Source organism: Canis lupus, chromosome 18 (assembly GCF_003254725.2).
Source record: "Canis lupus dingo isolate Sandy chromosome 18, ASM325472v2, whole genome shotgun sequence".
NCBI lineage: Eukaryota > Metazoa > Chordata > Mammalia > Carnivora > Canidae > Canis > Canis lupus.
This window is the reverse complement of record NC_064260.1, coordinates 39,176,541-39,248,629: the sequence shown is the minus strand read 5'-3', so window position 1 is coordinate 39,248,629 and position 72,089 is coordinate 39,176,541. Positions and strand designations below refer to the sequence as shown.

General features: G+C 38.3%; 5 protein-coding genes across 5 annotated transcripts; 1 reads left to right on the top strand and 4 right to left on the bottom strand.

Moving 5' to 3' along the window:
• Positions 1-8,447: 8,447 nt before the first annotated feature.
• LOC112663693 (olfactory receptor 1013-like) lies at positions 8,448-9,397 on the top strand. Its single transcript, XM_025452768.3, has one exon. The coding sequence runs from the start codon at positions 8,462-8,464 to the stop codon at positions 9,395-9,397; it is 936 nt and encodes a 311-aa protein (XP_025308553.3). The 5' UTR covers positions 8,448-8,461.
• Positions 9,398-11,146: 1,749 nt separating this feature from the next.
• LOC112663145 (olfactory receptor 9G4) lies at positions 11,147-12,100 on the bottom strand. Its single transcript, XM_025451724.3, has one exon. The coding sequence runs from the start codon at positions 12,083-12,085 to the stop codon at positions 11,147-11,149; it is 939 nt and encodes a 312-aa protein (XP_025307509.1). The 5' UTR covers positions 12,086-12,100.
• A 13,592-nt stretch (positions 12,101-25,692) lies between these two features.
• LOC112663146 (olfactory receptor 1013-like) lies at positions 25,693-26,628 on the bottom strand. Its single transcript, XM_025451725.3, has one exon. The coding sequence runs from the start codon at positions 26,626-26,628 to the stop codon at positions 25,693-25,695; it is 936 nt and encodes a 311-aa protein (XP_025307510.1).
• Positions 26,629-51,617: 24,989 nt separating this feature from the next.
• Positions 51,618-52,559, bottom strand: LOC112663694 (olfactory receptor 1009-like). Its single transcript, XM_025452769.3, has one exon. The coding sequence runs from the start codon at positions 52,557-52,559 to the stop codon at positions 51,618-51,620; it is 942 nt and encodes a 313-aa protein (XP_025308554.3).
• Positions 52,560-68,870: 16,311 nt separating this feature from the next.
• Positions 68,871-69,815, bottom strand: LOC112663147 (olfactory receptor 1009). Its single transcript, XM_025451726.1, has one exon. It carries the CDS (start codon positions 69,813-69,815, stop codon positions 68,871-68,873), a length of 945 nt encoding a protein of 314 aa, XP_025307511.1.
• Positions 69,816-72,089: the final 2,274 nt, after the last annotated feature.

The window sequence follows — 72,089 nt, the reverse complement described above, 5'->3', positions numbered from 1 at the left end:
TGCCGGCCTTATCTCCTCAGTTCGTAGACATGTACGTTCTTCAAACAGAAGATGGAGCCATATATTGGCTGCCATTTTAGAGCATGCAGCATACTTAGCGGATAACTCAACAACCATGACTGAGAGTTCATATACTTTTCTGCGATTTGTCCAGGCTAATCAGTTCCGAAAGATAAGATATAAAGTAAAACCAATTATTTCTGTGGATTGGGGGGGGGGTTGTTACTATTCTTTTCCATCTAATGTATTTCTCAGTAGAGACAATGTTTGATGGGATACCACGTTCGCAAAAAAAGGCATTATGTAAGTCTACATCTACAGGTGCCAGCAGGAAAACAACTGGTAGGAAAGTGGGTAATGTAACTCAAATAAATCTCCTAAAAATGTGATTACTGTGGAAAGAAAGTCATTAGCTCTGTAATCTTGAATTAGTAAGAAGTTGTGCAATCTAATCACCCTGCTAGCCAACAGGTTCACCAATCCTCCCAGAAAATGATGGTATATCAGTGCACAGTTGTGACCTCTGTTGTTGGCATTTGGGATACCTAACAGTGGAAGAAGAGAAATTAGGCTTGGTGAAGAAAACCATGAGGTTGAGCCCATTCCAGCTGCAATAGCCATTTGTACAAGGGCATGTTGAGCATGAACAGGAGAAAGATGAGAAGGAGGCTGTGTGGAGAAAGAGACCGACTGACATTCACAGAGCATGTCACTTCAACTACCTGATTAGTGACAACCTCCCAGTATATGCATGTGTGGAAAGAATCGGGCACATATGGGTGAACACAAATGATTTAGGATATCTTCTAAACAAAGTATATGACTCTGCACATACAATAAAATATACTCGTCCCTCAGCCTCCTCCACAGTGACCTTAAAATTCATTGTTTATTTCTCAAAAGGTACAACTGCTTCATACCAGTGTATGTCTGCTGAACACTATGGACTTTGAGGATACAATACTGTTTCCAACACAAATTGACCCACTCCATTTATTTCTCAAGATAAAAGTTATTATTCCTGACTCCCTTCTTTAATCTATCTGTAAAATGTGTTCTCTCATGAACTCTACCTTGCAGATTTGAAATTCTTTTGCCTCCAAAGAAAGGAGTTAAAGGTGACGAATTGGGATCCCCACTCGTATCCTCCATGTCTTTGATAGAAACATTAATCTTCGCCCTTCCTCTCAGGTTGAGATTTGTTTGTTAGTTTTTTTACTTTCATTTCAGAGCAATTCAACTTCTACTTGAACCATACATACACCTTGAAACTAATAACCCTCATTCCAAGGGTCAGAAATGGAATTGATATGAGGATCCCATTTCACTCTGTGTATATGCCTACATATCGATAACAATATTATATCTGAGTCTGGGTACATAATGATCGATTATATACCTGGTCCCATTAGACCCATTGAAAGATGCACTCAGGCCATTGTTTCCATTACCCTCACGGGCAAGTATACACCTCTAGTGTTTTCCTTCTCGGTAAATTAGAATCAGGTCAGGACCAATGACTAATAACCCACAGAATATCAGGGCACATTTGCTTTCCTAAGGGATAACCCTCATGAAGGGCAGCCAGCCATCCCCAAGATGGCTTCAAGGAAGATGTACAGTGTATATCTTGGCTAATTTTCAGGATCCCTCTTCAAAGAGATCCTACTTACTTATCATAAGTTAATGTTTCCAATACTGTAAAAAAGCCATTGAAACAGATCAGAGAATTGTATAAGAGGTCGTAATTACCTACTAGAACATCCTGAGCTATTTTTTATTCAAGTAAAAAAAGAAATTCTTTACTTTACAAGAAATTATCACTTTGGTTGGTTTCCCATTGATGTCACTCCTTAAGAAGGACCTAATCCGTGAGACATTACCACAAGTTCCTGAACAAAATATTCGGTTACCACCCACCTGTGACCTACTGGGCAATTCTTTCCATCCTGTCTCTGAGAGTTATTCACTGCCATATGGCTTCCTAGCTGCCTGGTTGTTTAAATCAATAGTCCAGCTTTAAACTGCAGCAGAAGCCAAATCACTAAGTGATATTAATGGCATGCCTCTGTGCCATAGAAAAATAATGCCTTGCTCTCTACCTGTCCTTCATTTCATGAAGCCACTGGTGATCATTTAAGTAAGTTTGATGCTACCGGATGCAATACATGACCACTGTCCGATTTCCCACCATGACGATTTATATGCTTAACCTTCGAATACATGAAGGATCCAATCCCATTTGGATTATCTCCTGGCAATGCTTCTAGGAATGGTATCTGGTAAGGATCAGATAGCCAGTAAACTGATTAATTTGAGGAGGGTTTAAAAAGGATTATTACAAAGAATTGTGTGTGGTATAGAGAACTCCTAAGGAAGAGTGTAGTAACTCTAGAACAAATAACTTCTGAGAGCTCTAACTTTCTCTATTTTTGAAGGTGCATGAAGACATAGAGGTCATGAGATATGGAGGAGAGCTTTGAATGGGTCAAAAGCTGGTAGGAGCTATGACCTAGGTCCAGGGATGAAGCCAGCTGTGGCATCTTTGCAAGAAAGGAAAATGGAGAAAACCACTCAGACCTCCATCTCGGGATCCCTGGGTGGCGCAGCGGTTTGGCGCCTGCCTTTGGCCCAGGGCGTGACCCTGGAGACCCGGGATCGAATCCCACGTCGGGCTCCCGGTGCATGGAGCCTGCTTCTCCCACTGCCTGTGTCTCTGCCTCTTTCTCTCTCTGTGTGTGACTATCATAAATAAATAAAAAATTAAAAAAAAAAAAGACCTCCATCTCTTCCCCACCAATGACAACTACTGGCTAAACTCATTAAGGACAACAGAGACCAATGGAGCCCACTCATGCAGTTAATAGAGCTGAGTATCATGGAGCACAGAGGAGGTTCAAAAGGTGTAAAATAGATTTTGAAGGACAAAGGAAGGTATTCAACATTTACACAAGTATCAGTATTGTTGAACAAACAATACTTTAATAAGAAGATAAAATATGAATACATATTTCTATACGTGATATGTGTGAACATATATGGCTTAGTTTAGCTTCTAACAAGTCAAGAGAAAAGAGAATACAAATTATGAATGACTATATTATCACCAGGGAATCATAGTCTCAAAAAAAGAACTCTCCATTATTAAACAATACATACAATTTTCTTTAATTGTCTGGTTAGGCATTTCCTAAGCTTATGAAACCCCAAGAGGTTGCAGGAATCTACCACTCTGGGGATCCGGAAGCTACTATAAAGATATGTGATGGAAGCAGATTTGAATTCTGTTCAGGTGATGGCATTGCTGAGAACTTTAGGTAAGTTTTCTGATCCAGATGTTAGAGGTAAATGGATATTTTTACTTGTTCCTCACAACTAGGATGAAGGTCATGTACATGCTATGATATCTTAAGTGCTAAACAAAGGACTTCTTTTGAAATATCTTCACCACCCTCCTACTACAATTTCTGAAACTGTCAAGTTCACAAGGAGAAAGAGCACATCTTACTCTTAGATTCCAAAAAAGGCAGTTAATATCACAGAAAAAGACAAGGGAGAAAAAAACAACTAGGTACACAGACAATCAAGCAATACAGGAACCATTTACAACAAAAACAACGTTCTTAAAATCTAGAGAGCATCTGTGCAACAGGATGAAGTAGCCGAGATTACCAGAGATTATGAAAGGCCAAAGACATCCCAAAAAGCTAAAATCCCTTTCAGTTTGATACACTGTAAGAGAGTATCATATCATATTGGTCCCCGGGTAGCAAACAGGGCCAGACTACCCCAGCCAGATTAACAAAACAGAAGTCAATTCTTTAAGCCACTCTCTATCCAAGGAAACATATGCCCTACTTGTTTCTGTGCCTGCATAGCATTCAAAGTAGATCTGTTCATAGCTCATCTCGTTAAAGGTAAAACCTTAGGCAACTCCTCTTTAACTCCTCCAGTCTTTACAACATTGTAATGGCAGGCAGACATCTATGACAAAGAATAAGAATAATATAACTGAGGGGCGCCCTTGTGGCTTAGTCAGTTAAGCACCCAACTGGATCTCCACTCAGGTCTTGATCTCGGGGCTGTGAGTTCAAGCCCCATGTTGGGCTCCACACTTGGTATGGAGTCTACTTTAAAAAAAAAAGAAGATAAATGATACTTCTTTCAGCATTTGTCAGACTTGATCTATGGACAATCTGTATACAAGCCCTTGGGCTGCTTTACTGAAAATAGGTTCCTAGGCCCTATTCACAGCCTGCTAAACTAGAAATTCTGGAGCGTGGTCATATGAATCTTACAATCACAGAATTTAGGAAGCACCTGAGTGTTTACGATGTGACAGGCCACTATGCCCACTCCTTCCTTAAGTTATCTTCTTTACAACAACCTACAGAGATACATTATCCCTGCTTGACACCTGAAGAAATTAAGGCTTTAAACTGTTGACTAGTGATGGCCAACCTGAACCCTTGCTAATCTCCTGAAAGTCAAACGCTTTTTCCATGATACCCTAGGTATCTCTGGTTTAGAGCACTCAGCTCTGATTTTAGAGTCATGCTCCCAATGCATCATGACATAAGAGGATGGAAAATCTGTTGTTTATGTGAAAAAAAGAATCTTCACAGATTTCATTTTGGCTAAGAAATATTGGGTAAGCCTTTTGCATAGGCAGATTCCTTTGTTTCTTCCTATTCCTGTGTGCAAAGTCAAGGCAAGGATTACTAGTGACAGAAAATGCATGTAGGATATCATACAATTGTGCTGTTGGTTTAAGAGTAAAATGACAAAATTAGAAGCCACCCAGAAAATCAATCTCTTGCTTTGTTTCTTTTCCAAATAGGGATGCTCATTGCTTCATTCATATAGTCATTCAATATTTATTATGTGTCTACTATATGCCAGATACTATTTTAAGCACTAAGCATATAATAATGAAAGAGACAAAACTTCCTGCTCTTGTGGAATTTACATCCTAATGGGCTCCTATCTCCCCTTGGCCCCAGTGACCCTGTAGGCCCATGAAAAGTAGAAGTTTCCACTCAAAGATATTCTCCAGGTATTTTTCTATTTCTTCCCATAATTCCCAGAAGAACCTTATCATAAGTTCAAAGTAAAATACAAAGCTGTGGAGTGGAGTTTATTCACAGACTGATAACATCCTTCAAGGAACATTTTTAAATGTGTCCTTGTCTTTTTGCCTGCCACATGGATCAAGGGTCCATTTAGTAAGCAGTATACAAGGATGAAAAGGTTTCACACCTGGGGGCTACTCTCACCCAAAGAAAAAAATATCTCACCCTAAATAGCCAGTTCTTGATGACATTTGTGCATTGAAAAAAATTCTTTGTAATTATGTGAGTTTGAAGTCTACTCTGCTTACAAATAAACACTACATTTTGCAATTTTACTATAAATCAACTCACGTAGGAATTCAAAACGGAAGGAAGAGTTTCATTTATTTTGTTTCGAACTTTATGAAGAATTATTCACCTTGTCGGAAATATCCTATCACCGATGGAAATGCCACTCCTGATATTGGAATCACTAATACATTTGTGATGACTCTACATATATGTATAACCATTTCACCAAATGTTGCAGGATTTACATATGAAAATTCATGTTATTTTAGAATACATCCTGTAATTATTATCATGGAATAGTTACATTATGAGCTACTTTTCTTTTTTATCATCTTTGCAATTAGAATTAGATGTTTTACGTATATATAAATGTTGTGGTAACGACAAAGTGATGGTAGATTGAAATAATCTTTTATTTTTATTTTATATGTTTTTTCACTAGGGCCATATCTCCTCAATCCCCAAAAAAAGAGAAAAAAAAATTTTAAACGAGAGTAAAGTACAAGTTTTTGTACACATAAAGTCATGCTCTATCTCACAAGAGCAGTTTATCACAATTTGTTTCATGAATCAAGGTGTCGATATGATCGCATATGGATAAATCTAAACAACGCTTACCCTAGAAAGAAAAAAATGAAAAAAATGCAACTAAAAAGAAAAAGCAACATCAAAGACTTTTTAGTGATGAGAATCCTCATTTATATTACAAGTTAATGTAGTTTTTTAAATAAAGGGAAAAACTGGGCATAAATTCTTCTTTACTTTGGCTTAGTGAAATCATTTATTCAGTATAAAATCCTGATATGTCCCACATATTAGGGGTAAATGTACATTATATCTTGTTATAAATTAATTAATTTTAAAAATGCATTGTCCTGGATTATCACCTAGGCTGAATATAATGACAAGAGTCCTTAAAAGTGAAAAGAGAGGCAAAAGAGTTGAGAGTCAAAAGAAGATGTGGCCGTAGAGATACAATGGTGCTGACTTTGAAGATGGAGAAGACAGACCATGAATCAAAGAATGTGAGCAACCTGTAGCAGCTGGAAGAGGCATGGAAATGGATCCTCCTTGGAAGCTTCCAGTAAGGAACACAGTCCTGCCAACATCTTGATTTCATCCCAACTGGACCCACTTTGGACTGCTTTTTAATCTACAAAACTGTAAGATAATATATTTCCGTTGTTGAAAGCTATTCCGTGTGAAGTAATTTGTTACCAGGGCAATAGGAAACATATAATGGTGAACTGATTTTGGACAAGGGTGCCAAGACAATCCAGTAGGGAAAAAAATAGTCTTTTCAACAAATGCTGTTGGAATGAGATATCCGATATCAAAAGAAAGACGTTGTACCTCCACTTCACACCATACACAAAAGTTAATTCAAAATGGATCGTTAACATACATGTAAGAACTAAAACTAGAACACTTGGATAAAACAGAGCAAACTGTTGTGAACTTGGGTTAGTCAATGGTCTCTTAAATAAGAAACCAAGAGCAAGCAAGAATAAAAATCTAAGTTGGACTTTATGATATTTAAAAACTATTGTACATCAAAGGAGAACTTCAAGAGTGTAAAAAGAAAACACAGAGAATAGGATAATATATTTGCATGTCTTATATCTGATCATAAAAGACTTATACATCTAGGAAATTTAAGAAGTACTACAATTCAACAATGAAAATATAAAAGAAACTCATAAAAAGATAAGAAGATAAAACTAATAAAAAGATAAGCAAAGAAGATAAATAGCCAATAAACACTTGGAAAGACATTTAACATCATTAGTTATTAAGAAGATGTAAATCAAGGGGTGCCTGGTGGCTTAGTTCAGCATCTGGCTCCTGATTTTGGCTTAGGTCATGACATCAGACTTGTAGAATCAAGCCCATGTCCAGCTCCTCGCTAAGCGGGGAGTCTGGGATTCTCTCTTTCTCTCTGCCCTTCACCCCTCCTTCCTTTCTCTCTCCTTCTCTGTCTCCGTTTCTCTCTCTCTTGTCTCTCTCTCTCTCTCAAATAAATAAATAAATTCTTAAGAAAAGAAACCGTAAATTAAAACCACAATTATATACCACTTCACATCCAAGTATCTAAAAGATAATTACTTGTATCAGGATGAGGAAAATCTGGAACCCACATACTTTGCTGATGTGATTGAAAACTGGCAGGGTTAATTTGGAAGACAGCTTGGTAATTTCTCAGGATGTTAATTACAGGTACATCATGTGAATCAGCAATTCTAGTCCTAGGTATCTTCTCAAGACAAATGAAAACATATGTCCATACAAAGTTTGTACAAGAATGCTCATAGCAGCATTGTTCATAACTGGCAAAAGTAGAAAATATAAAACATGTGTCAGTTGATGAGTAAGTAAACAAAATATGGTGTGTTCATATAAAGGAATATTACTTGGCAATAAAAACAAAGTAATGATACATGCTACAACATCAATGAAAAAGAAAAATACCACAAAATGGTCTATTTGGGGATAGCATATTTTATCACCTTTCAAATGTCACCACCTTCTCAACCACAGGGACTTTCCCATCTCTTGTGGACTTTGAAAATTTTGTGTATTTGTACCTCACAAACAAGAAAGGACTTTTCCCTCTCAGAGTCTAAGTTTAATTTCCCTTTCCCTAGTTCATTTTCACCCAATCATCCAGTTTCATTTTCTTAAAATCTCTAACATTAACTGAAAATATTTCTACATGTATGTGTTTATTTAGTATGTAGTCACTCTTCTAAATAGAGTCTCCATAGAATAAGGGTCAGCCCTGTTTTCCTCACTGCTGTATCCCAATGCCTAGTTGACACCTAGAACTCAAGAAATATTTTCTTAAAAAAATGAATAAGCCCCCAAAAGCACTCAAGCTTTCCTGTTTTAAATGCATTTCATTAAAATGAATATGTTAACACTCAGAAAGCTCTTCTCACCTGCACTAGTCAGGCAAGATTCCTGCTCTGATCTCCCTTGCCCTGACATCCATAGCCTTGACCACATATCACAGGCCTAACACTGAGAATGTTCTGTAGTATTGGCTCAGGCAATTAAACTCTTCACTCTTTCACTTCTAGGTGAGATCTCTTTAAGCCATGGAGAGAGGCAATCATACAGTGACTGAGTTCATCCTGGTGGGCTTCACGACAGACCCAGTGATGCAGCTGGTCCTGTTTATGGTATTCCTTGGCGTGTACTCTCTGACTGTGGTAGCAAACGCCACCCTCATAGTTTTGATCTGTAATGACTCCCGGCTGCACACACCCATGTATTTTTTCATTGGGAATCTATCTTTTCTGGATGTCTGGTATTCCTCTGTCTACACACCAAAGATCCTCATGACCTGCATCTCTGAAGACAAAAGCATCTCCTTTGCTGGCTGTGTATGTCAGTTCTTCTTCTCTGCTGGGTTGGCATATAGTGAGTGTTACCTGTTGGCCGCCTTGGCTTACGACCGCTATGCAGCCATTTCCAACCCCCTGCTGTATGCTCAGACAATGTCAAGTAGACTGTGCATCTGTTTGGTTGTATACTCTTATACTGGTGGTTTTGTCAATGCAATAATACTTACCAGTAACACATTCACATTGGATTTTTGTGGTGACAATGTCATCGACGATTTTTTCTGTGATGTCCCACCACTGGTGAAATTGGCATGTGATGTGAAGGAGAGCTATCAGGCTGTGCTGTACTTCCTTCTGGCCTCCAATGTCATCACTCCCACGGCGCTCATCCTTGCTTCCTATGTGTTCATCATTGCTGCCATCTTGAGGATCCGCTCCACCCAGGGCCGTCGCAAGGCCTTCTCCACATGCTCCTCCCACCTGGTCTCAGTCACTTTGTACTATGGCTCCATTCTCTACATCTACTCTCGCCCAAGTTCCAGCTATTCCCTTGAGAGGGACAAAATGGTATCAACATTTTATACTGTGCTATTCCCCATGTTGAACCCCATGATCTATAGTCTAAGGAATAAGGATGTGAAAGAAGCTCTGAAAAAGCTCATCTGGTTAACACAATCAGATGTCTAAGTTGATACATTTCTCAAATCAGTGCTCAGGAAAAAAGGGCTGCTTCAGGAGAAGTTTAGGGAACTGACTTTTTTAAACAACACCCCTTTTTTCTAGTCAAATCCAGTGACAAAAATTTTGTGTGTATTAATTTGATTTGCTTTAGCAATCAGACTATAATTTATACTACAACATATTGATTCAATTCAATATTAATATAGTTTTTAAAAAGCAATATTAGGGTTTAATGCAAAATAAAACTGTATATGTTGTTTCTACAATTCCAAAAGATTAAATTTACTTTGCTATCTCCCCTAGGATTGGCCTATTTTTTCCCCTACATTCTGAAAATGTGAAGAAATTCTGGAGACTTACGTAATATACCCCAAATCCTTCTCATCCAGTACTTACAGTTATTCTGTGATAGAAGAATTAAAAAAAGTTGGGGCACCTGAGTGGCTCAGTTGATTGAGCATCTGACTCTTGATTCAGGGTTGTGGGATCGAGCCCCACATTAGGCTCTATGCTCAATGGAGAGTCTGCTTGAGATTCTCTCCCTCTCCCTCTAGCTCTCTCTCTCTCTCTCTCAAATAAATTAAATTAATAAATAAATAAAAATCTTTTTTAAAAAGAATAAGAAAATATTAAGAATATTGTGATGAAAACAGAAGGTGTTATTTGATGAATGCAGAGGAAAAGAAACACTGGAAGTGTCAGAAGAAATGCTGAAGTGACTCCATCTAGTTCTAAAATTTTAATTTAAATGTATTTTATAACTGTGTCCATTACAGTAATAGCTATTGTCTTTCAATAATAAAGTACTAACTGGTGAGGCACAAGCTACTCATTTGTTACATGTAACTAATAATCCTTAATATTCACTGTGTTTGTAAGTATTGAAAAAATATCAACTAAATCTGTCATGTACTGGTTATTGAGCTGTAAGTTTCTTCACGTATAAGATGTTCTGGTGGGGGAAAAAAGAAGTATTGAGTCTAGAAGACAGTGGGGTTTTGTTAGTTGGTTTGTTTCAGTTCTTTCCTGATCTTTTTCTCCATGGAGACTATGTGATGGTATGAGGTGAGAGAGTATAAAGTAGAACACTCATTCTGTTCTCCATGGAGAAATCACTGTTTTTAGGTGATATAAAATTTCAGAGATACATATCTCTCCATGGAATTAGAAAGGTACTTTGGCTGTTTGTTTATTTGCTTGTCCTAAAAAACTATTAAACATATTGCCTAACATTAAATTGATGTAGAAGATACAAGATTTACAAAGATATTTTCTATATACTCAATTAGACCTTTATGAAGAAATATGGAGGGAATGCCTTACTAAAAATAAATATTTGTAAAATCTTGAGCAAATTTCCAGAAGTTTAGCCAGTCTAGATATTTTCCCCACACAATAAAATCGGCTTGCCAAGGTTCAAAGACAAACTGGATGCACAAAAACTATCCAGTTACTTTTTTCTTTCCAAGATCCCCCAAAGATAATCAAGAGGATGAGCTTTGTGTAAATGTAGCACTACTAAAAATAAAAGACAATATTATAAAACATCAAACAACCCGACGTTATAGGTTTAAAATAGTTTAATCACAAAATAATAATAAACAATTAAAGGGTGATGTGTCACTCTTTTCCTCAATGTGTCATTCCTTTAAGTATGGGTTATGTTTACTTGAGAATTTCAATGATTAACAACATACATATAAGCCAATAATTTGGAAAATTATGCAATAAGAACATTCCGCATAAAGATAACCTTCATCTCTGCAGCCTTATGGTTTGTGTTGCTTTCCAGAAGGCCTCTTTGACGTCTTTGTTTCTCAGGCTATAGATGAGAGGGTTGAGCAATGGGTTGACCACAGTGTAGAACAGAGCAGCCACTTTGTCTCTCTCCAGGGAGTAGGTGGAACTTGGCCTTGAATACATGAAGAGCAAGGATCCATAGAAGAGCATGACCGAAATGAGGTGTGAAGCACAGGTGGAGAAGGCTTTGCGCCTTCCTGAAGCCGAGCGGATCCTCAGGATAGCCAGAAGGATGTTGCAATAGGAAACCAGGATGGCAAGAATGCTGGAGAGGACTGTGAAGCCCACCACACCCAGGAGGACTTTTTCATAGACATGGGTATCTGTACAAGACATTTTTACCAATGGTGGTGCATCACAGAAGAAGTGGTCAATGATATTTTTACCACAGAAACTCAAGCGGAAAGTGTTAGCAGTATGGGCTATGGCATTCAAAAGTCCTCCTAAGTAGGAGCCAGCAACAAGCCCAGTACAGAGAGAATTGGACATCATACTTGAATAAAGCAATGGGTTACAGATTGCTGCATACCGGTCATATGCCATGGCGGCTAGGAGATAGCATTCTGTGTAGGCTACAACACAGGAAAAGAACAACTGGGCTCCACATCCAGCCAAGGAAATACGTTTATCTTCTGAGACACAATTAGCCAAGATTTTGGGAGTATACACAGAAGTGTACCAAAAATCCAAAAAGGACAAATTGCCAATGAAGAAGTACATAGGGGTGTGCAGGCGGGAATCAATTCGGATTAGGATAACCAGGGTCATGTTCCCTGACAAAGTCATCAAATAGAGCATCAGAAATATTCCAAATAGAATCAGCTGCCACCGTGGGTCTGCTGAGAAGCCCACCAAGATGAATTCAGTCAGAATGGTACGGTTTCCTACTTCCATGTCCACAGAGGAGAAAGCCTGACAAAGGTTTTGAGGGAAAAAAAATCATTTTGTGATTTTTTCTATTGAAATAAACAAAGGTATAAGTTAAATCAGTAATTACTAGAGCATTTATGGACTTTTATCTATGATTAACTAGAATGATAGAACTTCAGTCTGTGACTTGGGAAGACCACAGGAATTGCTATTCAAATTTGATTGTGAAATTAGGGCTTTCACTTATTAATTTTTTAATGCAGGGTAAGTCCCTTAGTCCCACCAAACAGAGAAGAAAAATGAAGCCCTAAACAGTTTGTTTGATTGAGTGAAGAAGACATGCATGAAAATATCTAATCCCATGTCAAGTACATAGTAAGTGCTGAAAAAATTTTAGTATACTTCATGCATTGTTGAGAATTTATGTGTCAGGCTTTATGCTGATAATTATACAGATACCAATATACTATACCACTCCTGTGACTATCAATACAACATTTACATATAATATGATATAATATAATATATATGTTACTCGCTGTACCAGTTAATATCCTAAATCCTAACCCTGAACCACACAATCCTTTCCACAACTTTATAAAGTAGATACTATTATGATTCTCATGGAGTTTAAGAAAAAATTCCACAGTCACAGAATAGATCACCAGCAGAGCTGGTATTTGAACCCAGAATTTTCCTTACCAAGAGTATGTGCTTGGGATGCCTGGGTGGCTCAGTGGTGGAGCATCTACCTTACACTGAGGTCGTGATCCCAGGATCCTGGGATCCAGTTCCGTATCAGGCTCCCCGCAGGAGCCTGCTTCTCCCTCTGCCTGTGTCTCTGCCTCTCTCTGTGTGTCTCATGAATAAATAAATAACATCTTTTAAACAAAAAAGAGTATGTGTTCTCAATTGTTAAGCCATTTATGTTTTTTAGAAGTAAATTTTTTTCTCTTGCTCGGCTGGCTAAGACAATATATAATCCTCTGATAACCTGAATTTCTTTAATTAACAAAAAGATCTTTTAAAAAGCCTTTTTTTAGAGAGGTGGGGCAAGATGGCAGAGGAGTAGGGTCCCCAACTCACCTGGCCCACCAACTTACCTAGGTAACCTTCAAACCATCCTGAACACCTACAAATCTGACTTGAGATTTAAAGAGAGAACATCCTGAATGCTACAGAGAGAAAGGTTCTGGATTCTAACAACGTAGTAAAGTGGGAAAAAATAAAATAAAATAAAAGAGTCCAGCAGGGGAGGGACCCCTTGAAGAGCCGGGCTAAGAGGGCGGCGGGAGCCTAGGGACAGGAAAGCCCCGCCCCAGAGAAGCGGGAACCTTAAAAAATCCACACTGGATTCTTCCCGGAGGGAAAGGCGCTCAGCAGGGAGCTCGGGCAGGATACCAGGAGGGGCATGGAGCCCCCAGATCCCCGGGGTCACTAACAGAGGAGGTGCCCCCCGGGGGAGAGCTGCCGCACACGGTGGGCCGAGCTCCCTAAAGGGCTGGAGGGTGCCCGGGGAGCCTCAGGGAAAGCTCGGGCAGCTCAGCTCTGAGGGGCCTGCCTGCACAGCTCCAGGAGCAATCCTAGCAGTGCAGGTCCCGAATCCCAGGGCATCAGGGGACACAGCCCAGGATCCTGCACTTCCCCCGGGACAGACAGAGGCGGGGAGGGCCCAGGACAGGGAGGACGCTCCTGCTGCAGGGTGCCCTGAGCTGTGCAGGTCAGTGCCCCCTGCCCCTGGAGCATCCAGGACCCTGCAGACGGGGAGCTACAGGAGTTACTGCAGGAGCTGACTCCAGAGCTGGAGAGCTGGCTGCAGCCGGGGTGGCTGTTCCTCCTGGTGTCACCCTGTGCCTGGGACTGAGTGGGGCCACCAGGGAGCAGGGGCCTCACGTGGGAAACAGCTCCCACTGAGCCCGCAACCTGGCGAGGGGCGGGGCATCTCCTCCAGGTGCACACACCTGAGAATCAGCACAGCAGGCCCCTCCCCCAGAAGACCAGCTGGGAGGACCGGGGAAGAGCAAGTTCTTAACCGAGCAGAACTGGAAAGTTCCAGGGGAAGTCGAGAGATTTACAGTATATAGAACTAGAGAGAAACCCCCCTCCTTTTTTCTTTTTTCCTTTTTCTAGTACAACTCGTTTTTATATCAGACTAAAAATTCCCAATATTTTTTCTCTTTTCCCATCTTAACTACAATATTTTACCAATTCTTAATTTTTAACTTTCTTCCATTTTGGCTTTCATATTTCTACAATTACAGGTCTTAGATATATTTTCCACTTCTAGATTCCTTTCAACATACTCAACTTAATTTTGGGAGATATATAAGATAGGTGTTTGTTTGTTTGTTTGTTTGTTTTCCCTGCCTCATATTGTTCTACAAAGGCAGAAGTTAATACCTTCTAAAAGATGATCAGCATGCACCCAGAACCAAGTGGTATACCGAGCTGGTTCATTCTGTGAGATTCCTCATTCCCATTTTGCCCCCCTCTTTTATCTCATTTATGCTTTGGTGGTCAATGTTGGAGCTTCCTACAAATATTTCTGGTTTATATAAATTTGGGACTGAGCATCTTCTAACATACAGAGATTAATATACTCAGAACCAAGAGGATCACACTCTAGGAACCCTCAGATAGACTACATTCTCCCTCTACTACAACTTCGTCACAACCATCTCCCAATCCCCGCCCCTTTTCTCTCTCTTTTTTTTCTTTTTTCTTTTTTTCTTTCCTCTTTAATTTTGCTTTTTTCTCTTCTTTTTTTGCTTCTTCTTTGGGATTGTTGGCTTTTTATTTTTACTACTTTGTTTTAAAATTTGTTTTTCACTTTAGTGGTCCTTTTGTTTTATTTTGTTCTGATCTTTGTTTTCAATTTCTGGTCTCTGACCTCATCAGAATCATCTAGGGTGAAATTTGCTTAGGTTGTGGTTGATTTTCTTGATGCAGCCCGCTCATACAGCCACTCTGCACTAAGCAAAATGACTAGAATGAAGAACTCACCACAAAAGAAAGAATCAGAAACAGTCCTCTCTCCTACAGAGTTACAAAATTTGGATTACAATTCAATGTCAGAAAGCCAGTTCAGAAGCACAATTATAAAGCTACTGGTGGCTCTGGAAAAAAAGCATTAAGGACTCAAGAGACTTCATCAGTGCAGAATTTAGTCCTAATCAGGCCAAAATCAAAAACCAATTAAATGAGATGCAACCCAAACTGCAAGTCCTAACGATGAGGGTTAATGAGGTAGAAGAAAGAGAGTGACATTGAAGACGAGTTGATGGCAAGGAAGGATGCTGAGGAAAAAAAGAGAAAAACAATTAAAAGACCATGAGGAAAGGTTAAGGGAAATAAATGATAGCCTCAGAAAGAAAAATCTACATATAATTAGGGTTCCAGAGGGCACCGAGAGAGACAGAGGGACAGAAAGCATATTTGAACAAATCATAGCTGAGAACTTCCCCAATTTGGGGAGGGAAACAGGCATTCAGATCCAGGAGATAGGGAGGTCCATCCCAAAATCAATAAAAACCATTCAACACCTCAATATTTAATAGTGAAACTTGCAAATTCCAAAGATAAAGAGAAATTCCTTAAAGCAGCAAGAGACAAGAGATCCCTAACTTATATGGGGAGAAATATTAGATTAACAGCAGACCTCTCCACAGAGACCTGGCAGGCCAGAAAGGGCTGGCAGGATATATGCAAGGTCCTAAATGAGAACATGCAGCCAAGAATACTTTATCCAGCAAGGCTCTCATTCAGAATAGAAGGAGAGATAAAGAGCTTCCAAGATAGGCAGAAACTGAATGAATATGTGACCACCAAACCATCTCTGCAAGAAATAGTAAGGGGGACTCTGTAAAAGAAAGAGGAAGCACAAAGAAATAATCCACAAAAAAAGGGACTGAAAGGTATTATGACACTAAATTCATATCTTTCAGTAGTAACTCTGAACGTGAATGGGTTAAATGATCCCATCAAAAGGCACAGGGTTTCAGACTGGATATCTACAAGAGACTCATTTGAGACGTAAGGACACCTCCAGCCTCAAAATGAAAGGTTGGAAAACCATTTACCATTCAAATGGTCCTCAAAAGAAAGCAGGGGTAGTAATCCTCATATCAGATAAATTAAACTTTATCCCAAAGACTGTAGTAAGAGATGAAAAGGGACACTATATCATACTTCAAGGGTCTATTCAACAAGAGGATAGACCTAACGGTCATGAATATTTAAGCCCCTAATGTGGGAGCTTCCAAGTATATCAATCAATTAATGACCAAAGTAAAGACATATTTAGATAATAATACACTAATACTGGGAGACCTCAACATGGTGCTTTCTGCAAATGACAGATATTCTAAGTACAGCATCACCAAAGAAACAAGATCTTTAAATGATACACTGGACCAGATCGATTTCACAGATATATACAGAACTTTGCATCTGAACCCAACTGAATACACATTTTTCTCAAGTTCACATGGAACTTTCTACAGAATAGACCACATACTAGGTCTCAAATCAGGTCTCAACCAATACCAAAAGATTGGGATTGTCCCCCGCATATTTTCAGACCACAATACTTTGAAACTAGAACTCAATCACAGGAAGAAATTTAGAAGAATCTCAAACACATGGAAGTTAAAGAGCATCCTGCTAAAAGAGGAATGAGTCAACCAGGAAATTAGAGAAGAATTAAAAAGATTCATGGAAACTAATGAAAATGAAGATATAACCATTCAAAATCTGTAGGATACAGCAAAAGCAGTCCTGAGAGAGAAAAACATCTCAATACAAGCATCCCTCAAAAAATTGGAAAAAAACTCAAATACACAAGCTAACTTCGGACCTAAAGGACTGGAGAAAGAACAGCAAATTAAACCTACACCAATCAGAAGAAGAGAGTTTATAAAGATTTGAGCAGAACTCAATGAAATAGAGACCAGAAGAACTATAGAACAGATCAACAAAATCAGGAGTTGGTTCTTTGAGAGAATAAATAAGATAGATAAACCATTAGCCAGCCTTATTATAAAGAAAAAAGACTCAAATTAATAAAATCATGAATGAGAAAGGAGGGATCACCACCAATACCAAGGAAATACAAACAATTTTAAAAACATAATATGAGTAGCTATATGCCAATAAATTAGACAATCTAGAAGCAATGGACACATTTCTGGAAAACCACAAACTACCAAAATTGGAACAGGAAGAAATAGAAAACCTGAACAGGCCAATAACCAGGGAGGAAATTGAAGCAATCATCAAAAACCTCCCAAGGCACAAAAGCCCAGGGTCAGATGGCTTCCCAGGGGAATTCTATCAAATGTTTAAAGAAGAAAGATTACCTATTCTACTAAAGCTGTTCAGAAAGATAGAAAGGGGCGGAATACTTTCAAACTCGTTCTATGAGGCCAGCATCACCTTAATTCCAAAACCAGACAAAGACCCCACCAAAAAGGAGAATTATAGACCAATATCTCTTATGAACACAGACGCAAAAATTCTCAACAAGATACTAACCAATAGGATCCAATCGTACATTAAGAAGATTATTCACCATGACCAAGTGGGATTTATCCCCAGGATGCAAGGCTGGTTCAACACTCGTAAAGCAATCAATGTGATTGATCATATCAGCAAGAGAAAAAACAAGAACCATATGATCCTCTCAATAGATGCAGAGAAAGCATTTGACAAAATACAGCATCCATTCTTGATCGAAACTCTTCAGAGTGTAGGGATAGAGGGAACATTCCTTAGCATCTTAAAAGCCATCTATAAAAAGCCTACAGAAAATATTATTCTCAATAAGGATCACTGAGAGCCTTTCCTCTAAGATCAGGAACACAACAAGGATGTCCACTCTCACCACTGCTATTCAACATAGTACTAGAAGTCCTAGCCTCAGCAATCAGGCAACAAAAAGAAAAAAAAAAGCATTCAAATTGGCAAAGAAGAAGTCAAACTCTCCCTCTTCACAGATGACATGATATGCACATAGAAAATCCCAAAGACTCCACCCCAAGATTGCTAGAACTCATACAGCAATTTGGCAGTGTGGCAGGATACAAAACCAATGCCCAGAAATCAGTGGCATTTCTATACACTAACAATGAGACTGAAGAAAGAGAAATTAAGGAGTCCATCCCATTTATGATTGCACCCAAAAGCATAAGATACCTAGGAATAAACCTAACCAAAGAGGTAAAGGATTGGGCAGCCCAGGTGGCTCAGTGGTTTAGTGCTGACTTCGGTCCAGGGTGTGATCCTGAAGACCTGGGATTGAGTCCCACATCGGACTCCCTGCATGGAGCCTGCTTCTCCCTCTGCCTGTGTCTCTGCCTCTGTGTGTGTGTGTGTCATGAATAAATTAATAAAATCTTTAAAAAAACAAAGAGGTAAAGAATCTATACCCTAAAAAATACAGAACACTTCTGAAAGAAATTAAGGAAGACACAAAAGAGATGGAAAAATATTCCAGGCTCATGGATTAGAAGAATTAATATCGTTAATATCGTGAACATGTCTATGCTGTCCGGGGCAATTTACACGTTCAATGCAATCACTATCAAATACCATGGACTTTCTTCAGAGAGTTGTAACAAATCACCTTAAGATTTGTGTGGAATCAGAAAAGACCCAGAATATTTTAATATTCCCAGGGGAATATTAAAAAAGAAAACCAGAGCTGGGGGCATCACAATTTCAGATCTCAGGTTGTACTACAAACCTGTTATCATCAAGATAGTGTGGTATTGGTACAAAAACAGAAGCATAGATCAATAGAACAGAATAGAGAACCCACAAATGGGCCCTCAACTCTATGTTCAACTAATAATTGACAAAGCCAGAAAGACTATCCATTGGAAAAAGGACAGTCTCTTCAATAAATGGTGCTGGGAAAATTGAATAGCCACATGCAGAAGAATGAAATTAGACCATTCTCTTACACCAGACACAAAGATAAACCCAAAATGGATGAAAGATCTAGATGTGAGACAAGAATCCATCAAAATCCTAGAGGAGAACACAAGCAACACCCTTTTTGAACTCGGCCACAGTAACTTCTTGCAAGACACCTCTATGAAGGCAAGAGAAACAAAAGCAAAAATGAACTATTAGGACTTCATCAAGATAAAAAGCTTCTGCACAGCAAGAGAAACAGTCAACAAAACTAAAAGACAACCTACAGAATGGGAGAAGATATTTGCAAATGACCTAGCAGATAAAGGGCTAGTATCCGAGATCTATAAAGAACTTATGAAACTCAACAGCAAAGAAACAAACAATCCAATCATGAAATGGGCAAAAGACATGAACAGAAATCTCAGAGGAAGACATAGACATGGCCAACAAGCACATGAGAAAATGCTCCGCATCACTTGTCATCAGGGAAATACAAATCAAAACCACAATGAGATCCCACCTCACACCAGTGAGAATGGGAAAAATTAACAAGACAGGAAACAACGAATGTTGGAGAGGATGTGGAGAAAGGGGGGGATCCCTGGGTGGTGCAGCGGTTTAGCGCCTGCCTTTGGCCCAGGGCACGATCCTGGAGACCCAGGATCGAATCCCACGTCGGGCTCCCAGTGCATGGAGCCTGCTTCTCCCTCTGCCTGTGTCTCTGCCTCTCTCTCTCTCTCTCTGTGTGACTATCATAAATAGATAATAAAAAATTAAAAAAAAAAAAAGAGAAAGGGGAACCCTCCTGCACTGTTGGTGGGAATGTGAACTGGTGCAGCCACTCTGGAAAACTGTGTGGAGGTTCCTCAAAGACTTAAAATAGATCTGCCCTATGACCCAGTAATTGCACTGCTGCGTATTTACCCCAAAGATACAGATGCAATGAAAGACCGAGACACCTGCACCCCAATGTTTATAATAGCAATGTCCACAATAGCCAAACTGGCAGGATCCTCAGTGTCCATCGAAAGATGAATGGATAAAGAAGATGTGGCCTCAGGGCGCGATCCTGGAGACCCGGGATGGAATCCCACGTCGGGCTCCTGGTGCATGTAGCCTGCTTCTCCCTCTGCCTGTGTCTCTGCCTCTCTCTCTCTCTCTCTCTCTCTCTCTGTGACTATCATAAATAAATTTTAAAAAATTATAAAAGAAGATGTGGCCTATGTGTACAATGGAATATTACTCAGCCTTTAGAAATGACGAATACCCACCCTTTGCTTCAACGTGGATGGAACTGGAGGGTATTATGCTGAGTGAAGTGAGTCAATAGGAGGAGAAACATTATATGGTCTCATTCATACGGGGAATATAATAAATAGTGAAAGGGAATAAAGCGTTAAGGAGAAAAAGTGAGTGAAAATATCAGTGAGGGTGACAAAACATGAACCTAGGTCTGGGAAATGAACAAGGGGTGGTGGAAGGGGAGATGTGTGGGAGGATAGGGTGACTGGGTGATGGACACTGAGGGGGGCACTTGGCAGTATGAGCACTGGGTGTTATGCTATATTTTGGCAAAGCAAACTCCAATAAAAAAAACATACCAGGGAAGCCCAGGTGACTCAGCGGTTTAGTGCTGCCTTTGGCCCAGGGTGTGATCCTAGAGACCTGGGATCAAGTCCCACGTCGGGCTCCCTGCATGGAGTCTGCTTCTCCCTCTGCCTGTGTCTCTGCCTCTCTCTCTCTCTCTCTCTCTCTCTCTCTCTCTCTCTCTGTCTCTCATGAATAAATAAATAAACTCTTTAGAAAAAAAAATACTAAAAAAAGCCTTCTTTAAAAACATTTTCCCCACCTTCTCTTGTTGATATGAGATTCATATACAGAGCTGAGTTATTTTTTGATATAGTAAATGCTGAACATTAGGAAGAGCCCAAATTTTGGCGTCAAGAATTCATTAAGAAGCTGTGAATACTTCCAACTTATCTTTAGCTTTAAAGCTCTGAGGGACGCTCAGCTGTTTAAACTCCTGCCTTCAGCCCAGGACATGATCCTGGAGTCCCGGGATCGAGTTCCACATGGGGATCCCTGCGTGGTGGCTGCTTCTCCCTCTGCCTATGTCTCTGCCTCTCTCTCTCTCTCTGTATGTGTCTCTCAAGAATAAATAAAATCTTTTTTTAAAAAACACTTCTGATGGATAAGCTAAAAAGAGGAGTCTAATTTAAAACATACAGAATTGGGGCTGATGCCCCAGTAACCAGCTGACTGTCCCTTAGCTAAAAAAGGTAGTGGGAGAAAGCCAATACTGAGAGAGGATTGTGGTTTATTTCCATGTTTGAAACATTTTCCTTTGAGCTAAGACAGAACCAGTTTGTAACTAGGATGTAAATGTGAATTTTCTACCCCAGGGTCTACTATTGCTGCTTGTTAGGAAGGCAGGTATCTTAATCTTTAAATATTAAGAGTCCTGGAATGCCTGGGTGGCTCAGCAGTTGAACGTCTGCCTTTGGCTCAGGGCATGATCCCAGGGTGCAGGATCAAGTCCTGCATTGGGCTCCTCGCAAGTACCCTGCTTCTCCCTTGGCCTGTCTCTGCCTCTTTGTGTGTGTGTGTGTGTGTGTGTGTGTGTGTGTCATGAATAAATAAATAAAATATTTTTAAAAAATATTAAGTGTCCTTATGTTTCAAATGTAGCTGATAATGTTCAGAGAAAACATGACTTGATCAGTGACATTGTGGTCGGTAAAGCTTGGAATCCTGAACATCATTCATTTCTCCATTATCGTATAATGGATCTCATCTCTTTAGCACACAAACCACACATGCCTTAGTCTTACACCCCCTTCCATAAGTAGGCTTTAACCTATCTTTACAACTCTCTCTCACTACTTGTCTTCATCTATTTAGGACTTCAGCAAAACTAAATTACTCACATAATTGATTTCCCCTTAAAAATCTTACAACTCACGAGCTTCACATTTATAGTGCTATGCTGGTATTCATTTGTACACTCTAATTTTTTTCTGAATTTGCTCATGCTTGAGTAATTGTTACCTTGACAGGGATTTATGGTCATTATATTGATAATGTGCAAACCGGTGGGTGATAGTCATCATCTCAATAGTTACTATGAACTTCCTCTGCTGTGTTATGGCTTATATATATAATGAAAAATACCTGTGCCTTATTAAGTTTATCTTTAATATGATATAACTTGGGGGGAAATGGAAATATCTGACAGTGGCCATATTGCTACTTGTCTACTCTTATCCTCTGGAGTGGCAAATAACTGAAAAAAATTAATAATTTTTTGGTCTACTGATCAAAGTCTTCACAAAAGAAGATATACTGAAATAAGACCTGAGAAATGACTCCAGTGCTAGCCCACTGTAGGAGTAAGGAGGAGAAGACACCAGTTCCATGAGAAGAAAGAACATATATCAGAATCCTCACATGAGAGAGTCTGGTGGGCTCAAAAGGCCGAAAGAGATTAAGTAAAGATGTTGCAGGGAGGAACCAGTGAGTGAACCACAGGAGTGATCAGCTCACAAAGCCTATTGAAAGCCACATTAAGGATTTTGGATCTTGGGGAAAATAGAGCAGAGTTTGAACTAAACAAGAGGATGGGGATTGTTGGTGTTAAGAGGGCCTAGTATTTTAATAGAGTGATGAGAACAGACCTTTGCCAGACATTTGAATGGGATTTTCAGGAGATTAGGGTATGAGCACAGACTCTGATCTAGTTTCCCCAAGACATACTGTCATCTTCTAACTCCTGAATATGGTTTATTGTCTATTTTTGTCCATCAGCATGCAATGACACAATAAGATCTCTCTTTTTTCTTTACTGCTGTATCTAGCACATAAAAAAACTGTTCCCATCAACTAATTGTCACTTAATAAATATTTCTAGAATGAATAAATGGGTAATTATCTTTATATCTTGAAGCTGTTTTCCCCCAAAGTACCATCTACTTCTAAACTAGCACAGACTACTTAGGACAAATTTACCTTCAACTGGACTTTCCTATTCAGTGTACTTTATCACTTTAGAAGGAAGATTATTAAAGGAAGGACTCATAACTATCACACTCATAACCATCCAGATGTCCCAAAATCCACCTTGAATTTGAAATAAATTGCAATTATAGTGTTGTGAAATAAAAGACACAGAAAAAGTCTGAGCCAATCATGCTAAAGCATCCCATATAGAATAGTTGTTCAAGATGTGTGTTCCCCTCTTCCCTGCTCCTTCCACTGGAGCACTAAACATTCGGGGGGAAGAATATGTCCCTCTAACACCTGAAAACTAGTGGCAAGATGTGATAATATCACACACTAGTAGTTTGGACAGCACAGAGCACCAGAACCAATACAGTCCAAAAGCATGTCAATTTTATTCCCCTCTTGTTTACCCTACTGAGTAAGTGAATATATGATGACACTGTGTAACTACCAGACTGAATTTCAAATTCTAGATGAAGGCTAGGTATATCATTAGTGAACTCCTTATTTAGAAACTTGTGTGTCTGTGTGTAGATGTGTGTACATTTGGCATAACAATGATCCTTTGAGAGCCACGCCTGACACTGCATCCCACTTCTAACTGAGCTAAGGCCAAAGAGAGACCAAACCACTTAACTACTCCTGGTTCCAGTTGCTTACCCTTGACCAGAAAGGACAGATGCTGCAAGCGACAGGCTTTTCCCTTTCCTCTGATATTTTGGCAGGCTTTGTTGAACTCAATATATGTGTTTTCTCAACAGACCTTTGAGACCTCTTCCACAGAGTAGCCCAGTCTCTACACCTCAGTCTCTAAAGAATTAATTAAAGTGCATTTAGAATATGGGGATGATATACTAATTAGGATATGATGAGATGAAAAGTATTTCACTAAAATTTTACACTTTTTTATCATTAATCTCAATATAATCATAAATGTGTCTGAGAATAGAAACTCTCCAAATTATTTGAATTAAACTTTTTTTAGAGTGTGTCATTTGTGGTCCATAATTTTTTTTTTTACTACCAGAAAATATTCTACACTTCCTTGTCTACACTACACTTCCAGGGTACATTTCCCTCTCTCATTTATTAAGAAATTCCTATTAAACCCTGATGCTATGGGTCGATTGGAAACTCCCTAATTCATATGTTGACTGATAGTGACTCAGAATGTGTATTTGGATATAGGGTCTCTATAGAAGTGATTAAGTTAAGAGGCACCTGGGTGGTTCAGTAGGTTAAGCATCTAACTATTGATTTCAGCTCAAGTCATGATCTTAGGGTCCTGGGATCAAGTCCCAAGTCTCCATGCACAGTGTAGAGTCAGCTTGAGGATTCTCTCTCTCCCTCTCCCTCTCCCTCTGCCCCTCCCATTCATGATTTCTCTCTCTTTCTCTCTAATAAATAAATAAATCTTTTTAAAAAATAATTAAATTAAAATGAGATGGTTAGGATGAGCTCTAATCCAATCTGACCCGTCTTCACAAAAAGAAGAGATGGAAATTTGGACACACAAAGACATACCAGAGCTACTTGTGCACAGAAAAGACCATGTGAGAAAGCAGGAGGGTGGCTGCCTGCAAGCAAAGGAAATAAGCCTCAGAACAAATCAACCTTAATGGCATCTTCATCTTGGCCTTTTAGTCTCCAGAACTATGAGAAAGCAAATTTCTGTTGTTTCAGCCACCCAGTCTGTGGCATTCTGTTATGGCAACACTAACAAATGAATATACTTGGTCACTGACACTAGGGCTCTTTTGTGTGGTATAGTTTCATGTTTTATATTTATTTTTATTATTATTATTATTTATTCATTCATGAGAGATACAGAGAGAGGCAGAGACACAAGCAGAGGGAGAAGCAGGCTCCCTGCAGGGACCCTGATGTGGGACTCGATCCCAAAACTCTGGAATCATGCTCTGAGCCAAGGGCAGATGCTCAACTGCTGAGCCACCCAGGCATCCCGCTTCATGTTTTATACATAAAAAGACTTAAAATTAGGAAATGTGAGACATCGTGATGAAACATTCTCTAAGTTGCTATGAATTCATATATAAAACTGAATCAGCAAAGAAACCCAAACATTCATAGATCTTTAATGGCTGTCAATTATTGATTCACCTAATAGAGATTTTCACAATTAATCTTCTCATTGGGTATAAAACTTTTTAAAATCTGTCTAGTTACTATTTCTATCTACATCTCCATTTCTATCTTCATACAGCTCCTATTCTTTTTTCCTTGATTATTCTAATTGTTAGGAAACATTCCTTCACTGGAAGCTCACTGTGACTCTGGGTTATTTGTTCTTTCCTGCGTCTGCTGCCAAAAAAAAAAAAAAAAAAAAAAAAAAAAAAAAAAAAAAATCTTTGAATAATAGCAAGCAAAAAAACAGAATAGAACAAAACAAAACAAAAACTACTCCCTTTCACCCTTCTCAGGTGAAATTCTGTTTCAGAATTCTAAGAATTTTAGACTCTGTTCCCAGCTGGCAGGCATAGCAGTTTTTCCAAATATACCCACTTATTTATTTTAAGCACATATTCAAATACATTAGCACCAACTTAAAAAGACTATTGCAGTTAAGGGTTTCCACATTCTCCAATAATTTTATTTTTTGCTTTTTTCATTATGTCTGAGAGTCTTGGCTAATAGCGATGATGTGAAGATCACCAAAAAAAACCTATATAGCCATGTTTCCCAAGTACTTTCATTTAAGAAAATGGTGCCTTATCTAACATTTTCTTCAGAGCCTCTTTAACATCCTTATTTCTTAAGCTATAGATTAAGGGATTCAACAATGGTATCACCACAGTATAGAACACTGACACCACTTTATCCCTTTCCAGGGCATAGCTGGTACTTGGTCGGGAGTAAATAAAGAGAATAGAGCCATAGTACAAGGTGACAGCTGTCAGATGAGAGCCACAGGTGGAGACAGCTTTGAGGCGGCCCTGAGTGGAGCGGATCTTCAAGATAGCAGCAATGATGAAGAGGTAAGAGGCCAGGATCAGCACAGTGGGAGCAATGACATTGGAGGCCAGTATGAAATAGAGCACAGCCTGGTAGCTCTCCTTCACATCGCAGGCCAGCTTTACAAGGGGTGGCAGGTCACAGAAATAATCATCAATGACATTGCTCCCACAGAAGCTCAGGGTAAATGTCTCGCTGGTAATGATGGTTGAGTTAAGAAAGCCACCAAGGTATGAAGCTGCAACGAGACTGGCACATAACCTTGAGGACATTGTCTGGGAATAAAGCAAAGGGTTGGAGATGGCCACATAGCGGTCATAAGCCATGGCAGCCAACAGGTAACACTCACTGTATGCCAGACCAGCAGAGAAGAAGAACTGAGCTAGGCAGCCAGCAAAGGAGATGCTTTTGTCTTCAGCCATACAAGTCCTAAGAATTTGGGGAGCATAAACAGAAGAGTACCAGAGATCAAGGAATGAAAGATTCCCAATGAAGAAATACATGGCTGTGTGGAGCCGAGAATCAGCACAGATCAGAGAAATCAGAGTCATGTTCCCTGAAAGACTGGTAACATAGATGAAGAGGAAAATAACAAAGAGTACTTTCTGTAACCACAAGTCCTCTGTGAACCCTAGAAGTATAAATTCTTTCACTTCGGTGAAATTTTTCTCATCCATTGATCTTGGGTTTCGATGGTCCTTTCCTGTGAAAAGATTAATAAATATATCAGTAGATCAGTATATCAACCTCCCTCATCATTTGCCATTTTAGATCACTAAAATACCCAACTGATGCATGTATGTTGTTCATTGTGAGACATAAACACCATGCCATAATAAGTATCACGCATTTTAGATGATCAGAGATCAGTCTTATGCTGCCAAAGGAGATCAATTATCATGCACATAACATAACGTGTGTCACCATGTTCTTTTCTTTGAGTATAGTTGACACACAATGTTACATTAGTTTCAGGTGTGCAACATAGTGATCCAACAAGTTTATACATTATGTTCTGTCACCACAAATGTAGTCATAATCTGTCCCCATACAAAGCTATTAAAATTCCATTTTTTTCAACAGTTCATAATATTTTTGTATATTTTTTATTGGAGTTCAATTTGCCAATATATAGTACAACACCCAGTGTCCAATCCATCAAGTGCTGCCCTCAGTGCCCGTCACCCAGTAACCCCATCCCCCTGCCCACCTCCCCTTCCACTACCCCTTGTTTGTTAGAATACTCACTATGCTGTACCTTTTACTTCCTGTCACCATATATCTTTCAACTAATTTTCCCTCCTTTTCGGGAAAGGGTGATTGAGTTATCTTTTCTCTTTGCATTTGATGGAGCACCTTGTGAAAGATATAAAAAAGAAGTTCTGGTTTCTGTGCTTGTCATTGACTCCTTTTGTCTTTACTAGAGAATTCCATGAAGAAGCATTCTTTTATTATTCTAATAATATTTTAGAATATCATCAGAAATGCATTTACTATAATTTCCTTGAAAGCAATAACTACATTGTATTCAACTTTTATCCTCAAAACCAATTTTATGCATCTATGCATAAAATAAAAGTATGTAACTTGAATAATAGAATAGTTTTCCTTTGACAGTAGGAATGTGAGCTCTAGCTATTTGTATGACACTCAAATGGATGCTGAAAAGAAGCAACTTGTTCATCAATGGATAATTGTGTTCATAATGTGGTTGAATTTCCTATAAAGAGTTAAAACAAACAAAACACTTGAACTGGCCAAACTGAATGGTTTAGAGCAATACCACAAGCTGAATATGGCCCATAAAGATATCTAGGTTCTAGTTCCTGGAACCTGGGACTATTACCTTATATGAGGAAAGACTCATTAAGTTCAAAATTAAGAATCTTGATATGGGAAGATTATTGGAGTGGGCCCTTAATGCAATCACAAATACCCTTATAGGAAAGGGGCAGAGGAAAATTTGACTACAGACACATGAGGAGGAGGCAGTGTGGCCATAGAAGCAGAGACTGGAATGATAGAACCACAGGGAATACCAGCATTACCAGGCCTTTGAGGCAAAGATTGGATTCTCCAATGGAGCCTCTGGGTGGACAGTAGCCCTGCCAACATCTTGATTTTGACCCAGTGATATTGAGTTTGGACTTATGACCTCCAGAACTTTGAGAAAATAAATTTTTCTTGTTTTATGCCACCAAGTGGATGGTGATTTGTTAATACAAAAAGTTGTGGAACTGAATGTTTGACAGTTTTTTTTTTTCTCTTTCTGGGGCAGACACAGGAGGTGGGTGTATTGCCAGCAATGCAGGAAGCACCATTTCCACTTGTCTGTGTTAAACCCCCAGAGCATCTACTACTCCAGCACAGGACAAAGAAAAAAGAGCTAAATTATCACTGTCAGAGTTCTGAGCTAATATTTATGCTTTAAATCCAAGGCTTTAAATTCTTTTATGTTTGAGAAAAAAAAAAACGTAGTTTTGCTCATGTGCTGCATTATTAACTTAAAATCAAGGGAGAAAAATTAAGAATTGCTCTTTTGGAATTGTATCTATTTGATTGTAAGAATCTATACTTTTTAACTTTAAAATACATAAATAAAAATGCATGTATACATACATACTAATGCTATATTGATTGCCAAGGTAGAAATTCTTCATAATAAGCAAAAGAAGTTTGGAATAAGTGCTATTTTAATACTCTTAGAATTCAAGGTGGTCATTTTCACAAAGCATATTCCTAAAAGAGTCTTAAGCCCAAGAACCAAAAGACCTGAGTTCTGGTCTTGATGCTGCCAATTTTATTTTATTATTTTTAAGATGTTATTTACTTATTCATGAGACACACAGAGAGAGAAGCAGAGACATAGGCAGAGGGAGAAGCAGGCTCCCTGTGGGGAGCCTGATGCGAGACTCAATCCCAGAATCCCAGGATCATGCTCTGAGCCAAAGGTAGACGCTCAAACACTGAACTACCCAGGTGCGCCAGCTGCTGCAATTTTAAATGAACTTAAAAGCTCAAAACTCTACTGTCTCACCTACCTTCCTTAGTTGGGAGGACCTCTAAGAGATCACAAATGTGATTAAGCACTTTGAAAACTAGAAGTTAAAAGTACAGATTGCATTCTCTATGACTTCGCAATTTCTTCACCTCAGTCATCTGTCCTTCAGATATATTTGCTTTACCTTCCAAGGACTTCCAACTGCAGCTATGCTATGAGTCCTTACAGTTTCACGTGTTGTCATGCAGAAACCTCCCCTATTCAACATGCAGCTTTTACACAAGGTGGGAAATTGCTGGGCTTGACTGAAGAATCATATTGGGAATGAAAATTGCAAGAGACATTTCTTCCCCAATCTCTCATATTTGCCTCTCCAGTTATTAAAATATAGAATATACATACATGTCAATATATACATATGTTAATATGTATGTCAATGCTTTTACATATTAACAAAGGGTTGCAGGTGTTTAGGGTGAGACATGAGACACAGGTAAGTAGCATAAATAAGAAAATGTGGAAAAGGAAAAACAAGATCAGGACAAAAAAATAAAGGCAAGAATAAAACCTGTTTCACATGAGGAAGTCTTACCCACTACTTTGTGCAGACCAGAGATTTCCCTCAAAAGGCTTTAGAAAAAAAAAAAAAAAAACCTTTTAGCAGCCCATATATACAATTAGTAGCATCCAAAAGACAAGTAAATCAGCCAGGAATTTAGGCAAAACATTACCATTCTTGTTACCAACTTTGAAATCTTTTATTCCAAAAACCCTTGTGAAGAGAATGAGTTTAATATGATGCATGATATACTGAATGGTGTTCTTATATGTGGAGACACACAACATAGAGCTTTTTTGAACTACTTTTACTTGTCATTCATTTGTAGACTTAAAGCTCCACTGCATGCCTTGTTAGAGTCAAGGAATGCTCAGAAACTTTCTCCCCATAAAACATCTCTCCTCTCCATATCTCAAACACCTCCTTGTAGGGAGACGTTTCTAAAAGGTAGATGCTTCTGAAAATGGTCATCCACAAGTAACTGAGTTCTTAGTTCATCCTCTCCAGGCCACATGCACCTGCCATCATTTTATCTATTATCTACATTTCTATATATAGATCTTAGATATCTAAGAAAGTGAAAAAATAAAAAGAGGCAAATAGATACAGATATAGGTACAGATAGATATATAGAGAGAAATCTATATAGCTGGATTACATGTAAATAGGGGTAGAGATGATAGATAGATGATGATGATAAATGATAGATAGATAGATAGATGATAGATAGATAGATAGATAGATACATAGATACATAGATAGATGATAGATGATAGATAAAAATTGTACTCCTCTTGAGCTCTTCTTCCATGTACTACCTAACATAGAAAAAGAAATGTTTTAAGGTCATGAAAATAATGACTCAAGTTGATATTTCTACAATTTGACCTACTTTACAGGCTAATAAGTTTCCTGCAAGATATAAGGAGAGACAATAGTGGGCCATACACGATAACATAGAGCTATAGAGGATTCATGAAGATGAAGATATCTATCACATGCACATCTAATTGCCTGTTTCACTGAAAAAGATAGGAACTGAACTATGACCCAACAATTAAACTACTGGGGATTTACCCCAAAGATACAGATGCAGTGAAACACCGGGACACTTGCATCCCAACGTTTATAGCAGCAATGTCCACAATAGCCAAACTGTGGAAGGAGCCTCGGTGTCCATCGAAAGATGAATGGATAAAGAAGATGTGGTCTATGTAGACAATGGAATATTACTCAGCCATTAGGAACGACAAATACCCACTATTTGCTTCGACGTGGATGGAACTGGAGGGTATTATGCTGAGTGAAATAAGTCAATCAGAGAAGGACAAACATTATATGGTCTCATTCATTTGGGGAATATTAAAAATAGTGAAAGGGATTATAGGGGGAAAGAGAGAAAATAAGTGGGAAAAACTAGAGAGGGAGACAGAACATGAGAGACTCCTAACTCTGGGAAATGAACAAGGGGAGGTGGAAGGGGAGGTGGGCGGGAGGATGGGGTGACTGGGTGACAGGCACTGAGGGGGGCCCTTGACGGAATGAACACTGGGTGTTATTCTATATGTTGGCAAATCAAACTCCAATAAAAAATATATACAAAAAAAAGAAGAAGTCACGGGAATAAAAGGCACAAAATAGGGAATATACTCAATGGTATTGCGATAGCATTGTATGGTGGCAGATTGTAGGTACACTTGTGGTGACCACAGTATGATGAATAAACATATTGAGCTGTAAAAAAAAGGAACTGAACACAAGACATTTGTAGACATTTCAGCTATTTTCATCAAATATGCTAATAAGAAAGAAAAACTTAATTGTATTTCATAAAGTCAAATTATGTTATGGTTTGATTATAGGAAGAATGGGGGAGAGTGTTGTCCATATAGTGATTTACCGAGCATTTTCATCTGGTTAAACACAACTTACTTTATGAATGTAATGACTTCATTTGATTTTCAACTCAATTCCACAATTTTTCACATTACCTTAGGAAAAAAAAAAAGTGCCTTCAATTCACGCCACAGGAATCCTCCTTCTAGTGGTAACAATGCCAGGAGAAAATATAAGCCTGAGCATCCCTTTGGGATATGCCACTCAAAGCAAAATGGATCTTCATGTGCTCTTCTGGTGCCAAGTGAACAATTATAATGCTCAGTTATCTTTCTAGAATGAAGTGAGAGATCATTTATTATGAATATAATTGGTCCAATTAACATGCAAAGTCCATTTCCTTTGTGAGTATCATTTATGTATTTGAGATAAAACAGAATCTGGGAGAAAGGAATAACCAATAGAATTATTTTCACACAATAGATTCTCAAGAATTATTTGTAGTCCATAATGATAATGGTGATAATGAAGATAATGCAAAGACTAAAGAATTTTAGCTCTGAACCATATTGAGTGTCACTTAACCATTTTGTAAGCAATCAAATTGAGAGACGGCATTTGAGAAATTGAAATTGAGAGACAGAAGCAAAGCCACATGGTTAGGGCAAACTTTATCTCTACATCAAACTTTATATTTATACATTCAAAATATATTTATCAAGCAACTCCCAGATATCCAATACTGAGTCAGATGTTGGGATAGATATAACCATGAGTCAAGGTAAGGTCTTAGGTGAGTTTGTAACAGTTAAGAAGCAAGCCAGGACTGAGATTGCCTAAGTGTGACCCCCAAGTCTAGAACTCACTACCTGTGTGACCAGGAGCAGTGCAAGTAAACTCACCAAGCCTCAGTTTTCCTATCTATAAGATGGAAACAACTTGTTTTCCCCATAGAATTGTTATAAGGGTGAAATGAGATAACATATATAAAGGTTTTAATAAATATCACTTAAAATCAAAAAACAAGTAAAAATTAAAATAAAGATACAGTGCTTTTTGGAACCTACTGCCGTATGGGGGAAGAAATCAAATAATTATATAACATGTATTTATGCATTATGACTAGTGTCATGGAAGCATCACAATAAAGTGTCCACAATTGTATTACAAGACACGACATAAGGTGTAACCTTAGGGAAGATTTATCTGAGGAGCTAATATTAAACTTAGAAATGAAGGATAACAGGAACAGGAGTTTGCTGGGTAAAGTGGTGACAAAGATGGGGTGGCAGTGCCAGGAGGCTACAGAGAGCAGTCTTACAGTGGTTATAGACATGCAAACCTCCGAGTTGAGAAAAAGCAATGTGGATTCAAGGAAGTTCAGGGTGGCTGGACCCTGGAGAGAGAACTAGAGCAGCACTGAATTAAGCAAGAGCGGTGGGCAAGACCAGATAGCACAGGACTGGGAAGTCCATGTTAATGGCTGTGGTGTATATTCTATGGACCATGTGGAGCACTGGCATTTTAAGAAACAATACTATGTCAGGCAAAGGGCTATATCTTTGGGTCTCTGTAAAACCTACAGGTCACCCCTATACCGTGACTTAGGAAGGTGTATCACCATTCCAGGTGGGACTGGGAGAGCACTTCTTCCATTCAGTGCAAGCCACACAATGCACATCCACACATGACCAATCTCAAAGCACAAAATGGAGGGGCAACTAATGTAAGGCGAGAGATGGAACACATTATAGAGCGCCTAGAGTTGCTAGGAACCACACAGAGATTGCAAAAGGACAGAGCTGCTTGGTGCAACTGTGTCAAGAACGAGGCGCCAGAGGCCATTTTTTTTTGGAAGGATAGAAAGAAGGAATAGATTCATACTCACTGACTGTGTTCTTCGACTTTAGGAAGAGACTCTTGCATGATGGGAGAGACTCTCCCCCCAAAATATGACTGTACAGATTAGAGTGGGTCATTAGGACTTCTATAAGTAGAACATAAATCAGAAAAAAATGTTACTGTTGTTGTTTATGACCCTATTATAAATCGCCTGTCCATCTCAATAACCTCCAGAACACTATGGCAACTGGACAAGATAATGTGTCAAGGTCCTCTGCAAGACACAAAGGCTCATCAGTACAGCCTTCCTCTTCAGCCACTTCTGCTACTCACCACCACCATGCCCTTGATGGTGCAGGCCCTCAGGACTCAAGCTGTGTTGCCTGGAAAAGCCTCCAGTGTTACCACCTATCCTTGATTTGAGCATGCTGCTGCTTAGAATGTCCTGACATGGTACTATATCTGGCATTGCTTCCTACTCAAGCCACATGCTTTAGCCAGAAGTTAACCAAATATATTTGGTATTCCTCATGCCCCCCACACCAACAAAATTAATTATTCCCTGTGCTTCGTACTAGGTGATCACCAGCCCAATGCATTCTGTACAAACTACAGTGTGTAATATCCAGAAGTTAGGGTCCCCTCCATTCTTGCCCCCATTCTCAAATATTAATAAGAGGAATAAGCTACAATTCTAAGTATTTGTGAGATGCCAGGCACAAGGTGGAGCATTTTATGGACATTATCTCCTTCAAACCTTAAACAATTCAAAGAGAGAGAAACCTGTGTAGGGCAGCGGAGAACATTCCTAAACAACATACAACAGAAAAATGAGAAATGTATGAAACAACAATTCTTTAAGAAAATTGTTTTGGGGCTCCTGGGTGGCTCAGTCAGTTGAGCCTCTGCTTTCTGCTCAGGTCATGATCCTAGGGTCCTGGAATTGAGCCCTGTGTCAGGCTGCCTGCTCAGTGGGGAACTTGCTTCTCTCTCTCCTGCTCCCTCTTCCTGCCACTCCCCCTGCTTGTGTGCTCTCTATCTCTCTATCTCTCTGTCAAATAAATAAATAAAATATATTTTAAAAAAATAAAGAAAACAAAATTGTTTTTAAAAAAAAACAGAAAATGTCAGCAACTGCATTTAAGCCTGTGAATCATTTGATCGGTTAATACACTTAAAGTGTTTAGAACCTTATTTAGAATGCACAATAATGATATATAAATTTAGGATATTAATATTGCTCCTGAGGTTTCACTTATCTGTTTTGAACATTGCAGTGCATTTTGCATCTGTCTTGAGGAGGTGAAGGACTAAATTTTCAGAAATTACAGTTTTTCTGCTAATGTGAAATTGCTAGCTAGTTTTATTGAAAAATTCTACCCTTCAGCACCCTGAGGAGAGTATAATAATGGGACAGTGGGGAGACAAAATGACAATAGCATCAGCCAGAAAAAGAAAGCTCTATTAGGATATTCCCAAATGCAAGAGACACTGATCCTAGAGGAATAGGAAATGGAATACACACAGAGATTCTGTGGTATGTATTTATGACCCAAATCCCAATCATTACGTGGTGATGTTAAGAAACAGAAGGCCTAACACACATGTGTGCACACACACACACAGACACAAATATTCAAAGAAAGAAACACTTAGGAAATGCCAAATACTCAAACATACCTCTCTGCTTCATAATAGCTAACTTACACAACCAAAAAGTCAACATATTTGAAGGTCTGAGTTTGGTTTACCTTGTCATGTTATCTTCTAAGGATACAATGAAAGCTGATAACAGGAGGAAGTTGTTGTGTTAGATACATGTTAGTTGCAGATACATCTCTGAGCTCTGAGGATCTGACATATAGCCAGCTAACACTTAAATAAAGGAAGACCAATATGGATGGTTTGAAGCATCCATAGGGCTTCAAAGAGAATGAGATACACAAATTAAGAGAAACCTCTGAGGAAATTGATGACGTTCTCCAATGGGTTTTGCAAAACTAACACCCTTCATGAATGAATAAGCGATAAAAACCATTATGGAATGCTGAAAATAATATGCTCTTCACAGTATTTAATTTTATTAGTTTTTCTGTATAAATTTCATAATTGAAATTTGGTATAGCATTTCATAGTTTTTGTTCTGTTTTTCAAGATCCATTCCATCAAACACTTCATTGCAATATAATAGAAAATGTTGGTTTTGTTTTCCATGTTGGTGTATTTCATGAACATTTCATGAACATTTGCCTGATATTTGTTTACATCAGATAATAAGGACCTTCTGGGGGCACAGTTGGTTACCTAAGTGTCTGACTCTTGATCTCAGTCCAGGTCTTCACCAAACTGTCGTGAGTTCAAGCCCTGTATTGAACTCCACGCTGGGCATGAAGCCTACTTAAAAATTAAATAAATGAATGAGTGAATGAATGAATGAATGAATGAATAAATAAATAGAACCTTCTGTATTTGTGAATGGTTAATTCTTCTGTACAATGTACTTATAAAATAGCTTACTTATTCAGGGCAGGAAACTGGAGCAGCAGGGTCACAAGTCCCCTCAATCCTTTTAGAGAGTCTGTATTTCTCTTGTCCCTTGAGCCCAGTGTTCCATGAACAATGTGTGTGTGTCCAAGGCCACACTTCTAAATACCTGATTCTGTCTTTTGCCAGGAGCTAGTTCCTCAAGTCCAGTGTAGTGGTAGAAGGACTTTCTCAGTGTTCATAGATAAATAACTGAATAAAATTATTTTTGGCCAACTTTCTTTTTTTCATGAAATTGATTTTATATCAAATCAGAGACAGAATCAAATAGCAATAATTTAGGTCCCGTGTGGCCATAGGTCAAATATTTATTGAACAGTGCCTATGGACCATTTATCCAATTATGTGCTAAACACTAGAGATAAAGCAATGAACAAATCAGAGGTTTCTTGCCCTTGTGGTGCTTTTAGTTCAGGTTGTCACAACTGCAGAGGAAAACAATTGTTTAGTGTGATTATGAGCACTTCTATGATTTGCCCAGGATCATGAAGAGAGTTAATGGCAGAGTCAGTATAATCAGAACTCATCCCAATGCATCTTGTATATTTAGGAGCTCTAGCACTTAGTTTTCAATCTTCTTTTTTTTTTTTTTTTTCTTCTTCACCTGAATGGTTTTCTCTACCTCTGCTAGAGCAGGAGTTCTAATTTTAGGTCAATTGTTCATTAGGAAGAACACAGGTGAGTTTCAAAGGGTCCAAGATTCTCCCTGAAAATGTTCAGTAGAAATCTTGTTTGTGTGCTTACTTATTAGTAGGTCTATTAGATTCTCAGTAGAAGTTTTCACAGCCATTGGGCTAGAGGTTTCAGATTTTCATTCCTCAAAAAGAAAGCCTTCCAGAGTGATGTTGACACTTCTTGAAATGGATTGTCAAAGGAATTTGGGCAAAAAAAAAAAAAAAGTTAATTCAGTAAAATTTCCTTGAAAGTGCCTTAAAATGCTGACCTGCCAGACTTGATTGTTGAAAATATTTGTCAAACACTAAAATGATTTTGCATTCTGTCATTTTGTACATATTCAGAAAAAGAAGAAACCTAGGCTAAATGAAACTTTGCCAAGAGGAGGAAATAAATGTATGCTGATATTTCACATAGATCTTGTTGAGAAAAATAAAGAGAAGACGTCCTAATGAAGAATTACTGGTTTCCTAAGAATGATTTTCAAATCAGAGCAGAGTGATTGGGAATTTTAAGTGTGTATAATAGCATCAGTGTAGGCAAACATTGGTAAGGAATGCTTGTTCTTCCACTTAATTTATCTTAAAAGGAAAAAAGATGTCCAAGTTCTCAAAGAGCTTCCCCTCTACTAATATAGACAGGCTAGATGCTCACTGAGCCCATCTCCTCTTTCTGGGTACACAGGACAACCACATATCTCAGCCTATTTTGTACTTGTCAGGATCACACGATTACATTCTTAACAATGGGATACAAAAAAAAAAAGTGAGGTACACTATTTCTATTTCTGGCTATAAAACCTCATACACATCATCCAATCTATCTCTTCTCCTTCTGCCAAATCATGGTGGCCACGTATTGGTGATAGTGACACCAAAAGAGGGAAGGAAACTGGCTTATTGAAGTCATCAATTAGTAAAAAGACGATATGTCTCATGGACTTGAAATATAATGTAATCTAGCTTATCCTGACTAAAATAGTCCTGATCATTCATTTAAATATTAAACAAATATATTCTGTGTCAACCTCAATATTTTTTTTAAATCACACAAATAGGTTTTTAAAACCTGCCCTTACAATTGCTAAAAGTCAAAGACAAATAAAAATGCAGTCCCTACCTCCAAGTAAGAAAATTTAATTGTGGAAAATGTAATTGCAAGCAGATTTTTTTAGAAAGAGAAAGAATGCATGCATGCATGGGAGGGGAGAGAGGGGCAGAAGGAGAGGGAAAAAGAATCTTAAGCAGGCTCATGAGTAGGTTGCTACTTCATGAGAAGAAACTTGAATGTCAGCGGGATGAATATGAGGTGGAAAGTTGAGTGGGTTTTCATTTTTCTTCTGTCTACTTCAATATTGGATTCTTTTTAGTAACAGGCACATTTTAATATACTACCTATATCATGGAAATAAAAGGTAATTAAAGATTATTTTCCAAGACTAACAAATATATTAAATGTAATTAATGACATTTTTAATAAATATTTAAAATTCTTGCCTTTTTATATAATTATTTACCCATACATGGACAGCCAAAAAAATATATTCCAACTTCTGCTTAGCAGGGAGAATTTTGATACCTTTTGCTGAATAATAGCAATAACACATATTTAGTGTATCCATACTTCTGTTCAGCAATATACATCTTTCATTAGCCAGGCTCTGCTGCTTTAAACACTTTTGTAGAATCTACACCTTTCAAGGTATCCATGACCAAGAATCCTTACTTTATGGTACTATACCATATTTGTGGCTCTATACCATAAACCCCAAGAAGGCAGGTCTATATCTGTTTTTACTCACTAAGGTACTATATCCCTGACCTGATAGCCCTCTACATAGCACCTAGCACAGTAGTACTTGATAAAAATTTGTGGGGTTAGCTACTTAATTAATTAACATACTGAAACATAATAATGTCTAAGGTTTTTTTTAATTTAAAAAATCAATGCACAGTGTATGCAGTATCTTTTCATTTGCCTGTGTATGTAAAGATATGTTCACGTATATTCTTATGAGGGATGAAAATCTTCTGGAAGGAAACACAGAACTATTAATACTGCCCCACACCAAAGAGGGAAGCTGGAGATCTGGGCTGTGATCACTTCTTGCCAGGTATTCATTTGCATGCCTTCTTGGAATATTTACCATGAACATACATTATTTTTTAATATAAAAGCATAAAATCAAATAATAAGTTGTGTAATCATCACCAAATGTGGATGGTAAATTACTTGCATTTTACGCAATTTGTAAAAATAAGAAAATAAAATTCCACATGCCTCTTTAACTTGATTTTTAATAAAAATTGTATATATTTAAGGCATACAGTATGATGTTAGCATACATATGCATAGTGAAATAACTATAATCAAGCTAAGTAACATATCCATCTCCTAACATAGTTATCATTTTTGTGTGTTTAATGAGAGCACCTAAGAACTACTCTCTTCACATATTTTCAGTATAAAATACAGGATTAATTACTCTAGTCCCTATCCAATACATTAGATTTCTGGAACTTATTCGTTCTACATAACTGAAATATTGTGCCCATTGACTAATCTTTCTGTTTCCCCCAAATTCCCTGCCCTGAGTAATCATCATTTTCTTACTATAAACTTTACTTTTTTAAATTTCATATCTAAGTCAGATCCCACATATAAGTAAAACCATGTATTATGTGTCTTTTCTGCCTCTGGTTTATTTCACTTAGTGTAATATCCTCCAGATCCATCCAATCCATCGCCAAGACAGTATCTCCTTCATTTTTAAAAAGCGAACATATATAATCACAATGTCTTTATCCATTCATTCATCAATGGACACTTAGATTATTTTCAAATCTTGGCTATTGTGAATAATGTTGCAGTGTGGTGCAATTGTTATTTTCTCATAATAATTTTCTTGTCTTTTTTTTAAAAAAAAGATTTTATTTATTTATTTTTTTGAGAGAGAGAGTGCAAGCGTGTGCATGAGGTGGGGGGGGGCAGAGGGAGAGAGAGAGAATCCCCAGCAAACTCCATGCTCAGCACAGAGCCCAATTAGGGGCTTGATTCCATGACCCTGAGATCATGACCTGAGCTGAACTCAAGAGTCTTTTTGATATGAGGATAATTAAGATATCTATTATATGTCTAACATTAGATATCAAAAGAAATCTGAAAAGTTAAAACATGCTCTCTGCCATGGACAATTTTCCAATTTTATGTATATATAAACATTTATATATACATATATTTTGCTTAACCAACTGAGCCATCCAGTTGCCCCTACTTTGCTGTCTTTTTTGATGTATCTCCTCCTGAAGCTGAAACTCCTTCACTGCCATAACTTCCAGCCTACAGATGATCTAGTCAGGGATTCAAACCTGTTGTCTACCTTGGGTGCAGCTGCCTCTACATTTTGTAACTCCTATATATAAATTCCCCAACTGACCCATAGGTAGAGACATCTCTGCTCCCCTCATTCAGCAGGAAGAAGCTACTGAAGATGAGACTTCTGCCCAAATGCCAAAGATTTGTCATGGTTGACCTGTCAGCGGGGATGTAAAGGCTGCTTTTAGGCAACAGGCTTGAGCAATGTAAATTTGAGCAAGGCACAAGGACTCACGGTGGCAACCGCACTGAATGCAAAACAGGCTTATTAAGGGACCCACCTTGAAATAGCCACAGGACCTAACTAACCAATGGGCTACTTACAACCAGGCACAGTTACCAAAAAAGGGGAAATTCTATTCGTTCCCATACCCCCCTCACCACCACCTCCTCACAGTCTCTCCTGCCCACTGCTCTCCTACAGTGTATTCAATAAACTTCAATCAAAAAAAAAAAAAGAAGGAGAAAGAAAGAAAGAAAGAAAGAAAGAAGGAAGGAAGGAAGGAAGGAAGGAAGGAAGGAAGGAAGGAAGGAAGGAAGGAAGAAAGAAAGAAGAAAGAAAGAAGAAAGAAAGAAAGAAAGAAAGAAAGAAAGAAAGAAAGAAAGAAGAAAGAAAAGAAAGAAAGAGAAAGAAGAAAGAAAGAAAGAAAGAAGAAAGAAGAAAGAAAGAAAGAAAGAAAGAAAGAAAGAAAGAAGAAAGAAAGAAAGAAGAAGAAAGAAGAAAGAAAGAAAGAAAGAAAGAAAGAAAGAAAGAAAGAAAGAAAGAAAGAAAGAAAGAAAGAAAACATGAGAATGCAAATATCTCTTCAAGGTACTAATTTCATTTTCTATGAATAAATATCCAAAAGTGGATTGCTGGATCATACGGTAGTTCTCTTTTTAGAGGAAATTCCGTACTGTTTTTCCATAATGCCTGTAATCATTTACATTCCCACCAAAAGGGCACAAGGGCCCTTTTTTCTCCACATCCTTCACAACACTTCTTATCTTTTGTCTTTTTTTTTTTTCTTATATGTGAGCCCAATGCAGGGCTTGAACTCATGACCCTGAGATCAAGATCTGAGCTGAGATCAAGAGTCGGGCACTTAACCAGCTGAGTCACCCCAGAGCCCCTCTGTTGTCTTTTGATAATAGTCATCACAACAGGCATGAGGTGTTATCTCACTGTGCTTTCGATTTGCATTTCCCTGATGATTAGTGGTGTTGAGTATCTTTATATATACTCATTTATGTCTATTTATATGTCATCTCTGGAAAAATAACTATGAATATTCTTTGCCCATTTTGTAACCAAGTTTTTGTTGTTTGGATTGGTTTGGCTTGCCATTGAGTTGTTTGAGTTCCTTATATAATTTGGATGTTAATCACCTATCAGATCTATGGTTTGCAAATATTTTTTTCTCAATAAATAAGTTGCCTTTTTTGGTATGTATATTATTTGCTTTGCTATGCAGGAGCTTTTTACTTTGCTGTAGTCTCACTTGCTTGTTTTTGTTTTTGTTTTCGATGCTTTGACATCAAATACAAAAAAAAAAGTATTTCTAAAATCAATGTAAAGGGTCTTTCCCTCTATTTTTTCTTCTAAGAGTTTTTATAGTTCTGGGTCTTACATTTATGTCTCTAATCCATGGTGAGTTGATTAATGATTATGCTATTAGACCAGGGTCCCTGACTGCTCTTTTGCATAAAAGAGCCTTTTGTTGCAACTTTCTCACTTTTATCTTAAACCTTAACACTGTAATATCTATTTAAATATCTCATTCCAGAACCTTGCCTCCCCCCACCAGGCTAGTATAATGTTTGTTCTGACATATATTTGCTGTATTGTGCGTGTGTGCAACGTTTACACATATAAGAAAACATAAAATATATATTTGCACGGCTATATCTCATCAAGAGATTATATCAATCAAATATTTCTCAGAGAAAAGATCTAATTTTTAAAAAATGAGTAAAAAGAGAATAGAGGTAAAGGTTTAAGCTAGTGTCATTATTTCCCTGAGTGCTCAAAACTACTTCCTTGCCTTCACTGGCTTCATCAGGAAGTACCAGAAAGCACTGATTCTCTTTTTTATTTTTTTTTAAATTTTTATTTATTTATGATAGTCAGAGAGAGAGAGAGAGAGAGGCAGAGACACAGGCAGAGGGAGAAGCAGGCTCCATGCACCGGGAGCCTGACGTGGGATTCGATCCCGGGTCTCCAGGATCGCGCCCTGGGCCAAAGGCAGGCGCCAAACCGCTGCGCCACCCAGGGATCCCCTGATTCTCTTTTTTAAAAATTCTCCTTTGCTGCTCTATCACAAGTTTCTAAAATTCCATAAGAATATAATTGTCTTTTTTTTTTTTAGAAGCTCCTTTGGAAATAGCCACAAGTTAATTATAAAATGTCTAATACTCCCTGCCAGTGTGAGAGTTGTTGGAGCTTTCTCTTCTTCCTTCACTTCCTTTTCCTTCTCTCCTGCCTTCCTTCTTTCTTTCCTTACTTTTTCAGGAGCAGGTGTCATGGTACCTGACAAGGAGTAATTGCTCTACATTCAAGAGGACCAGGTTCTTGACAGAATTGTGCCTCTAACTTCAGGACCTTGAGCAGATCACTTTCTTCCCTTGACAAAGAAAGGGCTCAGCCCAGAGTTTGTCTAAGGTAGTTTTCACTTCTAACATTTCTTTGACTAAAAAAGACTATATGCGAGTTTGAAGCCTGAGCCATCAGTATATCCTTCAGAGAACCCCTTACAGCAAAATGCTAACTTAAACTCATCTTGCTGGTGTAAGATTGAGACTTCAAAGCCCAACATTGCTACTGTTCCCCTGTCTAACAAGATGCCTTGGGCATCATTAGGATTGATTGCGTGCATAGAGATCTGCAATTACTGAACTCAAAACTAAGTATTTATTTCACTTCTAAACAAGTTTCAGAGGAACTAATTAATCAAAGTAATTTTAAATGAGAAAACTTCCTGTGTGATAATTGCTGTTCAACTCTGAAAGTTGGCTCCCAGGGCCTGACACAGTAGAGGCAGCAAAGAAGGACTGACCCAAGGGATGGGTGATGCCTTTGTAAATTGATGCAGAGCAGAAGGGCCACTTTCTCGCATGATCATTTCATTGATTGCAATCCTGTCTCCTTGCAGCTTTACCCCCGACCCTACAAAACAAAATAAAAACTTATTCCAAATTCAGCAAAATCTGGCAAACCCAGAAGGTTAGTTATAAAAATTAGAAGCTGTAGGAAAAACTGTACTTCAAATCTTGGCTGCGTTGAAGAACATGTGTCTTGTCCACGGACACTTCTAGATTGCAACACCGTCTCTTGATCTCAAACAAATTAAATTTAGAACTCTCATTTTGATTCCTTCCAATGCAATAGCAGTTAAAGAACAGTGCCTACAGTGGAAAATTAAATAAGGCACATAATGTGTCTGGGATGTAGCAAGAGCTCAACCAATAATAAGTGTTCTCACTGTATGGCCATCACTCTCCTCACCCTGGCCATTGTGTTAGCTCCTATCAGGCCCTAATCTCCAGTCTCTCCTCATTGCTGACCATTCTCCACAAGGCCACCTCTCCAACCTAGTTGTCCTACCTGGTAGCCCTACCACTATAAATGTCAGCTTCTTGCCATGGAAAGAATAATGCCCCAACTCCTCAAACTGATTATGGGATCTTACTCCATCTCTTCTTCTATCCATCTGCCCCTACCCCTTTACTTCACAGTTCCTATGACCTCAGCTAAATCAGATCCCTTCTCTGTCACATCACTGAGCCCTTCCTTGTGCCATTCTCACCACCTGGTATCCTCACCAGGGCTAGACATCCAACCTCTACCTTGGCTGCCAATCTCAAAGATCACTTCCTTTGTGAAATCATTCACTGCTTTAATCCAACATGAAGCTTCCTTCTTCCTTTTCTTCTTATATTTTTTCCTTTATTCTTTCCTTTGAGCCTCCATTAAACCATATACTTGCTTCTTATAACAATATAATTAATCTTAGTCATTTATACATTAGCCATGCTTTATTTGGTTGGAAGCTTCTTGAGGATAGACACTATATCTCTCTGGTTATTTTGATTAACACTAATAATAAATGTCAAAAAATTTCTATACTATTTAACTTCCATATATAATCTTTATTTCATTGTTCATAAATACTTAAAATTCTATTTTATACATGAGGAAAATGAAGCTGTCCTAGAAGCAAATTAGCTCTCAGAGATCACATCGAAAGTTAGTAACAGAGTCTAAAACTTTGACTTCATATCCAATGATCTTCGGAGTCCAATATTTTCTTGATAGCATATAGACAAGATTGATGGTCTTTTATCAATGTTGTCAATGATTCTTATGCCTTCAGGCTTCCCACATAGCTACTCACATATTTACCAGAGTATTAGTTGGATCTCAATTTTATAAAACAAGCTTAGTGAAACTGTAAGTGTTGCTTCCCCAGCCCCATCTCCCATTCCCCCTTTCTTCTCCTTCCCCGTCCTCCTGACACAGTCTCCCACCAGAGGGTCCAGAGGCCCAGAACCTCCTAAGAACATCTCATCAGGTAGAAAATCCATGGCACAGGGGCCTCAGGTATAAAATCAGGCAAATCAAGATATGGAACAGGAGTGGTGATGCATCTTTTACACAGCAAATAGTAATTTCATACTTTAAGTCTATACATTGGCAAGACAATGCTTAAAACAATATTATTGACTGAAAATGAAGAATACATGAGTTAAACAGGATTCTTCTCAAATCCTAGCCTCAATTAAAAATAAATAAGAGGGGATGCCTGGGTGGCTCAGTGGTTGAGTGTCTGCCTTCGGCGCAGGTCCTGATCTCAGGTCCCAGGATAGAGCCCCACATCGGGCTCCCTGCAAGGAACCTGCTTCTCCCTCTGCCTATGTCTCTGCTTCTTTCTGTGTGTCTCTCATGAATAAATAAATTATATTAAAATTAAATAAATAAACAAACAAACAAATAAGAGGATAGTCACTATCCTTGAGAAAGACAGTAGAGAATTAAGTGGACATTCCAAAGAAAATTCCAGGGCTTTTTAAAGTAGATTTTTAAAACGAATTTTTTTAAGTCAATATAGAAATATACAGAGAAATTTTTTTAAGAAGTCATGTTTGGCCAGTCTCACCACACGAATATAACTGCTACTAAGGTAGATGATTTCTTTCTTTTATTTCCTTTTTGTCTTTTGTCCATATGTAGTGCTTTTAACACATATATATATCATCTTATTTTTACTTCACTTAGCATAATGTCTTTTTTTTAATTTTTTTTATTTTATTTTACTTATTAATGATAGGCACACAGTGAGAGAGAGAGAGAGAGAGGCAGAGACACAGGCAGAGGGAGAAGCAGGCTCCATGCACCGGGAGCCCGATGTGGGATTCGATCCCGGGTCTCCAGGATCGCGCCCTGGGCCAAAGGCAGGCGCTAAACTGCTGCGCCACCCAGGGATCCCAGCATAATGTCTTTAAGTTTCATCCATGTTGTAACATAAAGAAAAATCGTTTTCCTTTTCAAGGCTGGGTAATATTCCACTGTATGGATAGACCACATTTCATAATCCAATCATCCTGTTTCCAGCTTTGGGCTACAGTAAATAGTGCTGCTATGAATGTCCATCAGCTCTGTAGACACACTGAGACAAAGAAAATATTTTCTGCTGAAATAAGGATGAATATGATAATATTAAATATTGGACAGCTTTTTCATTCAACAATTCATTCAGCTTATTCATTCAACAGCATTATTACTTCCTCTGTAGTAGGCGTTCTTCTAGGGGAACATTGGTGAACAAAAAGGGCTTTTCAATCAACATGCAAAGTAGGGATCCCTGGATGGCGCAGCGGTTTGGTGCCTGCCTTTGGCCCAGGGCGCAATCCTGGAGACCCGGAATCGAATCCCACATCGGGCTCCCAGTGCATGGAGCCTGCTTCTCCCTCTGCCTATGTCTCTGCCTCTCTCTCTCTCTCTCTGTGACTATCATAAATAAATAAAAATTTAAAAAAAAGTATAGCTGTGCCAAGAAACATGGGGACAAAGATAGGGCAGCTTGCCCCCGCCTGGCCTAGTAAGCTCCAGCTGTGGGCAGTTGTGAGCAACCAGCTGTGGAGTTTATCTGAGAACTGAATCTTGTAGTCCTGGACACACTGGGGATTCGTGAGGTGCTGAGCCTGTCCACTGACTCTTGACCACATTGTTCTCCAGATACAGCTCCTCTGCTCCCCCCTCCTTGAGTTAATAGCCTATTCTTTTACCCTTTGAAATAAACATGTTTTTCTCTGCTTCCCAAAATTAATAATTCCTATAGCTAATCTGCTAGCCCTCTTAATAAAAGCTGGAGGAGACAAAGCCTCAGGGTCTGAGTTCGAGTGCTCTTGGTCCTCCTGTTTTAGTCTGGATGTTTCTGTGAGGGTGTCTCTGGATGAGATCAACATTTAAGTCAGTGAAGTTTGAGGAGATTGCCCTCCATAATGTGGGTGGGTCTCATCCAATCACAGAAGCAAGCCGCCTACAGACTCAGGGGGGCCATGTTGTGGCCCCAAGTTATCCCTCAGAATCACACAACTCTGTCGTTACCTACAGTCTTTACTTAAGTCTTAGTAGGAGTTGTAGTCTGGTATCAACTATACTGTGGATGACTTAGAAAAAAGTGGGTATATTTGCAAGTTATTGAGGACATGGTGGAGTCTTGGAAGAGTGGCTGCCACTGAGAAGAAGAGGAGGCTTGCACAATGGGAATCAGGGCCTCTGGGTGGAGCAGTAGTGTTTTTCTTAGTTTCTTAGGGAAAAGAAATGAGAAATATGTGAAGAATTGGGGGTGGTGGTCAGTCTTTGCTTTGAAAAATTACTCAGAGCAGGAGTAGCAAATGTAAGCATAATAGCAGGAAAACATTACCCTGTGGGGGTAATGGTGCATTTTCTAAGCTTAACATCAGTGCAAAAAATTATAGATTTGACTACATATCTTAAAACTTCCATAGGTCAAAGAATTAAAAGTTCATTTTTAAAGGGGGAAATATTTGTAGGAAATACATACTTGGTGCTTTTCTTATTAAGTGTTTTTGTAAATGAAAAAATATTCTGAACAGAATATCAGGAGAAGAGGAAAGCTCTGTCACTTCTCAAAGCTCAATTAATTCTATTTCAAGTGAAAGGAAATATCTGGATCTCTATCACATCCTTTCTTTCCCTACAAGACAGTTTTTTTAAACTGCAACATGGAATAACATGTCACCAAGAATTCTTTTAAAAGGGCTCCATTGCCAAATAAGTTTGGGAAACATGGCCTTAATCAAATATAAACAGATTTATTTAATGTCAGATTTCTATGAATATTTTTTAAATCACCACAAAGAAGGGATGTGATACATATAAGGTGCAGTCTTCCTCAATTTATTTTGTAGACCTAAAAATTCAATGATTATTATATTCCAGAGGATGTGTAAAGTGCTTAATGATACCTCACCCTTTTTTTAAGATGTATTTATTTATTTTAGAGTGAGACAAAGAGTGCACATGTGAATAGGAGGAGGCTCAGAGGAGAGAATCCTCAAACAGACTCCGCGCTGAGCCTGGAACCCCACATGGAGCTCCATCCCAGGACCCTGAGATTGTGACCTGAGCCAAAATCAAAAGCCACAGCTTAACCAACTGAGCCACCTAGATGACCCAACACATTCCCTATTTTTTTTAATGTTTCAGTGTCTCATCCCCAAAAAGGTTTCACTGTGGTATGTTGTTCTAAAACACTTTACCATAATACAGAAAAAAATCTCAAAAATAACACTCTAGGGTAATTATCCTCAGTTTACCTACAAGAGCAGACTTACAGTTAAAATCACACAGATAATTCATTAGGAATCTGGTATTCCTATTCTCATCTCCTAATCCAAGATACAAGTGAGAAAGGAGTTTCCGTGTCTCATTATTTTCCCTACCACCTGAGAGTATTATCAAGGGCAGGATACAAATATTACTGAAGTTCTAATGTGAAGGTTGTGGGTAAATTAACTTCAACTGTTATTTCTAAGGTTTCATTATTTAAACAAAGCAAAAAGTAAAGTCTTTATTTCTATAATTCATTACTGTGCAAATATAAAACATAACTGCGATTTGTACATTTTCTCAGGGAATGGGAAATCGCTAAACTAAAAATTGTAATTGTAAACTAAAAAATTGTAATTTTTTTTAGTAAGGATGATGAAGTATCTGACAATAAAAGAGAAAATTTTTTACATGCAGTAATATTTAGGGATTGTCACAGGTGAAAAAATACTTTAGCCAATGTCCCAAGAGTAATATAGTCTGTATTTTTTGACCATTTATTATAGCAAGGCACAAAACTAAGCACCTAACACTTATTATCTGATTTAAATTATACCAGGATGCTAAATCTTATCTCAGAGTTTTAGCAGAGATTCCCGAATCAAGTACAAGCTGGCATAGCTGAATCTGTTGACTTTTAAAGCAGAGTATGTGGACATCTCCTTGTGGGAGCATCCACCCTGAATCCCAGATCCTCCAGCATTAGCAGATTGGATCACTTTCCTCTACTTTCCCTGAGCCTAGAAGAGAAGCACCTGGGGGAATGAAGTAATAATTTTGGGAGGATTTCTTTGGAAAGAATTGTCACTGTGACTCTCTTTTACCTTCACCCAAGCTAAGGGACAGAGCCTATTCTTCCAGAACTTGGAGGGCACAACAGTGCCTGTGTTTTCTGGAGCCAGGCATGGGCCACATGAAAGACGGAAGATTCTGGGTCATCTTAAAAAAGAACTCCCTCAAGTCAGCCTCCTGGTAGGATAATATCATCACAGTCCAGGAGTCAAGACAAGAAGCCAGGGAGCTACTGAAGGAGCCATATATGTCCAGCCAGAAGGGAAATTGGCTTCTCAGAGGACTAACAGATTGAACTCAGAGGTCAGGGTTAGTGGGGCTGAGGGGCATTCTGGCTCTGAAGAATGCAGGAAAGAATCCCCCAAGAGAAAGAGGCATGCCTCTGTCACTAGATTCCAATTATTCCAGCCAGCTCTTTCTGTCCTCTTCTTTGCATCCTGGCTTTGATCATGGACATAAGAGGGAAGGCCAGTAGTAGTGACTTGGGTTTGCCCCCTTTGACCACTGTCAAAAGCACCTGAGGCAGGAGAGGAGGATGTTGTAAATGGGAGAAGGGTATGTAGTCTGACATTACAGTCAGAGGAGGAAAGAAAACCATTTGTTTCCTGCTTTCAAGGAAAAACTATTAGATCTGCCTGTAATGTTAGTAAGTGGGAGGGAGGTCTGAGATAACACAGTAACTTTTTGAAGGGGCAATGATGAAAAATAATAAAGTTGTCTCCTACTTACACTCTGTGAACTTCAGCCCCTTCAAGAAACTGGTTACAAATCCTCAGTACCTGGGCGTTATTATCCCTAGATTATAGGTAAAATTAAAAAGACATCCCCAAAATCAGAAAACTCAAGTGATGGATCTGGGATTAGAATTGAAGTGGCTGTCCCAACGGCTTTTGTTTTCCCTCCCAGTACTGCACCCTAAGATTCTGCCAAAGCATCAATACTGGGAGATCTGACACACTTCCAATAACACTCTCGTTCCAGACTTTTGCTGTTTTCATTGAATGGTTTTTATTGAGAAGCAGTAAAAACTGTTTATAGTTTATGCAGTGATTCCACATCCATTCTTTAATTTAATCTTCATGATAATCTATGATAAGGAAGATATTATCATTACTTCTGTGTATCTCATTATGGACTTGACTGACACATCAGAAGGGTAATGAGCAGAAGAACATCTTGGATCTGCTATCTTACAAACTGCACAGATGCAGGAATGATGTTTGTTTTCTTCACTGTTGTATGCAGCACAAGGCTTGGTGCCTGGCACATAAAAGAAGTTCAATAATTATTTGTTGAATAAATGAATGCATGGTGTTTTCCAATTCTAATTTTTTTGTTATTATATCATGTTGCTTCTCTACCAATGAATGGTCTTGGAGAAATCTTACTCCATCTGGGAAACTCACTGTAAAACAAAGTTCCTGAATTTTAAATGAGTCTATCATAAATACATTTTATAGCAAATCATATTTTGGGCTTTTGCAAAGCATAAAATAGTAAAAAATATTTTCTCCTGAGCCAGTAATCTGATGAGGATAAATTATCTCTAAAGCCCCATAGCTATAAAGCATGCTATGATTGTGGAAGTGGGAATTCACTTATGAATTGCCTATTTTCAGAGACTGCATTGTACAATAATCAATAGAAAATAACCCATAATACTTTGTATGTAGAAAGTACTCAAGAGTTTAGGACATTTATTTATTTATCTAAACCATAGCCATGATTCTCAGTAAAAAGCTTCTTAATTAACTTTGCCAAATTCATTTTTGGCAAATAAGTGGATGTAGGAATTCCTTAGAATTCTGAGGACATTTCTACCATGATTTAGCTATGATGTTACAATGTCACCTAGGAATGCTGATCCATTTTTTCCATGAAACTCTCTGTTATTTATGTCTTCATTATAGAAGAGATAAAGCTATATTAGAAAGATAAGATAGAAGTGGGTCACTTTGTTGGGTCTCTGAGAGGACATGGAGACCCTGGTGTGGGTTCCCACTCTCCACATGCAGTGATGGTGCTCAGACCTGGAAGGCTGTCCAGCACTCATCTTGCCCTGGAATCATAATCATAAAATTAAGCTGCATGTATGAATTCCCTTGTGGCAATACTACAAACCTACTAGCCTTACTAGAAACAAGTAGGTCTAGACTGAGAGCCTATCTTCAACTATGGCATTTCTCTTTAAGTTTTTGGTTGAGTAAAAAACATTATTACCAGAGTTTTAAAGGCACCACCATATACACAACCAAGTCCCAACCTGCAGAAGTTTAGGTAATAATCCTCTCAACATTTTCCAGAAAATTGAATTCTTAGAAAATACAGGCTTAACACCTTCAATCAGAAGCTCTTTCTGTGTTAAATGCACTAGAGATGAGCACAAGTCTCTGTTACTATAAATGATCCCTATGGACCATCCACTTGTCAGAGTGGAACACAGATCCATCTCCAGTCCCTGAGATATACATAGTTCTTTGTGTCAAGGTCATCCCCCCCAAAAAAAACTAGTGTATACAGCCAAGGATTTCATTCCACTCATGAGGTTAAGCATAAAATCCCATGTCTTTTTTTTTATATATAGATTTCTATTGATGGGAGTTAGATGTAAGTGCAAAACACAGAACACTGCATTTTTTTAGATTTATCTATTTATTTTAGAGAGAGAGAATGCAGTGGGGAGAGGCAGGAATAGAGGGAGAGAAAGTCTTTAGTAGACTCTCTGCTTAGCACAGAGCCAGAGGTAGGGCTCAGTCTCATCACCCTGAGTTTCAGGACCTGAGCCGAAACCTAGAGTTAGACACTTAACCAACTGTGCCCCAGGTTCTCCCAGAACACTGCATTTTAGAACTCCAATGTCAAGGGGTCATCAGGGAAAGAAAATATATTAGCATAATTAATCATTGAAACCTAACTGAAATTAAATTTTTAAAAACACTCTTTAAAAAATAATTAAACTGTGAAGTATCTAAGAGAAGCAAAACTAAGTAGTCTGTAGATGTGAACTATAATATTGGTATATTACATAGAATAGATCATATACAGGACTGAGTGGATCCCAATTGATTGACTAAATAAGTGGAGAGGTGAATGGATAAAGGGATACCAATCAGCCCCCAACACTTGCAACTGGCCTGGAATCTTAGGAATCTACACAGATAATCTGTCTTTTTAGATTTCTCCTCCAATTTCCTTTCTACGTAAGAATTTATGCCCTACAAAACTTCCTCCTAGTAATAGTCCTATGGATGGCATCTTTGACCTCCTTGTTCCTCAAGCTGTAGATAAGCGGGTTCAACATGGGGATCACTGCTGTGTAAAATACCGACACCACTTTGTTGAGATCCAGTGAGAAACTGGCACTAGGCCGTACATAAATAAAGAAAAGAGTACCGTATAGGATGGAGACAGCGGTCAGGTGAGAAGAGCATGTAGAAAAGGCTTTGCGCCTCCCATCGGCAGAGTGGATCTTCATGATGGCAATGAGGATATAAATGTAGGAGACCACGATAGTCAAACCACTGAAGACTCCCACAGCTCCAGCCACAACAAAAACTACCAACTTAGTAAGCCTGCTGTCAGCACATACAAGGGAAAGCAGGGGGGACATATCACAGAAGAAATGATTAAGAACATTGGGGCCACAAAAAGGAAGACGAAATGCATTCGTTGTATGGGTCATGGTGTTCACAAACCCGATGATGTAGGGACCAACCACCAGCTGGACACAGAGTCTCTGGGACATGGCAACTGAATACAATAATGGGTTGCAGATGGCCACATAGCGGTCATAGGCCATGGACGCCAGGAGAAAACACTCTGCTGCCACAAAGAACCCAAAAAACCACTGTTGCAAAGCACAGCCCAAGAAAGAGATGGCCTTCCTCTTCACAAAGAAGTCGGTGAGCATCTTTGGGCTCACAACAGAGGAGAAGCAGATATCCACAAAGGACAAGTGGCTGAGAAAAAAGTACATGGGCGTGTGAAGGCGGGAATCAACCCAAATCAGAATAATCATACCCAAGTTTCCAGTTAGATTGATGAAGTAAAAACTCAGGAAGAGCAGGAAGAGGAAAACCTGCAATTGCGGGCTGCAATTCAAACCTGTGAAAATGAATTCGGTGACCCTGGTATAGTTTTCAAAGGCCATTGACTGGTTCTGGTTTTCACTAGAAGAACAGAGGAGTCACAACATATTTGATCAACATATCTTCAAAAATGGGACACAGAAAAAAGCATACCAGTAACTGGGAGAGCATCAGGGGGTGAGATGACTTAGTTGCATGCAGTAGACAAGGAAACAAAAGTAATATATGGACCAGTGCAAAAGATCAGATCTGAAGCTATTACATTTTAAGATTCTGCAGAAATCCACCAATATAGAAAGGAGAGGACAAAAATCTAGAAGTGAGAAGCAGCTTCCTCAGGGTCCCATGGCTAACTGATTGCAGAGATGGTTCCAGAACAGATGTCTAATAACTCACTGCAGCGAACTTTGCGTGAGTTCACCACACATGCAGCAGGGTGGAAGTGAAGGAATCTGCAGAAGAAATGAGAAGCCACTTATTTTTAGGACAGGTACCATGCACTTTGTGATTATAACCCAAGGCTAAATGCACCTGGAGCCCATCTTCTCTGACCCTGGAAAAGTCTTCGTTGTGAAACAGGAGTAATCATAGTTAGAGCTACCTTGTAAACTGTTGTGAGGGTACAGAGAGATAATGCATGCAAAGAATTTAGCAGAATCTCATTAGGTACCTTGATGAGTATACAATAATTGTTAATATTTTCACCTTACATGCTCCATTTAATAAGCCTTCAAGCTAAATATCATTATTTCATTTTACATAGGAGGAAAATTGAAGCTCAATCCACGTTCATGATGCTGATGACTGGCAGAGGTGGGCTTTGCACATGTATAAGTCCAAACGGACTGTGTTTTTTCCTTTGTCACACTGCAAAAATTGTGTGCTCACAATTCCAGTCCTCACAAAGAGATACGCAATTCAGTCCACTAGGAGTACAGAATGATGCAAGTTTGGCTGCTTATTCCTGGTGTTAAGGTTACAGCCAATGGCCACTAGTGAGAAGACCTTAGGATAATAGACTGGTGCCCTTGAGTATCACCTTTACGGAAATGTACAGGAAAGAAATCTGGAAAAGAGCCTAAATTATCCCACCTGTATACCCTCCATCTATCCCTTATCACCCTCTCTCACGGTGCCTTTGTGTAGGTCAGCTGATCTCTTTGACCCTGAGCTGCTTCATGTGTTCAGTGTAACTAAAATTCTGTCTCCTGCTCTCTCAGAACTCTCTTCCACTTAGAATGAGAGGAAAATATGTAAGTACTCTGAAAACTCTGAATACTTTACTTTTAAAAAAAATATATTTATTTGTTTGTTTGTTTGTTTGTTTATGAGAGAGAGAGAGAGCAGGGGAGGAGCAGAGAGAGAGAATCTCAAATAGACTTCATTCTGAGCTTGGAGTCTGATGCTGGGTTTGATCCCATGACCCTGAAGCTGAGCTGAAGTCAAGAGTGGGACACACTTAACCAAATGAGCCATCCAGGCACCCCTATACTTTAAAGAAGTTTTATTAGCCCAGGACTAGTGGAGTGCAACAATCATTCTTAGGCTAGATACTTTTCTTCCAATTTTCCAATATGAAATGTATTATTCAAAATTAGCAGGGTCTCCTCTTAGGCCAATAATACAGCTTACATTATATCCTCTGCTTCAGAGGGTTAAAGAAGAAGATGGGATGGTCAGGAAGACAGTCCACCCATCACACTCAGCTCTTTCTTAGGGCTCTTCAAGAGTCTAGGAACACCTCCAGAGTCCTCATACACTACATATCAGTCTTCCATTTGACAGTTGCCCAAAGCTCTTGGACAAGGCCTTATCAACCTTGGTTTCTAAACCTACCCAAGCCTTCCACGCACATTTTAATTTCTCAGCTTCTCTGCTGTATTTGATTCTTAGAAGAGAATATAGTGCTCCACAAAGATTGAACTACACAGAGCAGGGGAACACAACCAGCTCTCATGTTCAGAGCACTAGTAGAATATCAACCCAACCTATAATAATCTTCTCATAGCAAGGAAGACACCCAGGTGGTACAGATAGGGATGTGAGTTGAATTCATTGTTCTTTTTCCTTTTTGCTGCTACTAAAGCATCTCTGTCCCATTTTATACCAAGGCAAGTATATTTTGATCCAGTTGCAAAATCTAAGCTTATCTCTACATAAATTATCTCTTCTTAGATCTTGCTCAATGATCCAACAAAGATGAGGATCATGCCAGTCCTGGCCTTGAGCCAGACATATAATTTATTTTAATTCTACTTAAAATAATCTGTGTTCTCTTGAGCGTGTTGAAGAGCAGGTAGAAAAAAACAGAAAATGATTTAGAAGTTCTCAACTTACATTCTAATAGGCTCTCTCTTCTTTGAAGATGGCATGAAGAACTACCGTAAGAACGAGCCAAGTTTGTAAGCTTTCATCTCTCCCTTTAACGTGGCCACCTTCTCATGCACAATAGGTCCGAATTTTTAATAGTCATTTGGTTTTACTGTTTCTTTTCTTCCAAGAAGAAAATGTGGAATACTTGATGCAAAACATATCCAGAGGCTTCATCGATTAGATAAAAGTTCCCTAAATTAGTTACATCATCTTTTCTTTGTGGTTGCTATGGAAGATCCTCTGTCCCCAAAGTCTACCATATCTTGGGAATGAACCACTAAGGGAAAGTGCAAAGTTTTGCTTCATATCCTACATAAGTCCAAGGAAATCTGTTTTCTGATCATTTTATATTTGTTTTTTTTTTTTTGAACCACGGGAATTTTTGTATATATATATATTTTTTTTTTATTGGAGTTCGGTTTGCAAACATATAGCATAACATCCAGTGCCCATCCCATCAAGTGCCCCCCTCAGTGCCTATCACCCAGTCACCCCATCTCCCTGCCCACTTCCCTTTCCACCACCCCTTGTTCATTTCCCAGAGTTAGGAGTCTCTCAAGTTCTGTCTCCCTCACTGATATTTCCCACTCATTTTCTCTCCTTTCCCCTTTATTCCCTTTCACTAATTTTTATATTCCCCAAATGAATGAGACCATATAATGTTTGTCCTTCTCCAAATATATTTGTTTTTAACTGGAAATAGTCCCTCCATTCTCTCTGTTTCCAGGCTAAGCCAGGAACCACTATGGAATCCCTGGTAAACTGAAGTAGCATGGAGAGGGTGGGCCACTGGAGGACCTTAGTTCTCCCTGCCTCTCTTTCTATTGCATTCATATCTTGGGAGCGAGAGCAAAGAATCTGAAAAATGAACTTTTCTCAAAGATAGCATGTAGCCAAATAAATTAATCTTCCTAGGACTTCATCCAAAATATACAAAGAATTTAACCAAGGGCTGGAAGCGAATTTCTGAGAACACGGATCATTAAACTTTATAGCAATTATATTTGAACTTTTAGCCTATGGCAAGAGAAATACATTTCTAATTGCCAAGAAAAGAATACAAATAAATAAAACAAAATACTTTAGGGTCCTGTTTCATCTGCAAAACAAACACCATAAGCCTGACAAAACAGAGTCAATATGGGTTCCACCCTGAGTGATGAAAAGTGTAAGCCCTTCAGCAAACAACACAACTTCCCTACTCTAGGAGGTTTTATTGGTTTCATTTTTAATTTCTTAGAATGCTGCTATATTCTTTAAAGCAAATTTCTCCATGAAACCTTACTTTTTGATGATAACTCTCTGTTGACTCCACATATGAAAGACAATTCTGTTTCTTCCCTGAAGACTATTCAGATTTTGCTCATTTATTTATTTATTTTTAGTTTCAAGTTTTTATTTAAATTCTAGTTAGTTCATACACAATGTAATGTTGATTTTTGGTATGGAATTTAATGATTCAACACTTAGATATAACACTCATTGCTCATCACAAATGTCCTCCTTAATGTCCATCACCCATCTAGCCCATCCCCCCACCAACCTCCTCTCCATCAACCCTCAGTGTCTTCTCTGTCATTATGAGCACTGGGTGTTATTCTATATGTTGGCAAATTGAACACCAATAAAAAATAAATTTAAAAAAAGAGTCTGTTTTGTGGTTTGCCTCCCCCCTTTCTTTTTCCCCTATGTTTCATCTGTTTTGTTTCTTAAATTCCACATGTGAGTGAAATAATATGGTATGTGTGTCTCTGACGGACTTGTTTCACTTATCATAATACTCTTTAGCTCCATCCAAGTTCTTGCAAATCATGATGGCTGAGTAATATTCCATCTTCTTTATCCTTCATAAGTAGATGGACATTTGGGCTCTTTTCATAATTTGGCTATTGTTGATAATGAGTCGTCTGCATAATAATCCATTTTTATTGTATGACACTGTGAGTTTATAGGTTCAATATTGCTAATGGTTTTTATATGTGTGTTGTCTTAGGTAAAGTGTCTACAACAAGCAGTTGTCATTAGTCAGGATTTGGGGAATGACTCTGGCCCTGTTTATTGTCTTCCTGATGGTTGGTTATTTTCTTTGAAGAACTGGCTAATGCTTAGTCTGTAAACATAGTTATATTTTCTTTTGGGGGGCAAATTGTACTTTAATTTAAATGGAAATTAATATTTTCATTCTTCCTATGTTGCTTATCACAATTATGTTAAATCCCTTATGTAAATCTGTCTTGAATCTTCAGAATATATATTTCTAAGATTTCTTTTAAAATTTACTTCCTGAATGGGGTGTCTGGGTGGCTCAGTTAAGCGTCTGGCTCTTGATTTTGGCTCAGGTCATGATCCCAGGATTGTGAGATAAGCCAGCATCAGGGTCCACGCTGCATATGGAGCCTGCTTAAGATTCTCTCTCTCTCTCCCTCTCCTTCTGCTCCCTGCTTCTCTCCTTCCCTAAAAAAATAAAAATCAAAAATGGAGAAAAAATCATAACAAACACAAAAAAGGTTTAAAATTTACTTCCTGAAATAAGTCAAAGAAAGACAAATACTGTGTGATTTCACTTATATGTGGAATCTAAAAATATGAAACAAAACAAAAACTCATAGATACAGAGAAGTGCTGGGTGGTTTGGTAGTTGCCAGAGGCAGAGGTTGGAAAGGTGAGCAAAATGAATTATAAGATCAACAAGGCCTGAGGATGTAGGGTACAGCATGGTGACCATTGTCAATAATACTGTATGTATACTTGAAAGTTCCTTAGAGAATAGTTCTTAAAAGTTCTCATTCCAAAAAAAAATTGTAACTCTGTGGTGATAGATGCTAACAAAACTTGTGGTAACCATTCTGCAATACACATATATAGCAAATTATTACGTTGTGCACCTAAAACTAGTACAATGTTATATGTCAATTAAATTACTTTCTGAGGTCATAAAAACCTAAATTCCAAATCGTTTATTTTTAGGTATATTGATATAATCACTGTTGATTAAAGTTGAAATTTCAAATTCACAAGGCAAACCCATTTGCCAAAGAAAAAGCAAATAATTAAGTTTATTTTTAATGTACACTCTTAAAAGTTGTTTTCTTCACCTAAATGATTAATATTAGGCAAGGAAAAACGAGCAAAGGAAAGAAAGGTAAAAATAAACTATATTAAGCTTCACCACAGAGCATTCACCCTATGCTGCAAAAGAGTTGCAAATTTTTAGCTGACAATAAGGAAAAATTAATAAAATACATTTTATGCATTTTTGTTATAATAATATCAGATAAATATTGAAAAATGTTTCTAATTCATGCAATTTTAAGTTGAAACATTACCTCCTCCATAAAGAGCCTTCCTTCTGACATCTGCAGTCTAAAGCAAGCTCTCCCTCTAAATTTCAAAACCTATAATGACCCCACAAATGGAATTTATTGGTGCTACTTTTTATTATGGTGGTTTTCTGTCACATTTCTGTCACATGACCCTAAGGGAGAGAGACCACAACCCAGTCAATGCAACAGACATTGCGGTGTCCAGCGTAGCACTGCTAGGGCTGTACCAGCAGTTAAATTCAAAATACATCCCTAGTCTTTGGAAAATAGCTACCTCTCTCAGCCCTTCACCTGCCAAGCATCCTGAACACCCCACCCTCTACTCCATATCCAGACTTCCCTGAAATCTACCCACTGGGAAGATAATGGGAGGACAGCTCAGGGCTGCAGGACCTTTTTAAACCAGCGTTCTCTTTGATGGATCAGTGCCCTTGTCCCACCAGTTATATTTTGAATACCATCCCTGACTGAGGCCCACTCTTTGCAAGATTCTGTAACATGGGGTGAGGTATGCAGAGGGGACCAAAGAGTGGTTTTTGAAATAATTCAGCTTACTTTCTTGTGCCCTTATAAATGGCAATACATTAATGACCAAATAAATAAATAAATAAATAAACAAACAACTTGATTTTTTTTTAAAATATCATTGGCTGGGGATCCCCGGGTGGCGCAGCGGTTTGGCGCCTGCCTTTGGCCCAGGGCGCGATCCTGGAGACTGGGGATCGTATCGCACGTCCGGCTCCCTGTGCATGGAGCCTGCTTCTCCCTCTGCCTGTGTCTCTGCCTCTCTCTCTCTCTCTGTCTGTGACTATAATAAATAAATAAAAATAATAAATAAATAAAATATATAAAAAAATATATCATTGGCTAAGGAATGTCAGGGAACAGAAATCTTGAGTTGAACTGTTACTCCAGTTGACAATACATATAGATATTTTCCACTGAAAAATTATCAGCATAAGGATTTTTTCAAATTTACATTTGAATTTTTTTAAAGAATCTGCATTTATATAAAGCATTTCACTACTAAATATATCAAGAAAGATTCCAAAAATGCTAAGTAGGGTATAAAATGCCAGACATCCTGAAAAATAGACTTTCTGTATAATGATGATGCTTACCAGAACAGAGGACTGAATACAAGTGCTACCATTAAGCTATAGATTTTCTAACAATAAGGTAAAAAAAAGAAAAAAAGACTGTTTAATAAAAGGAGAGCTTGAGAACCAAGCAGACGTAATTTGACATCTCTGTCTGCCATTCCCTTCCATGTAACTTCAGAAAAGTCACTCCACTTCCATGACCCTCACTTTTCATTATCTCCTGAATGAGAAGGATTTCTACCACACAGAGTTGCTTTAAAATAAAATTATCTGTACAAAGCCTACAACATTACATTTTACCTAAGAATTTTACATCACGTGTTCTTTTTCTTCTTTCTTCTTTTCTTGTTTTATTTTGAGATAGAGAGAAAGCAGGAGGAAGGGAGAGGCAGAGACTATCTCAACCAGCTCACAAAGCCCTGTGAGGGGCTCCATCTCACAACCCTGAGATCATGATCTGAGCTGAAATCAAGAGTCCAATGCTCAACTGACTGAGCTACTCAGACACCCATATAGCACCTGTTCTTTAAGAGGGTTTCAATAGCTCAGTTGACAACAGCATTTTACAATCACCACTATTATTAATATGTAAGTGTTATCCCATGAAGAGGAAGGGGATTATACTTGGGATATTTTTAAATTCCTGAATAATTAGATTAAAATACAAATATGAAAAGCCACAAAAACTCAAACATAAATGCCAAATATTCTAATCTATACTCAATATTTAAAGATGGGAGTTGTAATAAAAATGAAAAAAAGCCCACACAATTTTATTTATTTTCAAAGTTGCAAAGGACAGACCAGGAAAAGTATTTGTAACTAATGTTATGAAGGCTTTTTATTTATTGTTATGATGATGTAAGGAGTTATAAGAATGTTTGACCACAGAGTAAAATCCCTGAGCTATGTATTCTAACCTGTGTTACTCTTCATAGGAAGTCGTTCTCCCTTTATACCTTACTCCCAAAATTTGAAAGATAAGAATGGGAGAGTAGATCAGAGATGTTAAATTTCTATGTGTGATAAACATTTATATGATGAGATATCCAATATAAAGTATAGTAGCCCCCTTTTATCTGTAGGGGTTGCATGCAAAGACCCCCAGTGGATGCCTGAAACCGTATATGAGTACTGAACCCTCTACAAACCCCATTTTTTCCTACATGTATATACCTAGGATAGAGTTTATTCATAAATTAGGCACAGTAAGAGATTAATGACAATAATAATATAATAAAACAATTATAACAATATATTGTAAAGTTATGTGAATGTGGTCTCTCCCAAAATATCTGACTGTACTGTGCTCATCCTTCTTCTTGAGATAATGTGAGATGATAAAATGTCTACATGATGAGATAAAGGGAGGTGAATGACATAGGCACTGTGACATAGCTTTGGGTCATCATTGATCTTCTGACAATACCTCAGGAGGAGGATCATCTGCTTCCAGACCTTGATTGACTGCAAGTAACTAAAACCTCAGAAAGCAAAACCAAAGATAATGGGGGGACTAGTATACATAGGCCCAAACACACATAATGTGTATTTGATTTCACAGCCCTTCAAAATTAATTTTTAGACTTTTGAAAACTTTTTCCAACCCTCCTACTTTTTTTTTCGTCTTTGAACTATTTCATTTTTTTTATTTTTATAATTATTATTATTCTTTACATTTGTTTTTATTTAAAATTATAACACCCAGTGCTCATCCCATCAAGTGCCTTCCTCAGTGCTGGTCACCAAATCACCCCATCTCCCCTCCCCTTCCACAACCCTTTGTTTCCCAGAGTTAGGATCTCTCATAGTTTGTCTCCCTCTCAAATTTTTCCCACTCGGTTCCCCTCCTTTCCCTTATAATCTCTTTCACACAATATAAGAAATATATATTCCACATATAAGTGAAACCATATAATAGATTGTCCTTCTCCAATTGATTTATTTCACTCAGCATAATACCCTCCAGTTCCATCCACGCTGAAGCACTTACCTTAATTACGTTTTCAATTATTAAAGAAAACGTTAGACAAAATTATTGATTGGTAAGCTGTTGCTGCCATCTAGCGGCTAAGTTTAGAGACACCTTAAGGAGGAATTCTTACAAAGCTATTTCACTAAGGAAACCTGCCTACCTTTTATTTAAACAGCCTATATTCACTGAGACCATGTCAATAGATGACTTTTAAAAATGAGGATGATCATAAAAGATACATCATGACTAATATGAAATTGTGCCTGTCATGGTACTGAAAGCACATACTGTAAAACAAACCTTGACCCTCTTCTTCTAAAATAATACTGAATATTTTAAACTAGGTTTTTATGAATTGAGGATCTAAGGCCATCTTGAGGGAATCTTTATTAACATGGAACTGGAGAGAGACTAATCTCAGCCTTAAAGGTTAATAATGCTTCATTACATTCATTTCAAAATGACCTCAGAAGCATTTAACAAACTTCTATTGAATCACTTCTGAGTCAGATATTGTGCTAGACTCTGATGATAAAGTAGTATTCCCCAGACCATGCGATAAGGAAGCATTATTTCTCTTTTCTAGGCTACTAAAATTTTATAAAATTTGATTAGGAGCAGATGGCATCATATGCCTTCCTAACATTTATAAAGATGATTATATAAAATTTTTATTAGACTAGCAATAATAATAATACTATAAATATCAATCACAATCTTCTGAGAAGTTATCTGTAGTAACTTTCTTAATGTTATAATAATAAAGTGCCCTATATAGGTATTATCTCCATTTCATAGATGAGTATAGTAAGAAATGTTTTTGTTTAAATTTTCTGTATTATTGGATATAGCTTCTTTTTTTATTTTTAAATATTTTTTTTCAATTTTTATTTATTTATGATAGTCACAGAGAGAGAGAGAGAGGCAGAGACACAGGCCGAGGGAGAAGCAGGCTCCATGCACCGGGAGCCCGATGTGGGATTCGATCCCGGGTCTCCAGGATCGCGCCCTGGGCCAAAGGCAGGAGCCAAACCGCTGCGCCACCCAGGGATCCCTGGATATAGCTTCTTATTTTGAATTTGGTTCTATGTGGTCTCACTTGTGAAATGTGAATATAACTGGGCCATTCCCATATAAATTCTCTCTCTCCTCTCCTTCTTTCTTCCTCTTCCTCTCTTTCTACCTATCATTCATACACATGAATTTAAACATATTTTTAAATGTTTTTTTTTTATTGTCTCTCACATTGGTAGGGGAGAAGAAATGTGTGAAAATGGCATCTCTTTCTCTCTCCAGACATCTTCCTTAAACCTTTCTTTCTCTTTCCTCAAAGTTCCATATCAAATGTGTCCATCTGGAATAGACCAGATGTCTCTCTTCCCTTCTTTGGCAGAAGAACCACTCTCTCAGGATAAATACCATGTCCATCCCACACCTGGTGGGACTGTAAATCATGAGACTCTGCCTCTCCAAAGCCTCAGATGTAGGCACTTGCTCCAGGAGGGGAAGTCGGTCACAGAATCCCAATGCCCTGGACACAGCCACCAGATGGGGGGCGGGGGCAGAAACTGGCCCAAGCATGTAGTGCAAGCACACCTTGGAGATATTGTGGGTTCAGTTCCAGAGTACTGCAATAAAATGAATATTACATTAAGTAAGTCAAATGAATTTTTTGGCTTTCCAGTATATATAAAAGTTATAGTTACATCATACTGTAGTTTATTATGTGCAATAGCATTATATCTAAAAGAAAAATGTACATACCTTAATTAAAAATACACTATTGCTAAAAAATGCTAACCATCATCTGAGCTTTAGGCAAGTTATGATCCTCTGCTGGTGGAAGGTCCTGCCTCCATGTTGATGGCTGCTGACCAGTCAGGGTGGTGCTGAACCTTGGGATGGCTGTGGCAATTTCTTAAAGTAAGACAACAATGAAGTTTGCCACACCCATTGACCCTCCACTTGACCTTATTAATTGGTCTAATTTCAGTATGATGTCTCAGAAAATAAGAGGGGGAGAAGGAGAGAGACAGGGTCACCAGCCAGTTGGTGGAGCAATAAGAACCCACATTCACCGTAAGGTTTGCCATTTTATATGGGTGTGGTTCATGGTGCCCCAATTACAATAGTAACACCAAGCTCACTGACCAGAGATCACTATAATAAATATAATAATTTATATTATTTTATTATTTTATAATAACAAAATATTGCAGGAATGACCAAAACATGAGACACACACACACACACACACACACACACACACAAAGTGAGCAAATGCTGTTGGAAAAATATTGCCGATAGTATTGCTCATCACAGGATGGTAAACCTTCAATTTGTAAAAGATACAAGTATCCATGAAGCACAATAAAGTGAAATGAAATAGAGAAGGTATACTTGTATTTGTTTCTCTCGAAGGGTGTCAAGTGAGGAGAAAGAAAATGAATAGAACTACACACCATCTTAAGTATTTTCTCCTAATTTTATTCTCCTTTAATTCACTGAAGCTTTAAAAGTCAAGCCAATAGTCAACCAAGGTGTGATGTGGGTGTTCTGCTCCCATCCTCTGCTTTCAAAAGAGGGATTTATATCAGTTTGAATTAGGATTGGTGATATAAGAGGGGAGACTCAAAATAACAGTAACTTTAAAAATTATTTCAAGAAATGTATTTTCTCTATTATAAAACAAATCTGGAGGTGGCAAATTTAGGGCTGATAATGGCTGATATACAGCATCTAGAACCTAAATGCTTCTTCGTGGTACAAAATGAGTGTTCAAGGTCCAGCCATTAAATCTGCATTCCAGGTAATAGGAAGGATACAGATGAGAGAAAAGGCACTTCCTGAAATTCTAAGGAAACCTCCTAGAGCACCTTACAAAGTTTCCACTTACCTGTCAGGACTTAGTCACACGTCAACCCTAGCCTACAAAGAAAATTGAAAAATGCAGTCTTTTATTGTGGTTTCAATGTGCCCAGCTAAAGGTGGGACCTCTATCAAAGAAGGGGAGAACAAAAGATAGGATGCTTCTTCAGTAGTTTCTGTGGTAGAGACAAATGGAACCTATTTGGTTTCTTTTCTTCTTAGCTATTCTTTTTCCGAGGTAATCTCATTAGGGTGGGGGTATCAGCATAACAGCTAAGAATGTAAAAATCCCATCCCCACCACTTATTAGCTGAATGATGCTGCCTCCATCCTGACATCTACTCTATCCCATTATGCTATTTGTAGTAACAGTAGTAGCAATTAAAAATGGTCTTGAGAGGAATGTTTACTAGAAAATAGTCTATTTAAAATATTTGATTTATGATTTAGTTTAAGACAGGCTAAAATAATATTTAATATGAAATTTTGTAAAATTACACACCTAGAAACACACAGAGAAAATTTCTGGAAGAATATAAGCCAAAGATTTAATATACTTTATCTGTACAAACAAAATCATATTGCAACAATGTGTTATTCAAGATTTCATTATCTTTAAAATAGACTGTGTACATTTATGTGTATCTGAATTCTATATATACTAGACAAATATACATAAATGGGAAAATGCCTGAAATAAGTGTATTAAAATAGGCACAGTTTTTATATGTGGCTAGTGAAATTACATGATTTTATTCTTTTTTGTGTTCCACCTTCCAAATACTCTACAATAATTAAGTCCCCCCAAAAATGTGTTCTTACCGCTTTCTGTAAGCAACAACAAAAATTATTAAATTTAGTTACCTATTGTATATTATTATTAGTTCAAAGATTTTTATTCAATTTATACATTAAATTATATAATATCCTAAGTAAATTGAAGCATCTTCTCAATTAAAAAAATAATTTTTGCTTCATCATTGAAAAATAGTGGTATAAACCATGGAGAAAGTGGTTTCTTGAGGGCAGAAAGCCTTTCATTATACTCAATGGGAACTCTTGTTAGGTTATAGGTGAGTGTGCTTTCCATCAGCATCATGAGATTTGCCTTCAGCCCCATTATATTTGGCATTTGAATTGCTCGACTGAGGTTCAAGGAGATTGCAGTTACTGACCTACCACCCTGAGTTCAGATGATGGCTCACATCCATCTGGATGAGTTCTAATGGGGCGCCTGGGTGGCTTGGTCAGTTAAGCATCTGCCTTCAGCTCAGGTCAGGATCTCAAGGTCCTGAGCCCTGTGTCATCATCAGGCTCCCTACTCAGAGGAGAGTCTGCTTCTCCCTCCCCCTCTGCCCCTTCCTCCCTTGTTCTCTCTCTTTCTTTCTCTATCAAATAAATAAATAAAATCTTTATAAAAAATAAAATAAATAAATGAGTTCAATTGGTCCATTCCTTAGATGAGCTACCCATAAAATATCAGGAGCCTTGGCAAAAGTAGAATGTCTCATATTCTGTATGTTGGCAAATTGAACACCAATAAAAAATAAATTTATTATTAAAAATAAATTTAAAAAATATTTAAAAAGTAGAGTGTCTCACAGATGATTCCGGTGGATTCCAGGGAATTTTTAAGCACTTGAAGAAGACCTGATATCACCCATTCCATTCTGAATGTCAGATTCTTCACCAAGAGATATTTTATATGAACAGGTGCTTATAATCAATTCCATATCCTGGGGCACCTGGGTGGCACAGTCAGTTACGCATCTGCCTTTGGCTCAGGTCATGATCCCAAGGTTCTGGGATCGAGCCCCATGTCAGGCTCCCAGCTCACCAGAGAGCCTGCTTCTCCCTCTCCCCATTTGTGCTGATGTGCTCTCTCTTGCTCTCTCTCTCTCTCTCTCTCTCTCTCTCTCAAATAAATAAGTGTATTATTATCTAAGTATGTCTTAACTTTGGTTATTAATTGATTGATATATTTGGCAGCTCCCACATTCGGGGCATATATATTGATGATTGTTAAGTCCTCTTGTTGGATAGATCCTTTAAGTATGATATAGTGTCCCTCTTCATCTCTCACTACAGTCTTAGGGATAAATTTTAGTTTATCTGATATAAGGATGGCTACCCCTGCTTTGTTTTGAGGACCATTTGAATGGTAAATGGTTCTCCAACCTTTTATTTTCAGGCTGTAGGTGTCCTTCTGTCTAAAATGAGTCTCTTGTAGACAGCAAATAGATGAACCTTTTTTAAAAATCTGCAATCCCTTTTCTTGACCAGAAATATTTTCTTAAATGGTTTATAAAACTTTCATTATTTGAGTGACACATAAAATGTGGTATAGCTTGTCTGGTGGTGTCTCCCAACATCATGAAGTGAACAAAATCTAAGATTCTACGACCCACATTATTTCTCCATCACAACTCCCCAAGGCTGCAAGAGGCAAGTATTCTGGGAGGGAGATGCAGGGTTGTGATTTGAATCAATTCATGCTGAGTGAAACTCAGAGTGGCCACTGAATGACTTGAATGACTCTCTTGCTCTTACCCTTAAATAGCTCTCCTCCCAGATTGCTTCAGATATGTGCGTGTCCCATCACTCATACCAGAGGGAACATGGGGCTCACAAAACTCCCTGTGGACCCCAGACTGAACCAAAGCTACTACCTGGATCCCAATAACTCAGGTGTAAAAGGTTTGGGGTGTTTTGTTGTAGTTTTTTTTAATGTTGCATAATTTTCCTAGTCCAAAATCACAGATAAAACAGATCAGGTTCGTATTTGTACCCTGTAACATTAAGCTTAGAGATTCTATGAAAAAAAAAAAAAAAAACGCAATGGGAAAGGGGGAAAAAAACCAAGAGAATGCTCACGAACCTTCCTTTGGTGCAGGATCTGTGCTGTAAAGAAAGGCACAGCCTAAAACATTGATAATTTTCCTTTCAGCAAAAAAAAAAAAAAAAAGTAAGTCACTTATTTCAACACTGACAACAAAGACACACATCTGAGAGTGTTGATCCCAGCCTTCACCTAATTAACTGCTTCAAAAATAAATAAATAATGTAAATTAAATGGAAGAAATTTCCGAGCTAAAATCTGAATCCTTTTCAAAGCAACCCATTGGCACTAATTCTGTCTGTCTAGTTTCCTAGCCCATGACTCATACCTGCTGTCTGAAATAGTTGCCTCACTGAATCTGTGATTATCCTTAGCCTACATATCACTTCATTGTCTTGGTATTCAGTTCTCTGCACAACTTGCTCACTCTCTCTGATTGCAAACCACCCTATGACCAGTCATTGCAAAGTGATCTGCTTAGAATAACTGCAATATTTAAAGCATGATCCCAAGAATGGATGGCTAGGACACCATCATCCCATCAACACTGCCAAAGAAAATATTTGTTTATCCAGTAAATCCATCATGAAATTTATTAGTCACAGACTTGAGATACATTTATACTCTAGCTCTCCCTGTATTGTTACCAAGGCAGGTTTCACTCTCCTTTTTCCCCCTCTATCTTTCCATAATCTAGAGATAAATTTTATATTTTTAGATCACACTCAGCGATCAGAGCTCAAAAGCCTGCAGATTGTTGCACCAAAAGTGTTGCACCAAAACAACACTTTTCAGAAATCACTTTTCTCTTACCTGAAGTAATTATAATACCTCTTGAATTGTTTAAATGTTTTATGAGGGACAGAAAGGTGTTAAAAAATGTGTAAACTACATCTTATTGTATTTTTCTTTTTTTCTAATTTGGAACAACAATAAAAGGCTAACATGAAAACAGGATATACATTTTCTGCATTTTAGTTTACCTCTGACTTCTCAACACCTCTGATTCTTTAGAATTTTCTTCTTCTCTCATTCACCTGTTTGCATTTTATTTCTAAATTATATAAGTGATACCTACTTATTTTTGTCGAAAGAAACAGAAAAAACTAAATATCAAATATTAAAGTAATAGTTGGAACAACTTCAGAGCTAAATATGTAGAGAGGCATCTCTCTTGCCACTTGTAACTTGGTGGAAAAGTAAGAATATAAGTTTTGTGTTGTCAATATTGTTCACTTTTTACTTGTCTATATTTACTTTTTTCTGCAGTGATTATGACGTGGTATTCTTAGAAGACAAGAATAAAGAAAATAGGCATAAAAGATATTTAAAGGAAATGATACGAGGAATTTCTTTAGTTAAAAGAATCATCCATAGCTAAGTGACCTGCTCTGTTTCCTATTTTCAATTCTGTGTTTAGGGATGGTGACCATACATGTCATTCCAATAAATTGCACCTGGTCTGGACATATTGGTCCAGCCAGTGCCGTAGTATTAATAGCTAGATGATCCAACACTTATTAGATTTTTATCCTATTCCCAATAATAAAATTGTTTGAAGAAGCATAATTACTCTGACTCAGGACTGGGAATTTTTATCATCTTCACACACGTGATTGAAATGGAGCTTTAAAAAAAAATTGGCAAGGATACCATATTCCAAATTCTGCCCATTGCTTAGCATCTTCAGATGAGGACCAGGTATACCTTTCACATCTAGAAGGTATATATATATATATATATATATATATATATATATATATATATATTATTACTATTATATACTATTATATTATATATTATACATTATTATATATTACTATATAATATAATATAATAATATATAATATAATATAATATGTGTATATATATTTTTTATTCCTGACAGGAATTTAACTTCTGATGCAAAACTTCCTCCTGATGATCATTCTGTGCATGGCAGCTTTCACTTCTTTATTTCTCAAGCTGTAGATGAGAGGATTCAACATGGGGATCACTGCTGTGTAGAACACTGAGACCACTTTATTGACATCCAGGGAAAAAATTGCACCTGGCCTCACGTAGATAAAGAAGAGTGTCCCGTATAAGATGGACACCGCGGTGAGGTGGGAGGAACAGGTGGAAAAGGCTTTGCGCCTCCCATCGGCAGAACGGATCCTCAGGATGGCAGTAAGGATGTAAAAATAGGAGATTATAATGGTCAGGCTACTGACAACCAGTACGGCTCCAGCCACAATGAAAACTAACAATTTATTGATCCGGGTGTCAGCACATACCAAAGAAAGAAGGGGGGACATGTCACAGAAGAAATGATTGATAATGTTGGAGCCACAAAAGGGAAGTCGGAAAGCAGCCGTGGTGTGAGTCATGGTGCTCAGAAACCCAACAGTGTAGGGTCCAACCACCAGCTGTATGCAGAGTCTCTGTGACATGGCAACAGAATATAATAATGGGTTACAGATGGCAACATAGCGATCATAGGCCATGGATGCCAGCAGAAGACACTCAATGGCCACAAAGAATCCAAAGAACCATTGCTGCAAAGCACAGCCCAGGAAGGAGATGGCCTTCTTTTCAGCGAAGAAGTCGGTGAGCATCTTGGGACCCACAACTGAAGAAAAGCAGATGTCCACGAAAGACAGGTGACTGAGAAAAAAGTACATGGGTGTGTGAAGGCGGGAATCCATCTGGATGAGAATAATCATACCCAAGTTTCCTGTCACGGTAACAAAGTAAAAAAGTAGAAAGAGCAAGAAAAGGAAGACTTGCATCCGAGGATGATACTTCAAGCCTATGAAAATAAATTCTGTGATTCTTGTATGGTTTCCATCAGCCATCGATTGTGTTGGTCTTCTAGAGTGAGAAAAACAGAAAATAGATATGCATACGACTTTAAGTTCTTTAAAAGCATAACATAATACACAAGAAAAGAAGCTGTAGGCCCAATTTTGGAAAAATCGATATAAGAGACTAAATTAATGCTAGCAAATCAAACATAGTAAAGCTCTTAAAAGCAATATGGCTTAAACGTTTTAAAGAGAAAATTAGAACTAAGAATTGGGTCACCATTAGAAAACCTGTAAAATTACTCACCACATTTACATATTAAAAGAAAATGCATTATAATTATTTCAATAAAATTCTTTAATTTGATACATATGGCTCTCAAAACCACAACAACAAAGAAAAAAAATCCCAAACTGCAAATGAAAAGGAATTACTTAACTCAGTAAAAAGAATCTTTCTGAAGCTTCCAGAGAATATATGTGTACAGTGTAAGTAATAGAAACACTCACACTATAACCAGAAACTATATATTCTCACAATTTGTACTATTTAACATTATACTGGAGAACACATTCAAAGTACTAAGCCATAAAAAAAGAATGAAGATGTTAGAATTCTAGAAAACAGAGTTAAGAAAATACTGACACTGTTTGCAGGCAAAATAGTCATCCACATAGAAAAATGTACAACAGTCAACCAATAAGATAACTTTCTTAGAAAAAATGAAACAGTTCAACAAAATAGTGAAGATCAGTGTAGGAAAGTCAATAATAACTACCTATGAGTTATAATGGAAAAACTTACATTCATTCACTAATTGATAAAATAGCTATAAGTAAGCCTAACAAGGAATATTCTAGATTCATATAAAGAAAAATATAAATTATAGAACTTTACTGTGCAAGAGAAGAAATGTCTAAATCAGTGAAAAATACATTTCGTGTATTTTTATGTGTTTATTAAGATTCATTTCTGGGGATCCCTGGGTGGTGCAGCGGTTTGGCGCCTGCCTTTGGCCCAGGGCGCGATCCTGGAGACCCAGGATCGAATCCCACGTCGGGCTCCCGGTGCATGGAGCCTGCCTCTCCCTCTGCCTGTGTCTCTGCCTCTCTCTCTCTCTCTCTCTCTCTCTCTCTGTGTGTGTGTGTGTGTGTGTGTGTGTGACTATCACAAATAAATAAAAATTTTTAAAAAAAAAGATTCATTTCTTCCTGAGAAAGCAAAAATTAGCTAAAGCTAATTTAACAGGGAGAGTGAGAATCAAGAACAATTCTGATGAGCTTAAAGCAAAGCCAGGCTATGTATAAAGGGGCCAACAACATCAGAACAGGTCTAGACTGAACAGGTAGCATGGGGTCCTGTTTCCTTGAAAACCACAAAGGTAAGATAGATGTAGAAGGTTGTATCCAGACATCCTTCATGTGGAGTTCTGTACCTGTGTAGGGAATTGAGATTGTTTTGCTCTATCAGACTAATTTAGATATTCCAGACCAGAGTAGGAGGTTTTATCTTGCTGATATAATGTCAAACAAAAATTTTAGATAGCTTGTAATTTTAGAAATTAAGTTTCTCATCGAATAACAAATAATAAATAAAGGGGGGAGGAGCAAGATGGCGGAAGAGTAGGGTCTCCAAATCACCTGTCTCCACCAAACTACCTAGAAAACCTTCAAATTATCCTGAAAATCTATGAATTCGGCCTGAGATTTAAAGAAAGACCAGCTGGAATGCTACAGTGAGAAGAGTTCGCGCTTCTATCAAGGTAGGAAGACGGGGAAAAAGAAGTAAAGAAACAAAGGCCTCCAAGGGGGAGGGGCCCCGCGAGGAGCCGGGCTGAGGCCGGGGCGAGTGTCCCCAGGACAGGAGAGCCCCGTCCGGAGACCCAGGAGCTGCACCAACCTTCCCGGGCGGAGAGGGGCTCGCGGGGAGGTGGAGCAGGACCCAGGAGGGCGGGGATGCCCTCGGGCTCCCGGGGACAGTAACAGCAACTGCGCGCCCAGGAGAGTGCGCCGAGCTCCCTAAGGGCTGCAGCGCGCACGGCGGGACCCGGCGGGACCCGGAACAGCTGAAGGGGCTCGGGCGGCGGCTCCGCGGAGGGGGCTGCGCGGCCCCGGGAGCAGCTCGGAGGGGCTCGGGCAGAGGAAGAGGCTCCGTGCAGAGGGGGCTGCGCGGTTCCAGGAACAGCTCGGAGGGGCTCGGGCGGCGGCTCCGCGGAGGGGGCTGTGGCCCGAGAGCGCGAATCCAACAGCGCAGGCTCCGGAGCACAGGGCGCCGGGACACAGCCCAGGATCCCGCCTCCCCCGGGACAGGCAGAGGCCGGGAGG

Coding starts and splice junctions, on each gene's coding strand:
- LOC112663147 (XM_025451726.1), bottom strand. CDS start 69,815: ATGGCTGATGGAAACCATACAAGAATCACAGAATTTATTTTCATAGGC.
- LOC112663694 (XM_025452769.3), bottom strand. CDS start 52,559: ATGGCCTTTGAAAACTATACCAGGGTCACCGAATTCATTTTCACAGGT.
- LOC112663146 (XM_025451725.3), bottom strand. CDS start 26,628: ATGGATGAGAAAAATTTCACCGAAGTGAAAGAATTTATACTTCTAGGG.
- LOC112663145 (XM_025451724.3), bottom strand. CDS start 12,085: ATGGAAGTAGGAAACCGTACCATTCTGACTGAATTCATCTTGGTGGGC.
- LOC112663693 (XM_025452768.3), top strand. CDS start 8,462: ATGGAGAGAGGCAATCATACAGTGACTGAGTTCATCCTGGTGGGCTTC.